The sequence below is a fragment of the Schistocerca piceifrons genome, chromosome 2, assembly GCF_021461385.2.
Source record: "Schistocerca piceifrons isolate TAMUIC-IGC-003096 chromosome 2, iqSchPice1.1, whole genome shotgun sequence".
In the NCBI taxonomy this organism is placed as follows: domain Eukaryota; kingdom Metazoa; phylum Arthropoda; class Insecta; order Orthoptera; family Acrididae; genus Schistocerca; species Schistocerca piceifrons.
This window is the reverse complement of record NC_060139.1, coordinates 757,684,601-757,756,689: the sequence shown is the minus strand read 5'-3', so window position 1 is coordinate 757,756,689 and position 72,089 is coordinate 757,684,601. Positions and strand designations below refer to the sequence as shown.

Genomic DNA, 72,089 nt, shown 5'->3' with positions numbered 1-72,089 from the left:
AGAAATGGCATTCAAAAGCATGTAAAATTCGAAAAGTGTAGCAGAAAATGGTGGGAGGACATAACTAATTACTGAATCTGGCATCCAAGGCGGTACAATAGTTCAAAGAAATGGAGGTGACATGGAGAACCACTTAACAGAACAATAGGTTAAGTACCAACAAAGGCCCAAACATTATGTTAAGACACCCAGAGTACAGTCTCTTCAGGGTTGCTGCCGGATCCTAAAATCAACTTGACTCGATATTTCGGCGATCCAACTGGTCGCCATCTTCAGGAGAATCTGGCGTACAGAAGGCTATCTAACGACCCCACAGAAAGGATCAAGTGCAAGACACTTTCACTGTTGAACAAGAGTTCGTTGTCAGAAGATTTACATAAGAAACTTCATCCTGGTGCGGCCATTCCGCGTAGGTCGTATGGTCTGCCTAAGCTGCGTAAGAAGGGGTTGCTCTATGTTAGTAATTTGGGTGCACCCACTCATAACCTGGCGAAGTATTTGTCATCTGTTCTCAGTCCATATGTTGGCAAGTGTGAACACCATATCTCCAATTCGGTGGATATTATTTGACGATTGAGATCTTTGAAGTTGAGTCCTTCAGATCTGTTAGTGAGTTTTGATGTGGTCTCCCTTTTTACAAGAGTTCCTCTGGAAGAGTCCCTTAGATTGATTAGTGAAAAACTGGATGAAGAGCTGGTGAAGCTTTGTCGTCATGGGCCGACATCCACGTATTTTTTATTTAACGGTAACATTTTTGAACAGAATGATGGAGTGGCTATGGGTAGTCCTTTACCAACCATAGTTGCCAATTTATTTATGACGGACTTTGAGGATATGGCACTGAGGACTTCAGCTTTGCAACCAACATGCTTCTGGACATGTGTGGATGATACCTTTTTCGTCTGGCCGCATGGACATGATGCTCTAAATACTTTTTTGGACCACTTCAACAGTGTTCATCCCTGCATCAGATTTACCATGGTGGTTGAAAGTGATGGGATGCTTCCATTTTTAGACATTATGGTTTATAAAAGACCAGATGGTGCTTTGGTACCCAGTGTTCACCGAAAGCCGACTCACACAGATCGGTATCTGCTTTCTAAGAGTTATCATCCACCACACCAGCGCAGTGGCGTCCTTAGGACTTTGGTACGCAGAGCATATGCCATTTCTGACGCAGCAGCTTAACCCAACAACTTGCGCATTTGATGGCTGTTTTTAAGGAAAATGAATACTCTGAGAAGCTGATTCGTCGTTCCATGGAGTTTGGACCATCTCTGAAGGTGCATGAAGAGGAAAATAGGCCGGTGGCCTTTCTTCCTTATGCTGGAGGCATATTGTTTAAGACTGGACGAATTTTAAGGAATTTTAACATTAAGAGTGTGTTCCGTCCACCTTTTAAGATTAGGGCACTACTCAGTTCTGTGAAATGATTTGGCGCTTAGGAAACCCAGTGTATAGAAAATTCCGTGTCAGTGTTCGAAGGCTTATAGCGGCAGTTCGATTCGCACAGTTCATGACAGGTGTGTGGAACATCGCTGTCATACGAGGCTACAACAGCCGGAAAAATCGGCAGTAGCAGAACACTGCTTCAATGAGGGACATGGTATGAAATTTGATAAAACTGTGGTAGTTGCCAGCTATTCCGGTTTTTGGAACAGTTTCTATAAAGAAGCGATTGAAATTAGGTTGGTGGATAATTTAATCAACAGAGACAATGGGTTTCCTCTTAGCAAGACATGGAATCCTGTATTATCTCGCATCAAAATTGAACATTCTTCGGTGCGGCTCTGAGTGCGATGTATCGCTGCCACCAGAGTTCTACTGAAGGTGGCGCCACCTCACTGTTTTGGAGGGCAGCAACCGTGATGGGCGGCGCATGCGCTGTGAACTGAACGGTGGCCTATATAGGACGTCGATTTGCAGCCTGGCGTCAATTCTCAGCGGGACTCATCAGCAGAAGCAGCATCCTCCTGAAGATGGCGACTAGTTGGAATCGCTGAAATATCGATTTTAGGTCTGGCAGCAAACCCGAAGAGACTTTTAAGACTTATTACGCCGGGAAAGCCTATTCAGTCACACCCAGAGTACAGTGCCGAACAATAGGTTATACAACACGTTTGCTCCATGTAATTGCTTCTTGTAAGACCTAGATGTTTGAGACAGCAGAAAATGATGAGCAAGAGAAATCCAACCCCCATAAACTGAATTTTTTATAAATAAACAATATACCCTTTCCATACATTACAAATATTGTCTAAATTGTTTAAACAATATTCCATACAGAGCAATCGATTTCCCTCCAAATGACCGATCAACTGAGTCTCTTTCCCGCCATTTTCCGGGAGGGAGGAGAGAATGGGATGAGAGGGGGTTTACCAGAGGGTGAGAGGTTAATTGATCAACTTAATTAAGTAGTCAATAAAAGTGATAGTAATGACAAGGCGTATTCCAATAATTCAGACCTGAAAGTGTACCTGTAGCAGTGAGGGGAGGTTTCCTGAGGGGGATGGGAGTAGGATGGGGTGGGGTGGGGGGACAATAGGTTAAGTGTGGTGACATGGAAAACCACTTAACAGGACAGTAGGTTAAGTAAGACTTATGTCCATCATATCCAGCACAGGCTGAGTCCTTTTCCAGCCAGTTCCTAGGAAGAGGTGGCAGTCGGATGACTTAGGTTAGTGGAAGTAGCCCAAGCGCCCTTTTTTCCGGCCATTTTCTTACATTAGTGGAGGTAACTGTGGTATGTTGCATTGTCATGATGGAATTTGAACTTCCTGCCATTTTCTCGGGGAGGGGAAGAGGGGAGGGGAGATACAAGTGGTTGAGAGATTAATTAATTGATCAATTTAATTAATTAGTCAATCAAATTCATAAGAGTGAGATGGGGGCATTTTCCAATAACTCAGACCTGTAAGTGTACCTGTAGCAGCGAGGGGGGAGGGGGTTGAGGGAGGGAGAGGGGGCGGGGGGGAACAATAGGTTAAGAACCTGTCAATCAAAGAACCACAATAGATTAAGTACCTGTCAATCAAAGCAGAACAATAGGTTTGCCCCTGAGTGCATACCTGCCCCTAATGTAGGCAACCTGCACTAACAAATGGGCTCCTACATAGATTTTCCCACTACTTACCATCACAGAAGTCCAACATGTACCCCATCTCTCGACACTCCTGTGATGAAAACTTGTACGGCATCGGAAAGTGTACTGTACACAGGACACAATAACAGTAAACAGTGATCCCAGTATCAAAAACGTGGTTGTTATTCAAATGTACCACTCGCTGCACTTGTCTACCTAAGACTGATCGTGTGTCCTGTGAACACAAGTGTACCACTCCATACACCGTGGCATGTTTCAGAACTCTGTTGTAGCTCCTTGATTGTGGATCTGATCACATTACTGTATTTACATTTTTTGTTCCAAATAACCTAAGAAATTACCTCCAGCAACAGGGGTAAAACCTCGTGACTCATTCTGTATCAGACAAAATGTGTCTGGTGCAGTTGTTAGATCGGTTACTGCTGCTACAATGGCAGGTTATTAAGATTTAAGTGAGTTTGAACGTGGTGTTACAGTCGGCGCACGAGCAATGGGACACAGAATCTCTGAGGTAGCGATGAAGTGGGTATTTTCCCATACGACCATTTCACAAGTGTACCGTCAATATCAGGAATCCGGTGCGGCCCGAAAAAGATCCTGCAAGAACGGGACCAATGACGATTGACGAGAATCGTTGAACGAGACAGAGGTGCAACCCTTCCGCGAATTGCTGCACATTTCGATGCTGGGCCATCAACAAGTATCATGTGCAAACCATTCGAAGAAACATCATCGATAATGGGCTTACAGAGCCAAAGGCCCACTCGTGTACCCTTGATGACTGTACGACACGAAGTTTTACGCCTCGCCTGGGCTCATCAACAGTGACATTTGATTCTTGATGACTGGAAACATGTTGACTGGTCGGACTAGTCTCTTTTTAAACTGTATCGAGCGGATGGACTTGTACATATATGGAGACGACGTCCTGAATCCATGGACCCTACATGTCAGCAGGAGACTGTTCAAGCTGGTGGAAGCTCTGTAACGGTGTGGGGTGTTTGCATTTGGAGTGATATGTGACCCCTGATACTTCTGGATACGACTCCGACTGGAGACACATATATAAGCATCTTGTCTGATCACCTGCATCCATTCATGTCCATTGTGCATTCCGACGGACTTGGGTGATTCCAGCAGGAAAATGCGTCACCCCACACGTCCAGAATTGCTACAGAGTGGCTCGAGGAACACTCTTCCGAGTTTAAACACTTCCGTTGGCCACCAGACACCCCAGGCATGAACATTACTGGGATGCCTTGCAACGTGCAGTTCAGGAGAGACCTTCACCCCCTCGTACTCTTACAGATTTATGGGCAGCCCTGCAGGATTAATGGTGTCATTTGCCTCCAGCAGTACTTCAGTCATTAGTCGAGTCCATGCCACGTCGTATTTGGGGGACTTCTGCCTGCTCGCGGGGCCCTACGCGATATTAGGCAGGTGTACCAGATTCTTTGGCTCTTCAGTGTATGTACTAGGATACATATGAAAGGAGGCAGTTTTGTCGGATATGGAAACTGCAGACAATTGTCAATTATAAGCCACTTGAACTTCCTTTCCTTACTAAATTGTGATCGACCGCTGCTCAACAATGATTACGAAAAAATTCTGAGCCAGAATTTTTCAGTCAGCTCCACGGTAGCCTGAGTTCCTTTTATGAAAGATATTAGAAGTCGACACTTTACTGGAATGATCCAGTCTCCAAGCGCGATGTTCTAAGAATTCTAAAGGCATAACTACCTTTCGAATTACGAGAAAAGTTAATTCAAGTACCAGAAAGCGGATCTCGAGTATTTTCTGTCTGTACTTGATTGGTTGTACTTGGTTCAAGAGGACTTACGTGGCAAGCATAATAACAATAGCCAAGCGGCTCAGTCCACACTGTCGCGGCAGTTTAGCCAACATAATCGACATTGCAAAAACAGTATGGTATGGGCTAATCAGCAGCCGAACGCGAATGCGGATCCTCCAAATTATGGACCGAATTTGCTTAATCGAAAGCGAAAGAACGCTAATCGATACCATCCAAGATACAATAATAACAAGGGACTAGAAATAACAATAAAGTGGGACCTGTAACTACATTAACCGTCTTTATAACAATAGTAACACTAATCAGGGGAATGGTCATTGGCAGTGCTATCCACAGAACAATAACGCTAAATGTCCTAGGAACCAGCCTGTTTAATTAATAATTCAAACAATACGCATAGTAACACATAATTCAGGACGACTGAATGACACAACATCCTCATGTAAACGTAACAGAAGTGGCAAATCAGCCACAGCGGTATAATGACGGTAGGTCAAACTGAAAACGATCTTATCATATCCCCTGAGGATGACTGGGGATCATAGCAGGGGAAACAACGTGTTTCAGCCTAGCAAAGAAATGCAAACTAAAGGAAATGGTAATCTGACAAATCGTGTACACTTAGTAAGGTACAGTAATGATGCAGATTTTCGCGCCTATTTGAGGAAAGAGAATACATAATATTATGGCCCTCAGAATGAAGGAATTAATACCACAGCACAAGCTGTTGTTGGTGATGACCCGACCACAGTTGTTTCGGATATGAAGACAGAAATATGCACTGTGCCATGTAATCTGTATAAAAGAATGAGGGAACTAGGTTTCCTTTCATACTTTCCTGTCCAAAAGTGCAGATTCGTTAGCACAGTTATCGTTAAGTCACTTGGGGTGAGATGGCAGGTTTTAGTAATAGTTAAATTGGGAAATGGAGTTATGACATAGCTGTTCCTAGTGACTGATCAGTTAGTAATGGACTGCCTTATAGGCGTGAATTTTTTAAGGGAGAAAGATGGAGTTATCGATTTCTCTCCAAGAAAATGTTTCTTAACAGACAATGACGAAAAGATTGGAGTAACTTTGGACAAACAAAAGTTAAATCAAGCTAAATACTGTCAAAGCTGTCGAATACAATTATTAGGAAATCAAGTAGCCATAACGTCACTCGAACAGTGACCAATAAAGAGATAACAGATTCAAAGGAATTTGTGGGTGATAAGTAACCGAATTTACTGTGATTACAAAAGGTCAACAAGGTAAGTTATATGATCTGTTGCTACCTGATTTATAGGTATTTACCCTTAAACAATGGTTTATTAAAACTTATATTTACATTATGGAAGTTCTCCCCCATGACGTATTTTGTCACACCTACACAGTCACATGATGAAAGTGAGCAGCAGTAAAAGAGAATGAAATTACACAAATACTTGAATGAAACATAACTGAACCCTCCATATCACAATGTTACAGTCCATTGCCAGCTGTAACCAAGCCGAATGGAAACATTTGCCTCGTGTAAGATGCACAAGCTCTAAGTAAGATAATCAAACTAGTACATACGAGACCTGAAAACCTCGATGAACAGCTCCAGAAGTTCCATAACGTGAAATATCTAACAAGTATCGATTTCCAATGTTCCAACTGGCAAATAAAATTAACACCATAGTCTATAAAATATTCAGCCTTTATTTTTGGTAATAGGAGTTACCAATTTTGCGTCCTTGCTTTTGGACTTAATCTCAGTTTTGGAGTGTCAATTATTGTTTTAGACACAGTACTAGGTCCAGAACTGCTAAAGTGTAATGTTATATCTTGATGACATTCTGATAACAACAAATACGTGTTAAAAAAATCTACATGGCCCACAAACATTAGAGAAGTTTTCACAGGTAGGAGTAATGGCAAATCTACAAAAGTCTAAATTTACAAGAGAGAATATCATGTTTTTAGGACACATGATATTATCACAAGAAATACAACCAGATTCCAATAAAAACAGTACAATCAAGGATTTCCAAGATTTCAAATACAAACAAACAGTTAAAAGCATTTCTTGGTCTCTATTCTTTTTTCTGCCATTTCGTATGTCACCAGTTATACTAAATAGTTCAGCATTACTTAGTCTACCTAAGAAAAACAACTTATGGCTGCAGATACAGGAATGTATTAATGGATTTCACACAAGCAAGGAAGCATTAATAAATACAGGTATCTTATGTCATCCTGATATGAGCAAAAATTTTCATGTCACTACAGACGCCTCATACATAGGTTTGGGCTCATGTCTGTTTCCAATTGATCAAGATCAAGGTAAAATATTTGAAGTAAAAATGATTATCTTTGGGAGTAGAATTTGCACTCAGTGTGAACATTCCTATTCGGCAATGGAATTAGAAACATTGGCAATAGTATGGGCACTCAAAAAATTCAATTACTACATTTATGGTAGAAACATAAGGGTATACACTGATCACCAAACTTTGAATTTACTGAGGTCATTCAGATTAGTACACCCACACCTAGTGTGATGGCCAGTGTTCTTACAGGAATATTCGTTTGAAATAACTCATATAGCAGGAAAATGGAACATTGTATTTGATGCATTTCCTACACTGCCTCGAAGTCTAACCGAAAATGCAGAAACGTAAGAACAAATAACAACTATCGCATTTTAATCCTGAAGGGTAAACACTACCGACAATACTGTGTTGATACATGCAGAAAGATGGAAAAATTACAAGAAGCAGATCAACACTGACACAAAGTGAGAATACAGCTGAAATAGGATAATGCAAGCAGTTTGGGACAATATTACACAATTCACAGTAACTTATGGTTCTGTAGAAGGCCTTTCAACACAAACCCTTGGTCTGAATGCATACTGTATGGTACGAAAGTGAAGATTAACTTAATATACACATTATGCCACGGGCCACTACAATACCACAAAGTGTGTAAGAAAACTTAACCTATTTTGCTACTTTTCCAGTATGTGACGAAAAGTAAATAGCTTGTCACATCCTTGTTTCATCTGCCGAAAAGCAAAACCGATTAACAAAACCTATAAGACTGAATTGCATTCCATCTGGTCATGTAAACCATTGGAAATTACTTCCCTTGACATTACAGGAACATATACTTATATGGATATGGTGTCTGTTCTTTCGGACATGTCCGAAAGAACAGACACCATTGATGACCTGCAGCCATCTAGAACTAAATTAGAATTATATTAATACCTTCAGCAGCGAACGGACGTTGATATATATCAACAGGGACACGTGAAAATGTGTGCCCATTCTGGGACTCGATCCCGGGATCTCCTGCTTACATGGCAGACGCTCTATCCATCTAAGCCACCAAGCGCACAGAGGATAGCGCAACTGCAGGGACCATCTCGCGCACGACTCCCGCGAGACCCACATTCTCACTTTGTATGTCCACACTACATTCCTAGTGTCCCACCCTAACACACTCATTACTCGTGGAAGACATTCTTACCAAGTCCCGTAAGAGTTAGGGGAATATGTGTGCATCTGCACAGAAGAAGAAGGCCATGGCCAGTGTTGCCAGAACTATATACTTATATGGATATGGTGTCTGTTCCTTCGGACATGTCTGAATTACCGCACTAATTGAATGAAATTGCAAATTCATGAACTACATGTAAATAATACCTAAACAGAAGCATCAGATGACTTGGCTCTGCTTTGGAGCGAACACTGCACTCCCAGCCAGCACATGTGTCAGTGACATAGAAGCAACCTTCACTGAAATTCTTTCTATTTACATACATACATATATATTAATTTAACAAAGAAGCGCAATACCATAAATTTACTTTTACTTATGATCTTTTGTAATGTTGAAAATATTTTGACTTGTATAGGTTTAGCATTTATTTTTCCGGGTGCGCCTCAGATCAGAGCATTGCTGAATGTTCATCATGCCCAAGTCAATGTAATACTATGACACTCACTTCATGTAGAGGGAGCTTAATCACAAAATTATATGGAACTGATTAAGTATTATAATTCTGTTGAATGACAACAAGTCACTGAAAGAACAGCTAGTATATAGGAAAAATGGATACAGATACTGAACTGTACTTTCTGAATCAACCGAATTACACCACAGTACACAGAAATACTGAATCCTATCGTTTGTTCTCTAAGTAGAGTCAAATAGTACTATAACGAAAAACTGCAAAGCTGTTAACCTAATATTTTAACCTTTGAAAAAAATATTAAAAAGTAAAAAAAAAATATCTAGATGATGAGGAAAGTAAATACAAGAGACGTGGGCATAATGTATTCAAACATGAAAGCTCACTATGAACAAAAGAAATAGTACAAGGGTACCTAAACTTTTATGCTATAAACCTGAAGCAAATAACAACACTATGTTAGGGCAGTGAGTAATGAGTGTGATAAGGTGAAGAAAATGTGCTTTACAATTAGTCATGATCCCTGGTGGAATGCTAAAAAAAAAAAAAAAAAAAAAAAAAACGAGGAGGAGAAGACAGCCTTACCTTGTGGAGAGCTAGGCTGTTGTCACCTGGGAGTGTAAAACTAAAAGGAAGCTGATAGATTCTGAGCCACAGGACCCCTTAAAACACTTCTCCAGCCTTCAAAGATGAAGCTTAAAAACACAAACAGACTACATCATATCCAACCATGGATGGGTCCACAGTTAAAAAGGGTTGTCACAGAACTGTACTGTACTGTATTGTACCACTACTGAACATTCAAATATCCATTCGACAATGCGACTACCAAACAAAGTGAATACTTTAGTACTCATGTGAACTGACAGACTTTTTGGCTCTTGCAGAAAGATAATGGAGATTCACTAGAAAGCAACGAACTTTCAGGCTTGACTGTTTTTAAGACTACCCTCACACCTTGAGCACAATAAAAGATCTAATTTAGTTTAAGTCAAATGAAAATAAATAGAAAAACTGATACGATATAGGATAAAAATATTAATCCGAATTATCTTTATTGTAAAAAAGAAAAACCTATTTTTATCTCGTATGTATTTAGGTATGTATTTCTACTTTTTTATGTACAATATGGTGCATCTTTTTTCAAGAAACTAATATTTTACTATGATTGTTTCATGACTCCTGAAATGTTGGCACTGGTGAGCGTATGGGAGCAGACACCAAGGTGAGAGGCAACAAAAGACGCTGTGTATATGGACTGTGAAGCATTATGCCAGGTTTGGACATGCAACTGATATGAAGCAACATGGTGAGCCACCATTTGCACAGTATGCCACAAATTCTATACTATAAAGTAGCACATCTTTCAGCATGGCGTCAGCTGAAAACACTTGGGTCAGTATTAATGTTATTTTGCAGCTTATAACATTAGAGCTGTCACAAGAGTTAAATATAAGAAAGATGAAACCCAAATGTTGTACCCAAAGCTGTATTTCGTATAGGGATAAATCAGGGGCCACAGATACATTTACAAAAGAAGTAACTCACAAAAACGAAATGTTGTGTGCTATGGCAAACTATCCAACAGCTGGCATTTAAATATCATCTGCAGGCACGCCGCTCTTCCAAGAATCTTATTGTATTCGTTAATGTAGGTACTTATAATAACTCATTTTTAGTTTAACAGCTGTCACATGACACCTCTGGGTTATTTCCTGCATATAATCTGTAACTTATACAGTGCCTGGTCTCACAAATGACGATATTTATATGACTCGCTTTTTTGGTAACTTATTATGTATATATTTATTTAAAACTCTTTGAAGATTATTGGATAATACTACATCATTGGTTTGCAAATATTGCACACACACAACGCGCGCGCGCGCACACACGCCCACACACACACACACACACACACACACACACACACACACACTGTAAAAGAAAATTAAACATCGGTTGTTGTTCTAGTAGCTGCAAAGTGCATCTGCCGACCACTGTTTAGACTTTTTCAGTAATAAGCTGGAAACACACCGAAATCGAATGCAGTACAGGAGCAATTACTCCACGATAACTGCGACACAATGCTTGTGTTTCAAATACGGCCACCAGGGAGCAGTGGCAGAAGGAAAGTTGAACTTTTTGTGGTGTGGCAGAAGTTGCATCTCTTAAGTTGCGCCACTGAAAACTGGAATTTCACACAGGCAACAGCATTGCAACTGTGGTATGCCACAAGCAGTGGCGACACTTTTGTTGCATATGCAAACCAAAATTAACAGAGCTCATGCCCACGGGCCGACATCATAGAAGCCACCCGCGACGTAGTTGCAGCAGTGGACTAATGTACTGCACCAATTCACGTGCGTGCACATGTTCAAAAATGGCTCTGAGCACTATGGCACGTAACATCTGAGATCATCAGTCCCCTAGATCTTAGAACTACTTAAACCTTACTAAGCTAAGGACATCACACACATCCATGGCCGAGACAGGATTCGAGCCTGCGACCTTAGCGGTCGCGCGGTGACAGACTGAAGCGCCTAGAACCGCTCGGCCACACCGGCCGACCGTGAACACGTCATCGGACTGAATTATCCACCTACCCTCAGAACAATGGTACTGCTCAGACATTAAATTAACACATCATGTACAAATAACTCACATTCCAATGACTGAAAATGACTTCCAAATCGGGCTGAAAGAAATTATTGCAAAGCATTATTGAAAGCAACCACACAGCCTTTTTAAAATCTTTCCAATAATATATGAACCTGACTTAACAAGTTGCTTATTTAAAATATACAAACTGTATTTTGTTTTTTCTTTTATATACCAACCTTGTAACTTTGTTGTTGTATTTTTAAGTAGAATGACTGCTCCTGTGGCAGGCTGTATTGTAGTTATTCAAGGGAGCAAATGTAAGACCCCTTCGAAAATTTTTCTCTCTTTATATTTATGAAATATTAAATGTACGGACCAGAGAGTCCACTAATGTTAATAAGTGCTTGTATTACTCTCTATGATAACAAAAGAAAGCGTGGCCTTCACATTCTTTTCTGCGGCTAGCAAAGAGATATCTTGCTGTCACATATCATCTCTAGTTCTCATAGCTTTCTATATGTAAACATCTATCTTGTTGGCTCTTCAGAATCTTGAATATATTTACGTATATTTACATTAATTCCGTCCAGATTTATTTATTTAACAATCCAAACATGTCCCTTTATATTAATCTCTTGTAATTATCAGCTTTGTTTGCAGCTATTCGTGAAAGAAATGCCAAAGAGCTGATGTGGAACCTGTTTGCCATTGGCGTGATCCAAATAATGATTAGCAAATGATCAGGTCTTTTATCATGAACCAGTGAACCTCCAGTCTCTCTGAAATGGAGTCCAACACTCAATTAACCATACAGCATAATGTGATTGACTGATCACGTTTGCATTCGTCTTTTCGAAATTACATTAGGGCACATCTGTAACTTCGTGTTTCTTCCAGTACTAGTCTGGAGTAATAGGAAATTACAAAAGGAGTCAACAAGCACTACTCGGCTAAGTTCAGTTGACATATTACTGAGGTAACTTCCTTCTGTGGAGTGGTAGGTGATTTCGACTATATTCTGTGTACTGTCTATCTCCCTTCGACCTTCGCAAGCAGGCAAGTTAGTGGTTACAACTCACCTACTGTAACCAGCACTTGGCACAATTTGGAACCTCAATCTCCTCAAAATTACATTTCTTGGTGATCACTGTTATGAAACTAGTAATTCAAAGTTCTCTTTATTGCTCACCTTAAGTTGATAAATGTCTACCTTGTTTTCCATGAAGACTGATAATAGGATGGGCAACTCACAAACCACGTTAGACTGAAACGAAAAAGGTTTTTCAAATATTGCAGTTCACACAAAAGTTGAGTTCGAGCAATTCTATAAGTGTGCAACCTTAAAGACTCTCAGTGTCAATAAAATGTGTAAGTACACAGTCATCCAATGATTCAGATCGTCAGTTGCATATTATGTTGCAATACATTTCATCACAAAGCTCAGTGCTTATGGCGACAAATACTATTGACAAAAGATGTACTACAAGCGCAGATCTGAGGTTACAATGAAATGAACACCCTTAGCTGCTTACAGGCGTTGACATACGTCAACGGGGACAGATGAAAATGTGTGCCCTGACCGGGACTCGGACCTGGGATCTCCTGCTTACATGGCAAACGCTCTATGCATCTAAGCCACCGAGGACTCAGAGGATAGCGCAACTGCAGGGATTTATCTCTGGCACGCCTCCCGCGAAACACACATTCTCAATGTATTGTCCTGCACTACAGGAGATCCCGGGTTCGAGTCCCAATCAGGGCACACATTTTCATCTGTACCCGTTGATGTATGTCAACACCTGTAAGCAGCTAAGGGGGTTCATTTCATTGTAATTTCATTCTAACGAGCTGCATGGTCACCGATGGTATCTGTTCTTTCAGACAGTGATTAGCCAGACTAGACTTCTCTGAAAACATGCTGCCTTACCTCAACATGCTATATGTCAGTGCAAATTAGGAATGTAACACTGCATCAGTACTACAGGAATTTTTAAACGTTTTAAGAACACAATAATAAAGACTTAATTTTTTATTTAACAGTTATGTACGCTTATCCCACCTTAAATGTTCTTCTAGCCTTACTCCTAAAAATTTAGCAAGAGGAGTTTGCTCTATCTTACACTTTCCAAGTTCTACTGTTAAACTGATTCCTAGTTTGTTTGTTGTATGGCTTAAATTTATCCAAACAGCTTGACGTTGCCTCTAAACCATGTGTTTGCCTTTTCTGTAGCTACTGCGTTTCTAATCTATATGGCAGCTTGTACATAGCTTTAATAAACAGACTGGTGTCATTGGTAAACAAAACTGTATCTGCTACTGATATGTACATATAAACATACATTAATTCTTGTTACATAGGTCATGAATACGACATTTAATGATGTGGAACATGTCACTTTAATATAAGTTTTCTTTACAGAAAATAATTAATTTTTTTATTTTATTTTTGTGGCTTGGCATATCATTTACAAATATTAAGAACAGCAATTGCTCTATTATTGAACCCTAGGGCACTCTGTATGTAAGTCTCTGGTGTGCTGATGAGTAAACTCCACCAGTATTTTGTATCTCTATTCACTGAACTCTGTTGGAAAGATATGAATGGAATGAATCATATGCCATTCCACAAATCCTGTAACAGTGTAGCGTCCTGGGCAATAAATCATATGTTGATTACATACAGTATCTTGGATAGATCCATAAACATGCCACAATTTAGTTCATTACTATCTATGGAATTTATGATCAATTTTAAAAAGGTATAGAATGCTGCATCAGTTGACACATTTTTCCTAAAACCAATTTGTTTGTTAACCAATATTTGATTTTTATTAAGAAAATGGGAGTGTCTTTCATACATTGTGCTTTGAATTATTTTTGAAAAACCAGGTAACAGTGATATGAATTGATAATTAATAATATCACAATGGTCACCCTTCTTGTACAATACCTTGATAGTCAAATTCTTTAGTTCCTCTGGAAAGACTCCTGTTCATACATTAATGATATCAGCAAGCTGGGAGTCCATATATCTTGCATTATGTTTTATTACTTTGTCTGGAATCCAGTCACTGCCACGTGAAATTTTCATCTTTTAGTTTATTTACAGCATTTTACACCTCTGATGCAGTTACACGATATAGAAACACAGTCTTACCTTTCAGAGGAAGTAGCACAATTAGGCTGGAACTATATCCGCTCTGAATTGAGTATATTGCTGTATTTGTGTAATGTTTTTTGTGTATGTATCTGCAGTGGGTCTTCAAAAGTTCTACCTTCAATTTCAAACACAAAGTTATTGTTTGTTTTCTTTCTTTTCATCTACCTATATTCCTATTCATTACCTCTCACACTGATTTTATTTTGTTACTACTTGTCCTAATACATGTGGGTCATTATCAAGCTTCTTAACTGCTATTATAATTTTATTATAGTTTTGTGTAAATTTTCTCTAGGGTGTAACATGTCAGTGTTACTGGAAGATTTGTTTAACTTTCTGAGGATATTTTTTGGCCTTTTTGATTACTGGAATTACCACTGTCTTTAATTTAACCTTAAATTTCTCTTGATTTATTGGAAATGAAACATTAAAACAATGTCTATAACTTGCGAGAAATGACTCAAACTTTTTATCTAAATTGTATATTGATTCTATTACTGAGTTACATGTTTCAACATGTGATTAAAAATCTGTATGCCATCTTTGTTAATAATTCTGCTCTCTCTGTATTTATCACTGACCACCGGATCCTCGTTAGAGAGAATATTAAGGTCAATATGACTGTGTTATTATCAGAAAACCCAGAATTTATTATTCAGTGATATGTTCACATTGGTTCTTGTTGATAATTAATACTTGGTTAATCATTGTGTCAGATCCTTCAAATACCATAGCGGTCACTTTATAAATTAAGAACAGATTACTCAGTTTTTGCCATTCATCACCCTTATTTTTAAGATTATGATTAAAATCTCTGAGAACAATTGCATTGTTTAATTGATATTTGAATTCATTTAGCATTGTTTCAAGGCTTTGCAAGAAAACAGCAAAATTGCATGATGGTGATGTATATACACCCACAAAAATCATCTTGAGTTTGATTAATTCACTTACACAATATTCCAAATTTCTTCCATGCATACAATGTTATTAATTTAATTTCCTGTGAATCAAACCCTGTCCCAACATACTCATATATGCATGTACCCTCTCCTTTTTTGTTAACTCTACAATACTTACCTATCATTTCAAACTTTTTAATAACAGTAGTGCATGCTTGCACATGTTTTAATGAATGCACTTTTTTACATAAAATCTATTTTTTAACCACTATTTCAGATTGACTTTTATTGGACCTAACTCCCCCTAATCCCTGTGCATTCCAATAGGAAACTATTAACAGATTTTCGTTTTCTGACTTTAATGCACTGTTTAAACTATTGTTTATACAATATTGCCTGCTGACAAAAAATCCTTGAGAGGCATCAATGGAGCTGTTTTCTTTCTGGATCGAAGTCTAACACTCCCTTCTGAAGTTGCTTCTGCTGATGGTAGTGGTACTGCTGCTACTTCATCTTCAGCAAATGATGAATCTTCCTGTAATGGTTGATTTCCAGTTCTAGTAGATTCTGCTGCTGTTGTGGCAGAAATAGCCCCTTCTGTGGAATTATCTGGCATTAATGAAAGAGCTGGAACAACATCAACTAAATCTTCTTGCCTATTAATTGCTTCCAGCATCCAGCTAATTTTTCTGCACAAGAGATTCTTCCTGCTTGTGTTAAAATGCATTCCATGTCTTTTGTAGCAGTCTCTTTGTGTGGGAGTCTACACTTACAAAATATAAATTTTGGTAAGCCTTGCATATCTTTGAGTATTCTTTGTTGGCTTTTCTGATATTTATTCACACGTGATGAATCCAGAAGATCATGTCTGTGTGGAATTCCAACAACAAAAACAGTTTATTCTCAACAGCATTTACGATTACTTTCATATTACATTTACACTATGTACTTTAGTTATAGGAATGTAACTGGCCATGACAATGATCACAATACAACGATCTTCTTCAGTTTTTATATATTTTGTAAGTTCATTCATAGCTGCTCCTTGTTTGAAAAAGCTAGTAGCTTCCACACAGTGATCATAAAGTAATATATCCGCAATCCCCCGACCATGGTAGTCAGAATATATGCAGCACTAACAACCATAAGGGCCTAACATACAGACACAAAGTTTTGAGAAACATAGATTATTGTAAAATTCAGATTCGTAGATGAGCCATCAGTCTCATATGTTTGATTTGTTTTTTTAACCAATTCTCAGCATCCTAAGTTTCCCACGAAAAAAAAGATGTACCCACTTTAAGTTATGAAATCTTAATTAATATTCAAGATTATTATTCACGTTAATTTACAAAATTTTCATGTTCAGGCTGATGACTAGAGTGTCTTTTTTGACAGTTGTTAAGTCTGTAATAAATGTTAAATTAGAATCAGAGCATAAAGAACAAATAGTAAATGCACCACACACACAACTGTGGTATATTCAGACACTTCAGAGTCCTCGCTGACATCACTTTCATTAAACACATTCTGTGGCATGTGGTTCAGATGAAACTGCCTGTCCACCTCAGACATGAACTCTAGCCTTTTGAGTCTAGTAATTTTGGCAAGTCTTTGTTTTTCAAAGTTGATATTTGTCTTCTGCCTCCGAATTTGGGCACTAGATTTTGCAAGGCATCTACAAATTGCGTGGCAATGACATATTGTGACCTCGCTCGACGTTACTTGAAGAAAATGGTGATTTCCTAAGATTCCAGTGAAGAACATGTTACTTCAAACAGCAGTTCCTGGCCACCTGCTGAAAACTCCATCATTCTAAGAATACTGAAATATTCATTCTTACAATGTACATCAATTTTTGGTTTTGTAGAGAGGTTGGTAACACTCTTAGTGGTTCTGAAATCCTCAGCATTCGTTTTTCACACTATGAAAGATTTAGCTAGCCTTGCCTTCAGCATAATGTGATACCAACGATAAGGTGAGAAAGCAGGAATTTAATGTTTGTGACCTTAGATATCAACTGAGCAGAGCAGAGACACAAAATTATGATTTGTGCTTTGGGCTCACATGGAGGTGAATATGGTAGCAGAAAAATAAATGAGACAGTTTTTTTGAATGTTCATATGTACAATGTGGGCCGACAGCATTGATAAAACAGATTCACCATATGACGAACAGATGCCAAAAGCATTTGCACATACTCTCAACTCAAAATCGATGAAGGTGTGCTTTGCACCCGGGCTCTGATGACCTCGACGTTGAGCGCCCATAAGCCTCAACACACACACACACACACACTTTGCGCCCTCATGGTTCTCAGCACCTTTATAGATTTACTTTACACTTATTCTAATATCTCTCGATATTACTGGAGTGTCTACTAGTGTGCATTTTGTAATTACCGTTAAGGTTCTTATTGTGAGAGTTTTTGATGGAGATCGCTCTTATGTCTGAATGTAACACTTGAAAATACTACCAAATAGTTCAGACAGTCACTGAATTTTAGCCTATTAAAATGGTGTTGCTTGTGTCTACTGAACTAACTGATTCATTATATTCTACTTCCTTCGGTAGTTTGGTGTTGAATCGAGTAAATTGTTCATTACTTTAAAATTATATTCAGGTACATTTCATACTGTACCACTAAGCTTAACATGATAGTTTGGAACATTTCACTTCATATCATTAGCCTTAACATGAGCTTTGGGATGAATCAAAACTTAGTGTGTTGGCACTTCTTGTTTGTTGTTGTTGTTGTGGTCTTCAGTCCTGAGACTGGTTTGATGCAGCTCTCCATGCTACTCTATCCTGTGCAAGCTTGTTCATCTCCCAGTACCTACTGCAACCTACATCCTTCTGAATCTGCTTAGTGTATTCATCTCTTGGTCTCCCTCTACGATTTTTACCCTCCACGCTGCCCTCCAATACTAAATTGGTGATCCCTTGATGCCTCAGAACATGTCCTACCAACCGATCCCTTCTTCTGGTCAAGTTGTGCCACAAACTTCTCTTCTCCCCAGTCCTATTCAATACTTCCTCATTAGTTATGTGATCTACCCATCTCTCCTTCAGCATTCTTCTGTAGCACCACATTTCGAAAGCTTCTATTCTCTTCTTGTCCAAACCATTTATCGTCCATGTTTCACTTCCATACATGGCTACACTCCATGCGAATACTTTCAGAAATGACTCCCTGACACTTAAATCAATACTGGATGTTAACAAATTCCTCTTCTTCAGAAACGCTTTCCTTGCATTGCCAGCCTACATTTTATATCCTCTCTACTTCGACCATCATCAGTTATTTTGCTCCCCAAATAGCAAAACTCCTTTACTACTTTAAGTGCCTCATTTCCTAATCTAATTCCCTCAGCATCACCCGACTTAATTAGACATATCCTTGTTTTGCTTTTGTTGATGTTCATCTTATATCCTCCTTTCAAGACACTGTCCATTCCATTCAACTGCTCTTCCAAGTCCTTCGCTGTCTCTGACAGAATTGCAATGTCATCGGCGAACCTCAAAGTTTTTATTTCTTCTCCATGAATTTTAATACCTACTCCGAATTTTTCTTTTGTTTCCTTTACTGCTTGCTCAATATACAGATTGAACAACATCGGGGAGAGTCTACAACCCTGTATTACTCCCTTCCCAACCACTGCTTCCCTTTCATGTCCCTCGACTCTTATAACTGCCATCTGGTTTCTGTACAAATTGTAAATAGCCTTTCGCTCCCTGTATTTTACCCCTGCCACCTTTAGAATTTGAAAGAGAGTATTTCAGTCAACATTGTCAAAAGCTTTCTCTAAGTCTACAAATGCTAGAAACGTAGGTTTGCCTTTCCTTAATCTTTCTTCTGAGATAAGTCGTAAGGTCAGTATTGCCTCATGTGTTCCAGTGTTTCTACGGAATCCAAACTGATCTTCCCCGATGTTGGCTTCTACTAGTTTTTCCATTCGTCTGTAAAGAATTTGTGTTAGTATTTTGCAGCTGTGACTTATTAAACTGATAGTTCGGTAATTTTCACATCTGTCAACACCTGCTTTCTTTGGGATTGGAATTATTATATTCTTCTTGAAGTCTGAGGGTATTTCGCCTGTTTCGTACATCTTGCTCACCAGATGGTAGAGTTTTGTCAGGACTGGCTCTCCCAAGGCCGTCAGTAGTTCCAATGGAATATTGTCTACTCCGGGGCCTTGTTTCAACTCAGGTCTTTCATTGCTCTGTCAAACTCTTCACGCAGTATCATATCTCCCATTTCATCTTCATCTACATCCTCTTCCATTTCCATAATATTGTCCTCAAGTACATCACCCTTGTATAGACCCTCTATATACTCCTTCCACCATTCTGCTTTCCCTTCTTTGCTTAGAACTGGGTTTCCATCTGAGCTCTTGATATTCATACAAGTCGTTCTCTTATCTCTAAAGGTCTCTTTAATTTTCCTGTAGGCAGTATCTATCTTACCCCTAGTGAGATAGGCTTCTACATCCTTACATTTGTCCTCTAGGCATCCCTGATTAGCCATTTTGCACTTCCTGTTGATGTCATTTTTGAGACGTTTGTATTCCTTTTTGCCTGCTTCATTTACTGCATTTTTATATTTTCTCCTTTCATCAATTAAATTCAATATTTCTTCTGTTACCCAAGGATTTCTACTAGCCCTCGTCTTTTTACCTACTTGATCCTCTGCTGCCTTCACTACTTCATCCCTCAAAGCTACCCATTCTTCTTCTACTGTATTTCTTTCCCCCATTCCTGTCAATTGTTCCCTGATGCTCTCCCTGAATCTCTGTACAACCTCTGGTTCTTTCAGTTTATCCAGGTCCCATCTCCTTAAATTCCCACCTTTTTGCAGTTTCTTCAGTTTTAATCTACAGGTCATAACCAATAGATTGTGGTCAGAGTCCACATCTGCCCCTGGAAATGTCTTACAATTTAAAATCTGGTTCCTAAATCTCTGTCTTACCATTATATAATATATCTGATACCTTTTAGTATCTCCTGGGTTCTTCCATGTATACAACCTTCTTTCATGATTCTTAAACCAAGTGTTAGTTATGATTATGTTGTGCTCTGTGCAAAATTCTACCAGGCGGCTTCCTGTTTCATTTCTTAGCCCCAATCCATATTCACCTACTATGTTTCCTTCTCTCCCTTTTCCTACACTCGAATTCCAGTCACCCATGACTATTAAATTTTCGTCTCCCTTCACAGTCTGAATAATTTCTTTTATTTCATCATACGTTTCTTCAATTTCTTCGCCACCTGCAGAGCTAGTTGGCATATAAACTTGTACTACTGTAGTAGGTGTGGGCTTCGTATCTATCTTGGCCACAATAATGCATTCACTATGCTGTTTGTAGTAGCTTACCCACATTCCTATTTTCCTATTCATTAGTAAACCTACTCCTGCATTACCCCTGTTTGATTTTGTGTTTATAACCCTGTAGTCACCTGACCAGTATAGTTCATTAATCAGTTCACATATTAATGATTTTGCATTCCTAAGTTCATTTTTGTCATTCTGAGATTTTCAGTTACTTTTTTACACTTGCACTGTTTTGAAAGATCGCCCCAAGTTCGTCTGGCTTGTGTAACACAAAGCAATCACTGCATTTCGAGATTTTCGTTCTGGCTGTTGTTTTAGCACATGGGTAACGAAATTTCAATTTGCGTTTTGCGCAACTTATTATTTTTACTGTCCTCTTTTTACTGTAATTCTAATTCACAAAAAGGTGACAATGATCTAGCTAGCAAGCATGGGCTAGCCTCTCTTGTATCAATTTTATCTCAGATTGTCGAAACACTAATGTGTATTCAAATAATTAGTTTCCTAGAATGTAATCAGTTGCTTTCAAATAGCCAGTTTGTGTAAAAAAAAATTACTAACATGTGTTGCCATCATGAGCTACACGAGCAACTGTCTTGAAACAAAGCAAGGAAAACCGCTTGTAAGTAAAAAGTATTATTTTTATTTCTTATGAGCCTTGCTCACTGTGTGCCCCAAAACGCTACTGCTAAACTAAAAATTGTAGGCTTGCTGTGCCTGTTGTTGAAATTAATTAATCATATAATAGAAATTAGATTAACTGTGCTTTCACATATGTGATACTAATACGACCAAACATTCACTTGATAAAATCAAAGCTTGATTTCATCTATAAATGACAAAAATTGTAAACTTTGGCTCCACTTCACATAGTGCAAAATGACACAAATTCGCACCTAAGCCTTCCGTCACATGACTTATGTCCAGGTTTCAAATCTTAAAATGTCAGAGATAGGGGTGAGTATGTGCTATATGTATCTATAGCCGAATGTCACGAAAAGAAAGCAGAAAGTGAAATAAAAGGTAAGAAGGCACAAAAGCACGAAATCCATAACATTAGTGAGCACAGAGAGAAGAGATTAATTCCGATATTAGCGGGTGACATTACTATCCCCTCATCACTGTCAATATCAAACTTGATTTTGACTTCCAGATACTTTTTGTTCTGTTGATTTCCTATCTGAATGCCATTATTTGAAAAGAGCTGTGGGATGTTTTGACCTGCCTTTCCCTCAAGTGTGAACTAACTTTGAGTAATACATATTCTCCTTAACTGTTTTATGCATGCGTCCACAGCCACTTCGAATTTCTTGCGAAAAGTCAATCTTTTACCTAGGCTGTTTTTATTTTTGAAATAATTACTTTATTTCATGATTTATTTATTAGCCAATTTCGCGCCCTTGGGGATTTTCAGCCCACTTCTGTTACTTGCATCACTACTTAGCACAAAAAACCGAACGAATAACTGTTGCTGATGATTTTAATGAAGATTGTCATACAAACTCTTCCATTAAGAGTTTATTACAGTCAGTAAGAGTATAATTCAACTTAAGTCCTACCATAAACTTCCCAACTAGTACAGCCAATTGCTCATAAAGAGCCACTATCAGTACCTTTATCTACAGGGCTAATTACATATGAGAAAGCACCAAACTATCAAAACCATGAGAAGTTGTAGATTACGTAGCAGAATAGCTACCAAAATAAATGTCCAATAGTATCATGTAAGTTAGAAAATAAAAAATAATTCACTGAAGATAGTACACAACGTGCTGAAACATGTCTGAGTGAAACAAAACAGAAAAAAAGATGTCTTGCACAAGGCGGAATTCCTTTTCATATTTCGTAGCAAGCACGGACATAACAAAATGAACTGCAATACCACAACATGATTAAGAAGTTCAAAATGTGAACCAAAATGGAATTCGCAAAACTGTGAAAGAAAAACTGTTTGAAAGATGGTCTCTGACCATGACGTTCCATTTCTTTTGTTAAATGGTAATACTGAACAGGATATAAAATCTACTAAATCTGAATTCAAAAGGATAGTCAGTTGACACTCCTAAAGTCACGAACTGGAGTGGAGTATACAGTGCTAACAGTATGAATGAAAAATACCATGCTTTTAGTAATAAAGCCCTTACCTTGTCTGAATTGTATTTTAGTGTTTTCCCCCAAAAATAACCCAGATAGGCAAAAGTCTACAAAGAATCCATCGATTTTGCAAGGAATAAAGATATTTTATAAAACAAATAGGAAACTCCATCAGTCAGAAGTGGTTCTGATGCTGATGCTACATCTCTTTACAAGATGTACTGCAAAATGTTAGAGGTAGAAATACAGACATCAAAGCAGAACTGTTACGAGAAAAATATGTGAGATATAGTGAAGGACAAGGCTGATAGAACCAGACATAAAGATGGGCAGGTAGCATAAAGAGTAATTTGGTAACAGATATGTGCACTGTCGCAAAACTTTTTAACAGGCATTTCGTAACAGTTACTGAAAACATGGGGTTGTCAGGCTCAGTAGATGGTGCCTTGGAATATCTGAGACCAGTCATTACAAATCACATCAGTAATATGATCCTCACATCACCAACAGAAGTAACGGCCAGAAAAAGGTTTTAAAATCAATTTATTGTAGTGGTTATGATAAAATATCAACAAAGTTAATTAAAGGGTGTCCTTCTTATTCAGCAACATATTAAGTTACCTGTGTACCCAGTCCTTTATCAACACAACATTTCCTGAATGGTTGAAATATACTCAAGCTAAATCTTTTTTGAGAAAGGAGATAAAGGAATACCATCAAATTTCTACCTGGTTTCAATTTTCCCAGAATTCTCGAAAATTTTAGTAAAGGTAATATAAAATCAGTTTCTTAACCATCTGACAGTAATTAATATCTCACCAAAGTCACAATTCAAACTTCTAAAGGGTCATTTTATAGAGAATGCTATCTAGATATACAATGAGAATGTATTTAATTCATTAAACAATAAACAACATACTACTGGTATATTCAGTAATCAGAGAAAGGCATTTAACTGTGTAAATCACTACACCCTTTTAAGTATATTACAAATTTTTGTGTAACATGAAATGCTGTTAAATGGTTCAAATTGTATCTACAGTGACAGGAAACAAAAAAGTGCCAATATGAAAGTGCCCTGTTTTAATTTATGAGACATCATCCAACTAGGAACTAATTACATGTCGTGACCCACAACATTCCATCTCATTGTCCTTACTTTTTATCGTGTATATCAATGAGTGTTCATCCATAGCATAACCAGATACCTAGTTTGTTTTGTCTGCAGTTGATAACAAACATGGCAATAAATATCGAATAGTAGGTAATTTTAAAAAGACTGGTTTATGAAACGTTCATGGGCATTAATAAATGGTTCCTAATCGATTCCATGTTAATAAACTTAGAGAAAACGCACTACATACAGTACAGTCTTGTAAGACATCCCCAGCCCCTCCCATTATATGCCTAAAATATGATGACAAACAAATAGAAGAGGCTGGGATGCCACTAAGTGGAACACATCTCCCAGGAACACAATGGCGGCATAACCAATGCCAACACCTGGAAGAACTGAAGTACAAACCGACAGAGAGCAGACTGTCTCACAGTGTGTGAGAGAGCGAGTCAGGGCCCCTGATTCAGCACTTTCAAGAGAATGGTTCAACCTGAAATGTTTAAACCGACCATGAACTTTTTATCACAAGAAAAACACACTGAAAGAAACACATTGCCAAAATTTTAGCTTTCAAGATGCACTGCAAGTATTTTTTTAAAAAATATGTTGAAATTATTTGTTTTTGCTGTACAAAGATCTGCTTATAGCAACAGTTTGTACAGCCCTTCCTGACTAGTGCGTGAATCGGTGAATAAACAGACGCCCATAACAAGAGAACGTAACGGTGTGTAGCGTGAAGTCCAGACTGCACACACACGAATATTAACCACTTAAACCATGACAAAAAATCTCAAATATTAAATTTTTAATAACTTGCGGTTCATATCGACAGCTAAGCTGTTGCGGATGTAATTGTCCCATTGGTGACTAACAGAGTAAATAAAATCAAGGTAGCATGTGGTGTTACATTACAGTCGACTTTCCTCAATTGAGACTTTAATTTGTTGCATGGTAACATAGATCTTATGATAATTTTTGAATAATGTATATTTTAATAATAATAAAACAGTTCCTTGCTTGTTCCCTGCAGTCATCACAAAAACGCAAAGGGTCTACTGGATGATGAAAACAAATATTTTCCTAAGAAAAGAAAAATTCAGCTGCAGTCGCTCTCTGCTATAGTGCAGTTGTAGTTTGTTGCTCGTACAGTGCAGTGCATAGCCATGTATTGTAAGGTAAATTTTATTATTTTTATTGGCATGCCTGTGGTTAAGTCACTTGTCTGAGATGTTAACATGAATTTGTTTCAATCTTTTTGTGATTTGTCAGCACCAGTTGACCCAGATTTGTAATGTTCAATTTTTCATATAATGATCTTTATCAATAATATAAAAGATTTTCAGAATATAATTTTTACCAGTCAACAAAAAAAAGGAACGAATAATTTTGCCCTAAGTCGTTGCCAGTCCCAATCCAGTCATTTATTTAAATCTAAATATTTCAGAAATTTTCTCAGATCATAGTCATGGGTTCTTTATAATCAGACGACGAGCTGTGCAGCTGTGTCAATAAGCAAAGTCAGTTTTTCTAATAATTCAGATCTCAGACAAATGTTGTCCAGTATTAGTAGATAGGCCAGCATTGCACTAAGCTGTGCTATTTACGAGCAGTTATATAGACAGCGTTATCTGGCGACACCATCTTGAGGTAAGAATTTTTCAGTTTATTCAGATTGAGTTCACAGGGCCATGGCATATCGCTGCTTACGTCAAAATTTATGTTTTCATGAGTTAAGATATTAACAAAAAAAATTTATTTTTATACGGGAAGGTTACATGTATACCAAGCATACATGATCAAATTTGTAAAATGTGGTGATGCAAATAGACACTTCACAAATTACTGATGTTTAGAAATGCAATCACAGATCTGCGGCACACCTGAAATCACCCTTACTTTGGAAGACTTCTCTCCATTGCAGTGTTCTGTTATCTAGGAACTCTTCAATCCAATCACACAATTGGTCTTATAGTCCATATGCTCTTACTTTGCTCATTAAACTACTGTGAGGAACTGTATCGAACGACTTGCAGAAGTCAAGAAACGCGGCATCTACCTGTGAACCTGTGTCTATGGCCCTCTGAATCTCGTGGACGAATAGCGCGAGCTGGGTTTCACGCGATCGTCTTCTTCGAAACCCATGCTGATTCCTATAGAGTAGATTTCTAGTCTCCAGAAAAGTCATTATACTCGAACATAATACGTGTTCCAAAATTCTACGACTGATCGACGTTAGAGATATAGGTCTATAGTTCTGCACATCTGTTCGACGTCCCTTCTTGAAAACGGGGATGACCTGTGTCCTTTTCCAATCCTTTGGAACGCTACGCTCTTCTAAAGACCTACAGTACACTGCTGCAATAACGGGGGGGGGGGGGGGGGGGCAATTTCCTTCGCGTACTCTGTGTAAAATCGAATTGGTATCCCATCAGGTCCAGCGTCCTTTCCTCTTTTGAGCGATTTTAATTGTTTCTCTATCCCTCTGTCGTCTATTTCGATATCTACCATTTTGTCATCTGTGCGGCAATCTAGAGAAGGAACTACAGTGCAGTCTTCCTCTGTGAAACAGCTCTGGAAAAAGACATTTAGTATTCCGGCCTTTAGTCTGTCATCCTCTGTTTCAGTACCATTTTGGTCACAGTGTGTCTGGATATTTTGTTTTCGTCCACCTACCACTTTGACATAACACCAAAATTTCTTAAGATTTTCTACCAAGTCGGTACATAGAACTTTACTTTCGAATTCATTAAACGCCTCTGGCATAGCCCTCTTCACACTACATTTCGCCTCGCGTAAATTTTGTTTGTCTGCAAGGCTTGGGCTCTGTTTATGTTTGCTGTGAAGTTCCCTTTGCTTCCGCTTTTTTTTCAGACGGAATTCACATCTGAGATAGTTGTGCCCTTAACAGTCACATTCAGAACAAACTGTCATTAAGGATGCCATGACTATAAGACTGTATATGATGACAGTTTCTTTTTTTTCTTTTTTGCTGTGATGTAAGTAACAGAGGTAGCTTGAAAATGCCCAAGAGGGTGAAATTAGCCAATAGCTTAATCATGAAATATGATCTCAATTTTTTTTTTTTTTTGCTGTGATGTAATTAACAGAGGTAGCTTGAAAATGCAGAAGGGGGCGAAATTAGCCAGTAGTTTAATCCTGAAATAAAATGATTATCTCAAAAATAAAAACAACCTATACAGGAAAATCGACTTTCCTCAAAAAAGTTTCTTCTTAAATTGGTTTTTCCGACTTTTTCGTGTACCTTTTATTTCTTGCGGTTAACGTATTTCTGTTTTCGATTTAGACTACTTTCTCACTTTTTATACATACCATTTGCATGTTTTCGGCTAACTCTGCCAAATACAGAAGCCCGTAAAAATTTCACCAAAGTTTTCTCAACATCACAGGACGAAAAGCGTGGTGTCAATTTCCTACCCTCATTATTGTTAAAAAAGTTGCACACAAATCAAGTTTTACTTCTATGGAACGCATGAAGTCACTCTGTCCGTGGTAAAGTTATGTGACCCACCAAGAATCGCTGGTTTGTTTATGTCTTTCGTACTTCACTGGTTCGATGTCGTTTGGTAGGCGTCACCTATTTTGAGTGGTGATGCGCAGTGGGCGTTGTGTGTGCTGTCTTCGTGGGAGGGAAACAATCGATCTGCAAGCTGAAACCTTCCGTTACTAGTAGGACAGTCCTCTGTGTTTATCCGCTGTGTTCAAATAGTAAGTTATGCCGTAATTTACGTACACTTTCACACAGAGTGACCTAGATAATGTTTGCTACACGTAACTTTCAGACGCCCTAGTTTTATCCTCATCAACCATGTAGCTGTTGTTTAACTCACCATACAATTGAATATTTTGATAGATCGGGCTCAATGTTAGTAAGTTAACTTAGATTACTTAATTATACGTTTTCTAGAAGCCTTTCTGTTAAGTAGGTGTATGCATGCTTTGGACTTGAGTGTTAGATCTAGGTTAAATCTTGATTGTGGTGACAGACTGATCGTTAATGTAGCCCATGGTCTAGGCTAGGGCGAAAGATAATTTGGTTGTGAGTTGGCGAAGCCAATGATCGTGAATGCCAAGTAAAGGTTATCGCAACAGGTTGACTAATAGCGTAGCACTTTGCTTAAGATCATGGGGAATATTTAAACGGACTTTGCCATATTTAACACACTTTTCGCACAAACTAAAATTGCAAAATAAATTCAGAAAACTTGAATTAGCCTTTCGTGTATTTGGTTCTGATAGATTAAGAGAAACACTACCCTGTCCAAATGAAAACATCATGGCACATAAGAAATTGGAGATGTAACAAATGAACAGCTTTTAAATCTCGAAGAAGCCATTGAAATAGAACTAGCCATTACGTAAGTCAGTCGGAAATGCGTGAAAAGTAAACTATAACCCGAAACAGCAACACCGCATTACCGTATATAATTGTTTTAACGATGTCAGAAATTTGTACAGTGCTGTGTAAGGGAATCAATTCTGAACTGATGCTTATTGGGTTGTTGTATATTACTAGGTATTTCATAAATTTTATTTGGTTACCTTTTGACAGGTTTGGTTTCATGTTTGATTCATGATCAATATTTATGTACAGTGTCACAGTACCAAACTCTGCAAAATAATAGCTACCATCAACTCTTCACTTGCTTAGCTTTTAGACTGTGAAAGTAGACATATGCATAACTTCTTTCAATTTTTACCCTTAAGGTGGGTGCGGAATTGTAAATGATTCAATCTATCATGGCTGTGTTAGTTTATGCTCCTTCTCTTGGCTGAAAGATATTAACGACCCAATATCAGATAACTGCATTTGCCAGTCAAAACTTTAATTAAATGAAGAATGTAGAATTACAGTATTACACTTATCTCCTGGTTGTATGTAAGGCTCGTAGGCCATTACATGTGTCCCATGAAGTTGACTGGCAAGTTGCTCATTGCAGTAATGTACAGAGAAAATGGTATAACCAAGTTGCGGAAGACAGTCAGTGGCTTTTGAGCTAAAGAGAGGGGGGGTTCCTAAAAGTAGGAAATTGAGCAGCTGAGTTCCTCAACTCACCAGTATTTAAGAGAGATGCTGACTATGTTGGAATGTGAAGGCCAGCAAACATGATACAGTGGAACAGTTTGCTGTCCAGATACTGCACAGTGAAGAATGCAGACTCCACTTTGCTGTTTGGTATAAAGTTCTTTTAAAAAAAATCATTAAATGACAGCAAATTGCAGAGTTTCCTAGTGTGTGTTTAAGTGGATTGTTGTTGAAGTCTTGTTTCCTATTTCTATGGAAAGTGTCTTAGTTCAAATATGATAAACATACACATTCAGCCTTTACTAAAGGAATGTGAGACAATGAAGGAATAGCATTCATGTGTGTGGACTCTCCAGGTAGGAATATCAAAAATGTAGGAAAACACAGATTTCTACTTACCATTAAGAAGACACGTCAAGTTGCAGACGCACACAATTAACGTGTCCAACAGCTGTCTGTAGACAACATGGAACAAAATTCCAGATGCTTATGTGATCAGTCTCTTTCCCTGATAGTAATAAAGTTCTTAAATAGTGTCTTCTGTGTCTGCTGCTTGACAGGTGTTTTTTGTGGTTAATATTAATCTTTTCCTACATGTTGGTATTCATGTGTATGGAATATTTGTGGCACTGGATAGAGTAACTTCTTGATGAGGATAGATCTTTTGATGAATTTTAAATTCATCCTTATAGTGATCTATATATGAGTCTTCAATGGGTAGATAATGTGTGTTGCTGTTTGGCTACAGGTGCCTAAATATGCCTGGGAAATCATGGCATAGACTTCAAAGTACATCCCTGGCTTCAAAATTCCCAATATCTAAATTAATTGAATATCTGTGGGCTCTCTTCATTTGTAATGTTCACATCCAACAGCCTTGGATAAAGCTGTAGACAACAAGTAACATGATTTCAGGTACTTAAGGTGATCAGTCTCTCTCTCCCTGGTAGTAATAGTGTATGTGCTTATAAGGTATGGGAAAGAGGAGTGTGGTCACTTGTTAATAAGATATCTGAGTATTTCAAATACTATTGTTTTGATTGTTCTCATAAACAGGAAATGCCAAGATCAAATTTGTAAGCAAACATTTTAGTTTTTCAGACAATGTGGCACATTATATCTTTCTTAGGTGCTGAATTCCACTTGTTACTCCTCTTTAGTACTCCCAAAGTTACACATCTGGTGGCTTGCTTGATATAATTTTGAATATCTTGGGGTGGTAAAATTGAAGTTTGCAGTACCAGCTGTTGGTTGTGACCCATGTCAAGACAGTGGACACCTCTATTTCAAGCTTATACAGCTTGGCGACCACGACAACACTAATTACAGACACAAATAATACAGAAAATAATGCATCACAGGAAAAAGTTGAAACCAAGGATTTTGGGTGGGAACAGACTAAATATTTGACAATCCTATTAACGAAGACATTCCAAAACATACTAATGTAAAAATGAAGCAGACAGAATCCTCGGTAATCAAAAATCAACAATTAAAACAAAGAATATCATAAATTTCACTTGACTTACATAGTTAATACAAAGTCTACAGTATCACAAACCCAAAATTTGTCCATGTAGTTTTGTCAAGAATCTCACCTCATCAATGTGGGTAAGCCAAACTCCAAGATGCCTAGCAGCCATAATCAAACATATATAAGCAACAACCACCCCAAGATATCATAAATTGGATCCACACAAATTTTGATACACAAGAAATACGCAATTGTGCACATAAATACTTATACCATACATACTAAAATTAAAAAAAAGAGCATAAAAAGGTACTTACCAACCAAAGTCAGACGACACAAATCTAGTGAGACCAAAATAATGTCAACACAATATTTCAAATGCCCACTCTAGACTTTGCAGACAAGGAACCCCTCTGGACAGAATTTCATATATTGGTCAACAGACATTCCCACATACACTCGTCCATGGTCTGGGATGCAGCTACTTTGGTCAGTCTCATACATTATCAAAAACACAATACTTCCCACACTTGGCGTTTAAACTGAATAACTATAAGAATTTAATCATGGCCATTGTGTTGTCTCTCATTGTAGCATTCAGGGACCTACCTGTGAACTTCATTGTCATATGCATAACGGACATACATACCAACCATTAATCTCCTACCATAAGCAGCCTACTGTACTGATGATAAAAAAAACTATTGCCTATAATTCCAAACATTAAAATAACTAACAAACTGGCACAAACTCTCCCATTATTATTCTCACAAACAGCACACAATAAGCCCAATGAATCACTCACAAACAATTTAGAAAACAAACATCTCGTGCTAAAGTGCCACCACATTGGTCTACTTCAACATGCCCTCTGCAAACACTATCCATTTCAAATACGCTGTTCTACTGTGATGTACCAAACAACGCAGTTAAGTTGCGGGTCAAAGTGTATGCTTTGTTGCTGTGAACTTTAGTTCATTCCCTAGAGTCCATACAAGACTGAATGCAAATGTGATGTCATTTTGGAATGTTATGAATGAATGTACTCAGTTACTTTGTTGAGAGTGAGTGTGACATTGTCACCAACTGCTCAGTAAGCTTTGAAGGCAAGTGATTGAGGGTACGTCTGATATTTCCCTGGGGTGGGATTAGAAAGTCAGAAGACTGAAGAGTAATTAGTGATGCTTATAAATATTATATGGTGGTAACAGAAGCAGATGACGACAAATACATTTATTTATTTATTTAAAGAAATAATCACCGATTCAGAATGAGAAAGATTACTGGCAGAATTAAATGCAGTATACCATTAATAACATGAATAGAATGAAAAAAATTGCAAGAATTGGAGTAGTTCATGTTAAAATACTATTTTTCTGTAAGATACATTTACTAGTATCAAAATGTTAAGATACAGTTACGGACATGTTTTGACAATGGATTTCTTGAGCTTAGCATTACAGAGGAGAGAGAGAAAAAAAAAATAGTGAGAAACTCTCAAGAGAGGATATTGTTGAATTTGGACTTTGAATCTGTAGAAAGAAGGCTGATCTCAGTAGCATGTGAAGGCAAATTTAAATAGTCTCTAGCAAAATCTTTTGAAAAGTGCTGTCTGCATTGGAGCTAATTCACTTTTACTTCCAGCAATAATTAATTTTATAATTTTAGGAATGTTGTTATGGATTTGTTGTAGGTTTGCCAAGGGACAAAATCTGTGGATAATGAACAAAAAACTGTGAAATAGGTGAGAATGCAGATCTACAGAGAGAAATGGTTGATACAATCAGTAGAAATTCTGGAGCTGTGAAAGCTGACATATTGGTTATTCTTTAGCAATCATTTTGGAGCCTGATTATGTCAATTGTGTCTATATGTTTTCCCTTGAGGCACAAAAGCAATTACATGTTTTGATACATATGTACAATATGTGGGTTTAGTTATGTATACATGTGGGTGATTTCATGTTGATGGAAAAGTAATATTTTTAACCTGATTGTCTCAGATTTCTGTCAAGTTTGTTGCATTTCATGATCCAGTTAAGAGGTGAAAGACTACAAATTTGCAAAGCTGTATGACAATTGTGAGGACAGTTACAGGCGACCGAAGTTTGGAAAGTCTGTTAAATTTACACACTTGTTTCTCACCGTAAAAGTTTATAATTCAAATATATTGTATTGCTCCAGAATATTATCATGAATATGAAGACAGAACACTGAAGGAATCATGTCCAAAAAATTTTCATTTTTTGAAAAATTGAAGGAGTATTTTTTGTGATGTGAGAGGTGAAGGTCAGTAATTTGCATTTAACAATTCTTAGAAACCAATTATGTTGCACATAAGTATAAAGCTGTACTCGTTAGATTTTCAGTGATATAGGTTTCTTTGCTGTATTGGAATGAGTATGTGAATTACTCATTTGTGTTGAGGCAAGTACATGTAAATCTTTCACGATTTCCAAACATAGGTAACCTATACCTTACCTCTCAACTGTTGTATACCTCTACAGATTGACAGTTTTCCATCTCTTATCTGGGCCATTGAATGCTCCAAATTTGAGTAGGGCTCATTGAGCAGTGCATTGAGTTGACATGGAATTACCCATTTGTTAGTTCTGTAAACATGTGACATGTTCACATTACATTTATTTCTGAGTACTGTTTTTGGTTTATTGAATTTCTGTAAATATTCTTATTCTTTTTCATGTATGCTGTAAATAATTTTGGCACTTGGAAATATATTTTGTTGCAGTTGTGTATTTTGGAATTACTTCTGAAGAATTTTAAAAAAATATGGCTGATCCAGGATTTCCAAGTCAGCACGTGACAACAACAGGCACAACAACAGTTACAAATACAACTGTTTCACCAGTTATTCGTTTTGATAAAACTTATATCAAGACAACTCCGGGCATCTTGAAAGTGGCTCAGATAGTAAGTGCTTTCATAATTTAAAAGCTCTTACGCAATTTATATTGTTTGTCAAACCCAATATTGTAAATTGTCATGTGTAATCTTGTACCGGATTCAAAACGGATGCTTCCTTTAATATTGCAAAATTGCACAGCAGATAATTGTGGATAGTTCAGTGTTCCAAATTTGAACTCCCATTACATTTAGAAGAGATCTAAAAGAAATGCTGAATTAAAAACATGTAGTTCCTGCATGTTTCATTATATTTTAGCCTCCTAGTGCTGATTCGACATAAAGTAAGGTTAGTAAGTAATCCTAAAATGATCGTTACTTTGCATTACTATAGTGCTATAGCATCCATATCGCCGTTGTGTGTCATATTACATTTTAAGTGACTGTGCATTTCCTGATGCAATGGCTAAGAATCTTATATCCTTGTGTTAATGTGTATTGAAGGCAGTTACGTCCCTTTCACATGGTCAGACTACACAATTATTAGGAAATTATTGCTGTGACAAACAATAGTTTGTGTGAAGACAATGTTGGAAAATTGCACGTTTAGTTCAGTTGCTGGCACATCTACATCTGTACTCTGCAAACCACTCTGAGGTACATAGCAGACAGTATGTTCCATTGTACCAGTGGTTTCGGTTCCTTCCTGTTCTATTCACACATGGCATATGGGAAGAAAGATTGTTTGAATGCCACCAAGTGTTCATTAACCATTTTAATCATATCCTCACAATCAGTATATGAGCAATACATAGGGGTTTGTATTGGGTCCCTAGTGTAATAATTTTAAACCGGTTTTTGAAACTTTGTTAGTAGACTCTCAGGATAGTTTGTCTATCTACAAGAGTCTGTCCGTTCGGTTCCTACAGTCTCTCTCTGACACTCCCACAGGTTAAAGAAACCTGTGACAATTCGTGCTGTCCTTCTCTGTTCAGTATTCCACATTTGTCCTATCTGGTACGGATTCCACACACTTGAGCAGTGGTCTAGATCCGGCCGCATGAGTGATTTCTAAGGAATCTCCTTTGTAAACTGAATGCACATCCCGGGATTGTACCAATAAACATAAATCTACCACCTGCTTTACCCATGAGTGCACCTATGTGATCATTCCATTTCATATCCCTACAGTGTGTTACACTCAGATGTTTGTATGAGTTGGCTGATTCCAGCAGTGACCCCACTGTTTTACATTTCTGAACATTTAAACAAGTTGCCAATTTTTACACAACTTTGAAATCTTATCAAGATCTGACTGAATGTAGTACTTCATTATAGATAAGTGTATAATCTGCAAAGAGCCTTATTTTTATTATTAATATTGTCTGAAAGGTCATTAATATACAACATGAACAGCAATGGCCCCAATACCGTATTTACTCGAATCAAAGCCGCACCTGAAAAATGACTCGAATTTCAAGGTGAGAGAAAAGTTTTAGGCCGCACCTCCTAATCGAAACAAGTTGGTCCATCATAATACGAGACATAATTTAGGTCGAATGAATGATGATACAGCTACAGTAGTTTGGTTAGAGTCGTAAGCTTAGCAGTTAAGCTTTACCAGGTAGCCATTGCTATGCATCTGGCGCTCCGTCTGTATTTATACAGGTACCCTTCCTTTTTAAAGTGCTTCGTCTGGTTTGAATTGATTGCTTATTTTTCTTTGATCTGATAAGTGCCGTTCTTTGTTATAGGTGTTTACGTCACTCTAAGCTGAAAATACATTACTGTATTGTGCCATGCATTGTTTGTCGCTTTCTGATAAAGAGTGTTTCCGCCGGCCTGTCGCCGCTCGCCGCAGGGCTTGCTTTCGTGCACGGTACCGCCGCTGACAATAAAAAAATAAATAAATAAATAAAATAAAAAAGAGGAGTCGTCTCAATAGCGAAACAATGGCAAGAGACTGCTATTTGTTGTTACTTACACTGCTGCTTTCTTTGATAATGATCAACAAGAACGAAATAATACTGCGTATGATAGATGTTCTGAACAAGAGTTTAGTGAAAATTTTTCTCCGTTTGAAAATCTTTGCAGATGCCTATTTTAGTAAGTTACATTCTGCACCGAAATTAGTCATCTTAGATTTAAAAATCTAGTCATTTCCGTGCTTCATTTCTGACTGTATCACTATTAGGCATAAGAATAATACAAGTGTAAACATGACATGATGTGTATTCTTCCCTGTTTGCTGTTGTCTCACTCTAGTTTCGTAGTTTATTAGGCAGACAGGATTTAAATGAGATAGCTGCAAACACAAAAGAATACATGACAAAATGTTTTTATTCGTATTATACTTATGGTGAAGAGAATACTGCATGTGATTCACAATTCATAAAAGTTCCTATTAGCAACCATCTCTTCTCACAGGTAGGAAAAAATTCAGAACGTAGAGTTTACCATATTGACAAACATCCCAAACAGTCTTGCCAGTCGGATTTTCGTAGTACATTGAAATGCTGCTACATTCGAAGATGAACAGTACGGAATTTGTATTCTGGAATCATTCTGTATTTCCTTCATTGGATAATGCATGCAAATGCATTGGTCGAAACTCGGGACAGAGAAAAAAGCTCTTCTTCCACCTTTTTTTTTCAGAGGTTTTGGCGCCAGTACTTATCTTTGTGCGTGCAAAGCATGCCTGTGTAGCGCTACATATATTCGATGGCAGAAGTTAGTTCTGGCGGCACCTACCAACATTTTTCAGAACTTCCGCATACTTTGCACTTGATTCTCAGCCGCAGGCGGTTTTTTGGATTACAAAAACCGGAAAAAAAGTGCGGCTTAGATTCAAGTAAATACGGTACATTTCCTGGGGCATACCCGACGTTACTTCTGCGTCTGATGACTCTCCATCCAATATAATATACTGAGTCCTCCCTACCAAAAAGTCCTCTATTGAGTTAAAAGTTTCACATTTTACCCCATATGATCATACTTTTGACAATAAGCGTAGGTGCAGTATTGAGTCAAATGCTTTTCGGAAATCAAGAAATACTGCATCTACCTGACTGCTCCGATCCAAAGCTTTCGGTATGTTGTGAGAAAAGTGAGAGATTAATCTCACATGATCGATGTTTTTGAAATCCACGTTGGTTGACACTGAGTTGGTCATTCTGTTCAAGATGCCTCATTGTGTTTGAGTGCAGAATATGTTCTAATGTCAAGGATATTGGAAAGTAGTTTTGTGGATCACTTCTGCTACCCTTCATTTAGGTGGGTGTGACATGTTCCTTTTTCCAAGAGCTGGGCACTCTTTCCTTGCTAGAGGGATATATGATAGATTATTGTTAGAAGAGAGGCTAACTCAGCTGCAGGTTAGGTTTAGAATCTGACAGGGATTCCATGGGGCCCTATAGCTTTGTTCAATTTTAATGATTTCAGCTATTCCTTAACACCACTAATACGAATACATATTTCATTCATCTTTTCAGTGGTACGACGATTAAACTGGAGCAATTCTCCTGGGTTTTTCTTTGTAAAGTAACATTTAAAAACAAAGTTAAACATTTCAGCTTCTGTTTTTCTACCCTCAATTTCAGTTCCTGTCTCATGCGCTAGGAACGGGACACTATCTTTCATGCCACTAACAGCCTTTACATGTGACCAGAATTTCTTTGGGTTTGCATTGCTCCCTTGACAGCCAAACACGTTTCATTCAGCATCTCTGTATTGATAATCCTATGCTTTGCTTTACACTTATTATGCACTTATCTCTATTTCTTTAAGAGTTTCTTCACACTGACTGTTAAATGGAGGTTCCCTCCCATTATAAACTGCTCTACTGGGTACATACCTATCCAGTGTTAGGTCAACTATTCTTTTAAGCTTGAGCCAGAGTTCCTGTACATGCTCCTGCCCTGTGCTGAAAGTTTCTGTCCTTTGTACTTTTTGTAATATTGTTGCCACATCTGCATCATGGTCAGTGATATCAGTTCAGAGGAGTCAGGTCTATTTGTTGCCATTAAATCCAATATATTTCCATCATGATTGAGGTTGCTAACTATCTGTTGTAGGTAGTTTTCTGAGAAGGCATTTATTACTGTTTCACAGGGTGTCTTATCATGCCCACCACTAACAAAGCTGTAATTTTCCCAATTAATTGTTGGGTGTTTAAAGTTTCCACCAGGGATTACAGTATGATTGGAGACCTTATGTGCAAGGGAACAGAGATTTTCTCTATAAAGTTTTCAGTTGTGTCAGGAGAAGTGTCTGGTGGATGATACAAGGATCCAATAATCATTTTATGCTCATCCCTGATGCTGAGTCTTGTTCAAATGGTCTCACAGGCAGCTTTAATTCTACCTTAGTGGAGTTGAGTTTCTTCTCTACTGAGACAAATACACCACCTCCATTTTTCCATTTGCCTGTCCTTTTGATATACGCTTAAATTTTCCCCAAAAATCTCACTATCAGTTTCAGGTTTCGACCAGCATTCTGTTCCTAGTATTACGTGAGCTTCGCTGCTTTTCGTGAGCGCTTTAAACTCTGGCACTTTGTTGCAAATGCTTCAGCAGTATTCCATTAAGATTTTAATACTTTCTCATGTGGAAGGCATTTCGTTCAATCTTAGACTGATATCCTGGATTTCCTACAGCTGTTGTTGTCTGGACTGGATGGAGTCACCTAATCTAAAGAGAAAAAAGCCTGTGTGCACCGTCACACACAGTCAGCTACCTGAGGAGCACCCTCTGATGTGTAGTGAACACCAAAGTACAAATTGTTGGATGTATCTGTTGCCATGCTTTTCTGCTGATATGAATGGCCGTTTAAAGTGAAAAGCACCACCAAGCCATGGAATTCAGTGCAGTTATGATGCAGGCTTCAGATGTAAGTGTGCATTATGCCCAGGGTTCTTGTAAATTAACCTGATAAAAAAAGGAAGAGTTTTTAATTTTTTTAACCACCCACCATAAAACCCAACTATACTTAATTATGTAAATTTGTCATACAAAATACCACTGAGCAAAGTGGTGCAGTGGCTAGCACACTGGACTCTCGTTCGGGAGGACGATGGTTCTATCCCGTGTCCGGCCGTCGTGATTTAGGTTTTCCGTGATTTCCCTAAATGCCGGGATGGTTCCTTTGAAAAAGGCACGGCCTACTTCCTTCCCCGTCCTTCCCTAATCCGACGGGACCGATGATCTCGCTGTCTGGTCTCCTCCCCCAAACAACCCAACCCAAAATATCACATGGTTGGTCTTACACAAATGAAAAAGAGCCTTCATTTATTGAAGGAAACTATTTACTATCTCAAGAATTTATTTTATTGTGTTTTAACATACTTTGCAATATAAGAAACGTAGCTAAATAAAATTTACACTTCAAGAACAACACTTATTTGATGTAGAATCGCAATGACTGTAAAGTACAGTTTACTACTGTCTGGAAGTGTGTAGGAATATATCTTCACTAATGTCTCAGGTCTTTTTCTTCTAAATTGTTTCTTGTTTTTGACCAAAAAAGCCGGAAGGTGGAAAAGATTCTCTCCATGTATGCAGTTCTGGCAGGGCAAAAAAGAGGCACTAATAAAGTAGCAGTAAAATGGGTTAGTGTTTCAAATGTATTAATATTAAGAATTTAAATTGAGCTATTTAATCGTCAGTATGAAAAAGAATTAAAAAATCCAATTTTATCCATTTGGTTGGATTTTTAAAAACCACCATGTATTTCTCAACCCTGGTTACTCCACAACAGGTAGAGCGGCCTGAAGAAAGTATAGAAGGGGCGAATCTAATGTATGACAAGCGAAGGAAAAACTTTCCTTTGTGCAAGATAAGAGAAGAGATGGTAGGCATATCTCACAATAAATAATCCAATTGAAGCCCTTTCGATACCACAAGGGTCTAAATATGCCACAAGGAGAATTCCATGTGAAAACTGGGTTCTGTTTGTCTGTCTGTCTGTACAGAGAAATGGCCTTGCTTTCCAGTTAAGTATTATGCTACAGAGAATGCCAACAGATTTAGACGAGAAACTAGTTAGCTTCCAGTGGTACGTCATCCATTTGCGAAAGTCACTCGTTGTCTGTTCTTCATATTGGCGTCCTGATGAAATGCCAGTATTTTTTGACGTGCCAAGCAATATGATAGTAAACATGAAGGGGGCAAAAGGTATCCCATTAAGAGGAACCAGGAATGAAAAAAATAGGATAACTATGATGTTAGCTGTCACAGCCAATGTTACTGCTTTGTGTCATTCTGAAGAGAAAGACTATGCCACCAAGAAAATTAGTGATTTGTTGTCAGGAAAAGGGCTGGATGAGACGCGACTGGTTCTTGACTGTTTGTCTAGTGTTTGGAATCGCAGACCTCAGGCATTGCTTGCTAAGAGAGCTATACTAATTTTGGATGCTTTCAAGAGACATCTAACTGATGAAGTAGAAGATAAACTTGCTGCACTAAAGGCAGACCTTCTGTAGGTAGAATCTTGCTTCGTGGTCCTCTGTATTATAAGAATCTATCAAGGGGTTCAGCAAAAGCTGCATACCAAATACTCTGTATGGCAGTGAGGATGCTGTACTGTCGGATGAGAGTGAAGAAAACGGTGGGAGTGAGTGATGAGTTGAGCACTGGTACCGATAGCGATGAGAACAAATAAGACAAAATATGGTACTGCCAAGTAAGGGGCCAGTATGCTGCATCATATGTTAGAGCAATGTGTACAGACGTGCAAGTACAAGTAAATGTTATACTTTTTCTCCTCTCAAATACATGCATGGCATTGGGCCAACATGGTAAAATTTTCCGCATATAGGAAATGCTTATATAATGCTTGTAAGCTTCCCTTAATGTGTAGGTAAAACTAAAGGTAGGCCGGCCGGTGTGGCCGAGCGGTTCTAGGCGCTTCAGTCTGGAACTGCGTGACCACTACGGTCACAGGTTCGAATCCTGCCTCGGACACAGATGTTTGTGATGTCCTTAGGTTAGTTAGGTTTAAGTAGTTCGAAGTTCTAGGGGACTGATGACCTCAGATATTGAGTCCCATAGTGCTCAGAGCCATTTGAACTAAAGAGAATTTGTTGAGAAATAATTCCTCTGCCAGCCGCCACAAGGAATCCAGTGTGTGTGTGTGTGACCTTGTTTGAATCAAGCTGGTTCATAGTGTGCATGAAGGGGCAGACAGTGCAAGCTTACACTAAGCCTTGGTGTTTCTGTTCAGTACCAGACAACTGCACGGAGACAGTTTGCGAAAATTAATAATTGCTTTTAATAAGTGATGAGGATTCATTGACTGAAAAGTTCTTTGAATCTGAAAACTATGCTGTTTATTTAGTAAGAGAAAGAAATGAAATTAAGTGTCCTTTACAAATTTGTAAGCATTTAATATAATTGTTCTAATAGTTCATAGAATTGAATTGGTGTGCAATAAAATTCAGCATTTCGGAACACATGCAAAATTTCTCTCCACAATTCATGTAACACAAAATACTGATCTGTCATAACAAAAATTAAAATAACGAAATGCTGCTAAACAAGTGCTATAGCCATACAATCAACTGAAATATAAGTTGAAGTTCCAAAGTATCAAGACTAAAAAGTCCAGGCAACTACAAAACTGGCTTATAGTACTCCAAAGTGAGTCGGAAACTCGCACAGAGTTTTCTAAAACTGAAATCAGTAGTGAATTTATGAAGTTCGGAACACACAAAATATTTCTACCATGTGAAACTATGCAAACTCATGTTCTTCATAACGTAAGTTATTCAGACTGATTGACCAATTGGAACTGAGTGATCCAACATGTTCTTGGGAAAACAGTGTTTTGGGTGGTTCAAAAAATTCAAAAGTGGTGATTTTGATGTGGAAAAACGATGAGTGCAGAAACTACAAAAGTTCGAAGACAACAAATTGCAGGTCTTATTAGATGAAGATAATACTCAAACTCAACAGGAACTCTCAGAACAATTGAATGTGATGCAGAAATCTATTTCTCTTCGGTTGAAAGGTTTAGAAAGTGGGAAAATGGGTTCTGTATGAAAAAAAGATAGCAAGCAAATCGAAACAAAAGTTGTGAAATGCTACTTGCCAGATACAAAAGAGACTAGTTTCTCCAACAAAAAGTGACAGGTGATGAAAAATGGATATATTTTAGAATCCTAAGTGTCATAAATAGTGGGTGAATCCAGGCAAACGATCGGCATCTACTGCAAGACCAAATTGCTGTGGAAAGAAGACAATGCTGTGTGTTTCATGGAATCAGAAAGGTGTCATCCATTATGAGCTCCAAAAACCTGGTGAAACCGTTAACACTGATTGCTGCTAACAGCAAATGATCGAGCATTAAGTGAAAAACAACTGGATTATGGAAAAAGGCAACAGTCATATTGCTCCATGATAAAAGCCCTGTCACCCACAGCAAAATGGGTCAGGGAAATGATAGAGGTGGTCAGTTGGGAAATACTAGGGCATGCAGCTTATTCTCCAGGCTTGGCTCCATCCGATTATCCCTGTTTGAATCACTGGGACACGTTCTCGCTGAACAACACTTCAGTTTGTATGAAATGTACGAAAATGGCTTGCTGACTGGTTTGCTTCAAAGGAAGAACTGATTTTTTGGTGTGGCATTCATAGCCTGTTGGAGAGTTGGGAGAAATGTATAAGTAGCAATAGAGATTATTTTGAATAAAATATTGTTTATCTGTTTTAAGCAACAGACATGTAGTTATTACAACCAAATTCCAGTTTCATACTTCTACACCTGGTACACATCATAGCCAGCAGATTGTCTCAGGTGTTTCATAGACAAATAATTTTGGGGCACCATTTAAATTTCACACAGAAAACACTTCAGTAACGGACCTCAGTATGAGCCTTTTAATGTTGGTCACACTCAGACCTTTCAAATGAACATAAAATATAAGATATGTAAATAAGATAAAATTCTGACAGGTATGGCCACCTCAACTTGTGCTTTCAGCTGCAACCACTCTTGCAATCCAGGTGGCACAAAATTTAGATAACAGGCAATTTATGATTGGTCAGTTAGTTTTGTTAGTAATGACTTAGAGCTACTGTTTGAGTATGTGATGACGAAGGTTAGGTATAGGTTGTTACAGATCTGCTTTCATAATGTCTTCTGCATTGATTAATATTCTGTGTCAATTAAAGTGGATTTTGGTCATATGGGTGAATTCAAAGGTGCAATGAATTCATCTAATTGATACAGAGCATTTTTGGTTTGTAGTTTTAACATAGGTTGTCAGGAACATATTGATTGGTTTTATAGCAAATATGCAGCAGTTTGCATATGGCAGTTAGAAGGGCTTGCACAGCTACCAGACAGTACCTTCATCCGTCTATCAACATATGAGAATTCATCTTCATTTATGTTCCACCTCTTGGAAGTTCCCACTACTGTTAGCATATACCTGTCCTTGGTTGAAACTTAATGGGCGCTTTTGTTTTAAAACACTTGTCAACCAGTGACTGACAAGTGAAAAGTGCCCTGAATAGGTAGCCAATGAAACACAGTTGTTACTCATTCATATTTAGATACAGTCTTTCACCTTGTCACTTTATTTTCTGTAAACTTAAAAGTGCGTGTAAATAGTCTTTGGGCAAGATACAACATAGTGAACTGATTCTTATATTTACTTGGATGTTCCGTGGTTCCCACTGGACCAGTCAGATTGTGTGAAACTTTGCACTCATTCCCTCTGTATTTATTTTAATTTTGCCAGATTGCTTGATGAAGGGTAACTTTCCTTAAGCTGAAGAAATTTTGAAGATAACCAATTACAAAATGTAAATATACTCAGTCCAGTCATGCTAATACAACCACTGTTAGAAGCCTGAATATAACCACCTTTCGCAGCACAGACATGCAGGAAGATGGTTAAAGTAGTTCTGGAAGGTAATGACAGGCGTGTGGAGCCAGGCCAACTCCAGTGCTATGGCCAGCTGTGCTATTCTTGGTTGAAGATCCAAGGCACAATCTTCCCAATTGAGGTGATCCGCCAGATTCTTGATTGGGTGTAAATGTGGGGAGTCTGGTGCCCAGGGAAGTGTGTTAAACTCATTCTGTTGCTCTTTGAACTACACTGCAACTTATGACACAATGCATTACCCTGCTGGCAGATGCCATTGTGCCTAGGAAAAAACGAACTGCATGTAGGGGGTGGACATGGTCCCCAAGGATACCTACATACTTGGGTTGATCCATTGTGCCTTCCAGAATGAAGAGATCACCCAGGGAATGCCATAAAAACATTCCCCATACCTTAAGGTTCCCTCTTCTGGCCTAGACCCCTCTGAAGATTGTCGCAATCATACACGCCAATGGCCATCTGTCCATCTGACATTTAGCTTGTTCTAGTTGTTAGGCAAGAAAGTGTGCTTCTATAAGTACAGTTCACTTCATATACTTAAGTAGTGTTAAGAGCCTGTTACAGTTTTAAAATTTGCTCTAACAAGTTATCTTCTTTTGCAGATTTTCAATCTGATTGGTTTCATATGCATCTCGGTATCTTACCAGTGGTGGCAGTCACGTGGTGGCTGGTTTAATACAGTCTCAATGACAGGATTCTGGTTCACGGGGATTATGCTGCTGTTTTACTTGTTTCACGTCATTGAGAAGTTCTACAAGGTTCCATGGCTAAAAATTGTAAGAACATGTATTAATCTCTTTGTCGTTGTTCAGTGTGTGTATTACTAAATTTGAAAAATGGTTTTAGCAAAATGTTCCAGATCACAAACTGCACTTCTCTTTACATTAATGTGTGAAGTTCTTATAATACAAGCATTCATACCCACATTGTACCGTGACAATTATTGTAACTAAAATAACTGATAGGTGTTAGTTCAAGGCCGTCTTGGATAATTGTGTAACATAGGATGCTCTCTAAGAAATTAAGTCTCCATTGCCAATTGATTATTTGTGATCAGGTGTTGAAATGTTTCCCAGGTTAGGACAGCCTTTTATCATACTGCAATTGAAATGATACTGATGAAATTTTTCAAGGAATCAATATTACGAAGCATTTTGTAACTGAAGCTGGGGTTGTATAAGAACTGACCATGTAATCATATGTTATGTCATTGACTACAAGCGGAAGTAGGAGCTCAAACCATTCATTAGAGGGGCTGGACAACAGTGTAAGTCTCTAATTTCATTGTAAAGTGCTGTACATGACAAAGATTTCTCAATTACACGTTCATTTTTGCCATGTTTTGCAACACCTCTAGCATTCTAAAGTGATTCACTGCTCACGAGAAGCATCTCGGTAACAGTTTCAACACAAGCTAGAGGTCGAATCTCTAGATCTTTCGTTGTAGTAGAAGTCTTGGAGGGCCGTTTACCTGAAGCTCTGAGTGTGCTTTCATGTGATGGCTTGAAATGATTCTCACTTACTTGTTTTCTCTAAGACGCTTGTCCCAGATATTGTCCTCTGTAAGGGCTATTGCCCTTGAAAACAGACTAGAGAGTGTTGTTTAATGCACTACATGCAATTTACCATAGTGTCTTGTTCCATAAAATTTTGGGGGAATTGCTGGATGTCTGCATCTTCTTGGCATGATATTTCAGTGTAGTCTTTTCTGGCCACCTTCAGGTTAATACTGATGAAAATGCACTGATCTCGTGCATTTAAGAGCCTGCTCGTGCACGTGTGGTGTATGCAGCTGTTGTTGTGCATGTGCTGCTAGAGCAAATGCTTTTCTGGTACAACTCTTTGTGCTCACCATGGTGAAAGCTCATCTCATCAGTATCAAATATATTGTCTTCCCACTGTAAAACATAGAACGATGCCAGCTATGCAGAGCATGAAGTTTTTCAGTGACCTGATTTTATGCAGAAGTTGATGAGCAACTCTGACAATTGTCTATTTGAACTGATTCACTGATGATGATGCAGCTTGAAAAGTTTGACTTATGGGTCAAAATTTTTGTTTTTGTGTTTCATCAAATGCCCAGTAGCTATAAAATGTTCGGCCATAGCAGGCTTAATGGCTTGCAGAAGGTGAATACATCACTGATGTCCTACAGTGCGCTTCTGCAATGTCATTTGCCCTATATAAGATTGCCACTTTTGCATGGAATCCTGTAAGTACCTACCGTGTGCAACTGTGTCATCTTTGACATATCTCAAAAGTGCTGAGATTTTGGAAGGATGATGAAAGATTACTTATTCTTCTTAATATTCTGCCTATTTTTGCTGAAACATTTCCTACATGTGGTAGATAAGCAGTTGCTTTGATGAGCTCATCCTCATCCTTGTTCTGTTCTTTGTATGCCTGTAATGCTCTGTACGTGCTGAGATGTATATTCATTCTTCAGAAATACACTTTACGGATGTTAGAGTTCGATTTGCAGATTATTAGTATCTGAGATTGAAAGGCATTCTTAAAACCTTAATTCACTGAGCCCATACTTTTGCCAGATGGTGGAGATTAGTAGCTTGTAAGTAAAGGTCTGTATGAATTGGTTTTCGAAATACAGAATGCCCAAAGTGTACTCTTACCATTATGTCGCAATTAAGATGTTTAAAAGCAGTAACCAACCATCTTTCTCAATCTCCATAGTAAATATTATGTTTTCATGTATGGAGTTGAGATTTTGAAGGAACTCTAGGAGACTGTCCAAACCATGAGGACAAACTATAAAAGTGTCAGTATATTGCCAAAATACTGTTGGTTTTAAAATACATAGCTGAGGTAAGTGCTTGCTCCTCCAAATCTTCCATAAAAAGATTGGCCACAAGAGGAGTCAAAGGGCTCCCCATGCTGACACCATCAGAGTGTCTAAAAAAACTTGTTCATTAAATAAAGTGTGTTGAGGAGAGAGTGTGCTTGACCATTACTGCAATGAGTCACAAACCTGTTAACAGTGAGATGTAGTGAATCCACATTTGTAAAAAGAAAAGACATTGAAACTGATAAAAATGTTGCTTTCCAGCTTAAGCAACTGAAATGTGCTGATAAAATGTATTTGGTCACTTACGTACAATGGGTTTAAGTAAAGGTGCCACATACTCGGCCAAATCATAGCTGGCTGCTCCTGTATCGTTCAGTGTAGCACGTAAAGACACACCTTTGTGGATCTTGGGCAGTCCATGCAGTCTAGGTGGAACTGAATTATTTGGTTTCAGCCTCTTACTGACCTCCTTTGGCAGGAAACTGTTAGATGAAAGTTCTGCTTTTCGCATCACATGGTAGGATCATTATAGATCTTGTGATAAGCTGATGCACACAATAAAACATCGATTTTGATATGCCTCCTGTGACGTCAGCACAATACAATTACCTTGCTCTAGCTCGCCTACTGCCGTATCAACATCTGCTCTTGAGTTTTGGAGGGTTGTCTTCCCCATAGGTGAAATGTTGCTTTTCAGTGGTGTGGCTCTAGTCAGAATACAGCGAGACTCCAGACAAATTTCCTCTGTTGTGTCTGTTGCAAGATGGTGCACAGTCTCTTCGATGGTACTGATTAATTCCTTTAGTGAGGTGACATAAGTTAAGGAGCAATATTAAAACTGCATGCAAACATAGACATGGTAGCTTCATCTAAAGACTTCCCCATCAAGTTGATAATTGTTGAATAGAAACATCTTGTTGCACCCATGTTGAAAATGTCAGTCTGTCTTTGTAGTCTGCCTCGTTGTGGCCTTTGTGTGAATCCAGACCACTTTGGCCCATGACGAAAAAATCTTTAGATGACTTTAATACTTAAAATTGTTCTAAATGACTAATGATTCTTTCTCTTTTTCTGCATCCAAATTACTTTCATCAGAAAGCTGATGCTACTATGTGGAGTGACAAATCACTACTGTATACAAATTAGCAAGTCAGTCATATACTAATGTTACCATGTTTATTTGGTTAAATTGAATTTCAGCTAATTACATCTACTTTTTAATGAAAACTAATATTAAGATACTAACTGTGGCTGATGCTCTTTCAGAACTATTGATTTATTACTTTACAAGAGAGTTGATGTGGTAAGATGCTGAAATTATCGAAGGTTTACGGTTAAATCCCAGACCAGCCTTCCTGATTAATATCCATCGTTTCCCTAATCACATCAGATGAAAGCTGGGAAGTGTTCATGGGCAAAGTAATGGGGATTCCTTCCTTGATCCTTATTGGCTCCAAGTAAGTACTCCATTTCTAATAACCTTGGTACTTTCAAAACTTTGTACTGATCCTCTCCTTTGTAGCCCATTCACCAGTTTAATAGATAATGTCTTCAGTAATAAAGCATGTGTATGGGAAGGGAAGCACTTGACATGTGTGAGACTCTTTGGTTATCAAATGCAGATAAGTGGAAGCTAGAACTAAAATAAGTAATTTTACTGTTGAAGAAATTGTGACGTAATGGCTATCTTGTTGAAATAGTAAATAATTTTGTAGAAGATTACTTGCAAACAGTTTAGCTTTTTGTTATCATAAGCATTTAAATATGAAATGAAAACTTCCATCTCTCATTTCACCTAGTGAAATTTTCCTGCAAACTGTATGCTTTTGCGGCGTGGTATTTGGGGCAGATATTGACCAATTAATATAAAAATGCAAGTTGATTATTTATTTTTTTATTTTTTTTTTGCGGGGGGGGGGGGGGGGGGGGGGTTGTTGAACCTCAGACTAGCCTTCTTTCACATAAAGAATTATTAGAAATTCCATGCAAGATAGGAAACCTCATCCCCATTTGTTGAGTGTTGACTGAAAGGAAATGCAAAAATGAATTTCTCAGCTGTATTGGTCATTTTAAAATAAAAGATTCAAACTGGTTTAATCTCACTTTATAACTATGTGAGATATATGTTCAAAACATTAGTGAGTGAAAGCTAGAGAATTCTTCTGGAACAACTGTATGAAGAAATACATGTAGTACTTAAAAAATGAGCACAAAATAGTTTTCAGTGCTGTATGGAGACCATTTTCAGAAACAGTGAACATGTTTTTGAAATGCTTCCGAAACTAGACCAGTACATTGCATAGTCAAAAACATGAAACAGTTCTAATATTTGGGTTGTACATTGAAAAGTTTTCGAATGTCAAAGCAGAAACAGCCTTGTCTTTTTTCTTACTATCTTAGATGACAAAATTAAAATTCTGGTTAGCCACTTTCTTCTGCGCTTTGCATGAGGACTAGACTAGACAAATGTTTCTTCTTTTATTAGTTAAATCAAAAAAGTTCAAATTTCATAGATTGGCTAACAAAAGAGTTAACAGCACTCCTTGTGGCAACCAGTGTTAATCCTACTGCTGTTTCCACGATGGTCAGGACATTAAGGAGCCTAACATGTTTAAAATTGGGCTCGTCAGTTCCCAATATGGTTAAGTCTGGAGACACCAACTGATCCTGATAATTTCTGTTTTTATGCAGTAGAATCATGATCATCTTACAGTAGAATTTCATTCTTTTGGTGCTTAGCACACATGTTTATAACCATCACAGCTATGGTCTTCAAAGTCCAAAAAAACTGAATGCACAATATGACAGTACAAGCAGAGAATGTGTTAATGAAGGAACATATGAAGCAGTTTGGTGTGCGATGTAGACTAATAATATAGTGCAGTTAGATGGTCATTCAGTTTCTGATATGTTATAGTGAAAACATAATACAAATGTTGGTGCTTTTGGAACTTCAAGGTAGTGGTAAAGTGTCACAATATTGTTGATGAGATTTCGGGATTGCAGCCGGATCATGTTGACTCCTTGCCACGATATTTCGGCTGGCAATCGTCCAGCCATCTTCAGGTGAGTGTCCGTCACTGGAGACTGCAGGTTCCCAGAGTCAACTTAGAGCAAAAAATTGGCACGAAAATGTGTGCACATTGGCCTCCATGACAGGAGTGCCCTCTATGGAAATCCGCGCCCTCTGGAGCTACTGTTCTATCTGCGGTGCACAGGCGCATGAGCTTGGTGAAAACTACATGTCCGCCCTCTGTCGGAATGCACGCACGATACGCTAAAAGCTGACGTCGGATGTCGCCAAACGTGTCATTATGAATAAATTGTCTTCTCTCAGAGGAAATTAGAGATATCACCGGGTCCCAAGCCTTGTCCAGTTGAAAACCACCATCACGATTTATAAGATTTTGCGCTAGGCGTATCTCCACAGATTCTACAGTTACTGAATCCCATAAAGTTTTCGCTGGGGCCAAGATTTTCGTGGCAGAAAAATCCATAACATGTCCTGTAGTAATACAATGCTCAGCTACTGCCAACTCATTGGGCTGTGAAAGGCGAGTGTGCTGTTAGTGTTCAACATACCTTTCATGTACTGTGCATGTCGTCTGACTGATGTAAGCTTTGCCACACTGGCAAGGAATTTTATAGATCCCGGCCTTCCACAGAACCAGATCCTTCTTTACTGAACCAAGAAGGGCACTAATCTTTGCTGGTGGCCGGAAGATTATTTTAACTTTGTTTCCTTAGAATCCTGCCTATTTTAGATGAAAGGTTGCCGACGTATGGAAGGAACGCCCTGGACTTGAATAGCTCCTTATCTTCGTGATTTTGTAGGTGGTCATGTTTCTTCCTTCGTAGCACTGTTCTAATCTGATGTGGAGAGTAACCATTTCCTCTGAACACTCGACTCTAAATGTTCCAGCTCCTTTGTAAGGCTGTCTCCATCAGAAACAACATGAGCCCGGAGCACCAAAGTTCTTAGGATGCCGGTAGTTTGTGCAGGATGATAACTCGACACTAGCAAGTAAAGGTCCGTATGTGTTGGCTTACGGTAGACAGAATGCCCTAATGACCCATCCACTCTTAGTAACCAAGACATCCAAAAATGGCAAGCAACCATCCTTCTCTATTTCCATCGTAAACTGGATGTTCTTGTGGATTGCATTCAAATGTTGCAAGAACCATGACAGTTCTTTTTCACAATGGGACCACACTAGAAAGTGTCATCTACATATCGCCAGAAAACTTTTGGTTTCAGTTCTGCTGAGTCTAGTTCCCCTTCTTCAAAGTCTTCCATAAAAAAGTTTGCTACCAAAGGCGAGACAGGAGTGCCCATAGCAACACCGTCAGTCTGCTCAAAATATTCATTGTTAAATAAAAAGTAGGTTGAGTCCTTTCCTCAACCTATTTTTTTATTTAACAACGAATATTTTGATCTCTTTAATTTCCTCTGAGAGAAGACAATTTATTCATAATGACACATCTGGCGATATCTGAAGTCTGTTTAGTGTCTGTAGTTTTCACCAAGCGTGTGCGCCAAAGATAGAACAGTAGCTCCAGAGGGCACGGATTTCGATAGAGGACACTCCTGTGACGGAGGCCAATGCGCATGCATTTTCGCACCAATTTTTTGCTATAAGTTGACTCCGGTAACTTGCAGTCTCCAGTGACGGACGCTCCCCTGAAGATGGCTGGACGAGTGCCAGCTGAAATATCATGGCAAGAAGTCAACACGATCCTGCTGCAATCCCGAAATCTCATCGAACATTCAATACGCTGGGAAAACTTAAAGAATCATATCATTATATTCTCAGCAAATAAGGAAACTGGCACTGATCCTACAATTTTATTCTGTTAAGACATATGGCTTTTTATGAAAGTTTGTGAAATTCACCCAAGAACAGTTAACTGCAATTACTGAGGAGGTCCTCATGTGTAAGCTGTGCCCATCTTTTTACAGCAACTGAATTTGGGAAAGAAGCACATTACGTGAAACAAAAATCTGCATCTCAAGCATTATTTTATCTGCAGAATAAATCATTTATGTAAATGTAAATCTTCTGAGCACTCAGGTGAAGTTGCGAAACAAACAGAGCTTTTTTTTCTAAAGGTCACTGAAAAAATTACAAGAACAGAATGTCAATGAAAACACTGCAAAAATGAGATGCCAGTGAATACATTGTAGAAATAAAATTCACTAAAACATTGCACCATTTGTTTAGGAATTTATTACATAATATTGTAGTGAACCCTGCCAAAATTGCATTAAAACACACAGTTTGTGAGCAACAAAAAGTTGTCATGATTAGATGAATGTGTTTTGGGTTGTCTTGCAGTTTTATCAGCATCAAAAAGTGTGTCCATATTTCAATTACAACTTTACTTGTTGCTGCCATTGTGCACAGAAATCACTGATGTTTACTGTTCCTTTTGAAACCTATAGAAAAATAATTATCAACAGTTTACCTATCATTATAATTATAGTTGGGCATTTAATGAGAGTTAAACTGAAAAGAGGAGAACTGTGATTTATATCTATCGTAGAAACAGTTTTTTTAACTAAATCAACATGTTGCTTTCTTACGTTATGCCAGTGGATTATCCAGTATAGGATTAAACTAAGATTGTGATAAGAATTAAGTGTTCCCATGTGAAAGCTTTTACATGTGGTGTTTTCTGCACAGGAATTTGTGTTCTGTGCTGTGTGGACTTTCTTTTACTTAATTGCTGCTTCTCTGGCTGCTGACTATGGGAGGCATGATGAAGCATATGGTGCAGCTGCAGTAAGTATAATATTCAGTCTTGAATTATTTAGATGTAAATGAATATAGTTAAATTTGAACTCGTGTCAAACTTTTTTCTCCAACTGTTTCACCAATCGTTTCCCAAAAAGTAACTTTCATGTGTTAAGACTGAGAGATTGACATCATAACAGACTGCTAAGTTGCTTGTCAGGATTATACAAAACTCCAAATAAATAGAACTGTTGGCTGCAAACAGTTATGTCAAGTTTAGTCACAACCTTCAACCAGATTGACAGCCACATTAGCAAAAAGGTATGTTATGTTTATCCAGCAATCCTTTCCTCCTCCCTCCTTGGTGAATTATAGACTATATATGGAACTCTGGCAGTAGCCAATCCATTGTGCAGGAAATGCACTTGTGATGTGTTTGTTGAGAGCTCTCTGTGTAAATCATAGAGTATGTATCTCTCTTTTTGGGGTGCTGGGACTCTGTCTAAAGCCCATTCTACAAGGTGGCCCATGTTGTGGCTGGGTGGTGTCCACGAAGAGCCTCTGGTAGCAGTGCATGACATGTGGGTAGATAATATGCAAGGAAACTGGTTAAAGTGTTCCAAGCATGTGGTTCTGAGATGTCAAGAGTTTCATCAGATAGGCACAGTAATCGTGATGTTAACTTAAGTATCTCTGCCATTAGGCATTGTAACAGATGCAGGTGGGCTGGCGTGGTATTGCTGAAGAGAGTGTACAACTGCCATGGAGGGTGCATGCAGTGCGTGGTATGGGCAGACCCATTGACAGAAATGTTTACCTACCCATGGCAGTGAGCCAGGTGGGTCAGTTCTAATGCTGAGTTCAACCACAGTGAACATCACCTCTTACAGTGTGCTGTTTGTGTGCTCAGTCGTCAGCTGACTGTGCCTGCTATGTGTTATTGACCCCTGTGCACTTACCTGCACATTGTTTTGGAATTTCTGCTTCCCTGTAGATTAGACTCGAACAGAGAGTTTTCATTTCCTCTTGCAGGGTTCGGTTTCCCGGCTTGTTGTTGAGCCCCTGTTGACCTGTTCTGTACCTTGTGCTGACAGTGTTGTTTAGCCATGTTGTTACGCCTGTGCAGGTACTAAATTCACTATTACAATTATTGGCTACACTACGGGTGGAGAGACAACGGATCAGGGGTAGGGCAGTATTGCCCACAATATAAACTTTGTTGGCTCCGTGGTCTAGGGAAGCATCGTAGACTATATTATGAATGGGAAAGTAGGGCAGAGAGTGGCTTATTGTGAACAATTGCACTATAGGATCGTTCTCGTCAGAATCGTCCACAAACAATGACAACAGTACACACGTCTGCGTCACGAGCACAAGATGAAGAGATTGTGAATGTGAGGTTACTGAACGTGTAATTCAGTATTTAAAGGGAGCTGAAAATATAATAATCATGTCTAATTTGAGCATTATACTAGGGAAAGGAATAGAAGACAGTAGTGGGAGATCCCCCTGCGGGTCCAGGGTAAGAATAGGCCTGAGGTATTCCTGCCTGTCGTAAGAGGCGACTAAAAGGAGTTTCAACCGTTTCAGCCTTCCATGTGATGGTCCCCCTTGGGGTTTGACCTCCATTTTTCAAAATTCTACAGAAGTACGAGCCTTTTGGGGAAGGACACCTTACGTGGTGTACCACTGGTCCTAAGTGCACTAAGACCTTGGCACTCAGCATTGTACCGGTGTTGTAACCATACCCACTATTCCTCAAATTGGGCCTAAACACCTGATGGGTTGTACAAGTTACGCCCATAGTGCGTCCCCATCTGCACCAGCGATCATAATGGACTTTCCATGGCACCAGAAATCCAGCACGGTAGCCAGCCCGTTGTGGTGGGGTCGTCATGTACCCTCTAGGTTGTAGCCCCCTGACAACACAGGGATCGTACTGCCGATACCTGAGCTGCACCCTCCCCACATCGGCCAAGGAGTAGATGCCCGTCTCCTTGGGGCATCAGGACTCCCGGCAACGGTCATCCTGCCAGGTGGCCCTTGCTGAGGCTGGGTGGCGCCCGTGGGGAGAGCCCCTGGTCGGAGTGGGTGGTATCGGGGCGGACGTTTCGCAGATGAAACGTCAACACGTATCAGGTCGCTCTGCGGCCGAGTCTTTCAAAAGAAAAGGTACCGTTTCTAGTTCTGGTTCTCCTGCCCTTTCCCCCTTGGCCACTCCCTGGGAGGAGGGACAGGCCCGCCGGCTTGGGGCGAAGTACTTCCCCCGCTATTTGGTCTGTTCTCGAACCGATGGGGGGACGTTCGCCACCTCCAAGCCCATGTTCTTTGTGCAGCACATTGAGGACATCTTCGGGGAAATCGAGGCTCTCGGCAAGATGCGTTCAGGGTCCGTTCTTATCAAGACCACCTCCGCCACACAGTCAGCGGCGCTCCAGGCGTGCGACCGCCTAGGGGACATCCCAGTGTCCATTGTCCCGCATCTGGCACTAAATAGGACGCAAGGGGTTATTTTTCATCGTGACCTCCTGCTACAATCTGATGAGGAGCTCAGGGCCAACCTGGAGCGCCGAGGCGTGCATTTCGTCCGGCGAGTCCAGCGCGGCCCCAAAGACCGTCGCATTGACACCGGGGCCTTTATCCTCGCCTTCGAGGGGGACGTTCTCCCGGAGAAGGTAAAGGTGATGTGCTGCTGGTGCGACGTGCGACCTTACGTCCCGCCTCCTATGCGCTGTTTTCGGTGTTTGCGCTTTGGGCACATGTCGTCTTGGTGTGAGGCTGAGCCCCTTTGTGGCGATTGTGGACGTCCTCTTCGTGAGGAACATACATGCACCCCACCACCTCGGTGCATTAATTGTCCTGGCATCCACTCGCCTAGATCCTCAGACTGCCCCGCATATCAGGAGGAGAAGAAGATACAAGAACTCAAGACTTTGGATCGGCTCTCTTATTCTGAGGCCAGGAAGAAGTATGACCACCTCCATCCCGTGCCGTTGACCACTTCGTTTTCCTCAGTTGTGTCCACTCCTTCCGCGGTATCCTCACCCCTCTCCTGTCACCCCTCCGCCTCCTCCGCCCATCAGGAGGCTCTGCCTCTGCCTCCGCCTCCCAAATCCCTCCCTTCCAAATCCTCCTCCCCCGTGGCCCCCGCCCCCTCTGCCCCAGGGGCCACCCTTCCTCCTCCTCCTCTCCCCCGTCACCTGAGAAGCGATCCTCTTCTCAGGCGTCCATCGGGGAAACGTTCCAGACCCCAGCTTCCGAGGTCCGGTGTTCCAAAACGGACCCCGCGCGTGAGGACCTTCTTCGGGTCCAGCCCACCATCCCTGTGCCGCCTCGGCCTTCCAAGAAGGCCTCCAAGAAGAAGTCTCTATCCCCCTCTCCACCCCGGCGCGTTTCGTCTGACGCTCCATCCGTGAGTCGCTGCTCCCGGCCGTCCTCAGTTTCGCCGGGACGCTCTGCTGCCAGGTGCTCAGCTGGCCTCTCGTCGGCAAATGATGCTGCCCCTCCTACACAACCAGGGACAGCGGCCGCAGCTGGCGATGACTTGATGGAACCGGATCCGCCTCCCGCCGGTTGTAGCGTTGTTCCCTCGCAACCTGGCCCTCCGTGGCCGTTGAGGTGACCAGCTCTTCCCCCGTCTCGTTCCCCCAACTTTTTGACTAGCGATGGCCTTGTTACATTGGAACATATGAGGTATTCGATCTAATCGGGAGGAATTACAACTGCTCCTCCGCCTGCACTGTCCGCTTGTCCTTGGTCTCCAGGAAACCAAGTTGCACCCGACTGACCGTATTGCCTTTACCCACTCTACCTCGGAGCAGTATGACCTCACCCCTGTGGATGGTATCCCAGCTCATGGTGGGGTCATGTTGCTCGTTCGGGACGATGTCTATTACCATCCCATCCCATTGACCACCCCACTCCACTCCTCGGTACCGGGTGTGACCTCAGGTAATCAGGTCCTTGTTGATCCTGTGGCTGTCTCCAACGCCTTTGGCCGCTTTTTCGCGGAGGTTTCAAGCTCCGCCCATTACCACCCTGCCTTCCTTCCCAGGAAAGAGGCAGAAGAGGCTCTGCGACCTTCCTTCCACTCGCTGAATCTGGAAACTTATAATGCCCCCTTTACTATGCGGGAACTCGAATGTGCGCTTGCACTGTCCCGGTCCTCTGCTCCGGGGCCAGATGCCATTCACGTTCAGATGCTGGCACACCTTTCTCCGGCGGACATAAGCTTCCTTCTTCGTACCTACAATCGCGTCTGGACCGAAGGTCAGGTCTCCATGCGTTGGCGTGATGCCGTCGTTCCTATACCCAAACCCGGGAAGGATAGACACCTTCCTTCTAGTTACCGCCCCATTTCTCTTACAAGCTGTGTCTGTAAGGTGATGGACCGCATGGTTAATGCTCGGTTAGTCTGGATTCTTGAATCTCGACGGCTACTTACTAATGTCCAATGCGGCTTTCGTCACCTCCGCTCCGCTGTTGACCACCTTGTGACCTTGTCGACATTCATCATGAACAACTTTTTGCGAAGGTGCCAAACGGTAGCCATGTTCTTCGACTTGGAGAAGGCTTATGATACCTGTTGGAGAGGAGGTATCCTCCGCACTATGCACAGGTGGGGCCTACGCGGTCGCCTGCCCCTTTTTATTGATTCCTTTTTAACGGATCGAAAGTTTAGGGTACGTGTGGGTTCCGTATTGTCCGACGTCTTCCTCCAGGAGAACGGAGTGCCTCAGGGCTCCGTCTTGAGCGTAGCCCTTTTTGCCATTGCGATCAATCCAATTATGGATTGCATTCCACCTAATGTCTCAGGCTCTCTTTGTCGATGACTTCGCGATCTACTGCAGTGCCCAGAGAACATGCCTCCTGGAGCGCTGCCTTCAGCGTTGTCTAGACAGCCTCTACTCATGGAGCGTGGCAAATGGCTTCCGGTTCTCTGAAGAGAAGACAGTTTGTATCAACTTTTGGCGATATAAAGCGTTCCTTCCGCCATCCTTACAGCTCGGTCCCGTTGTTCTCCCATTCGTGGAAACAACTAAGTTTCTAGGGCTCACGTTGGACAGGAAACTGTGTTGGTCTCCACATGCCTCTTATTTGGCAGCCCGTTGTACACGTTCCCTTAATGTCCTCAGAGTTCTTAGTGGTTCATCTTGGGGAGCGGATCGCACTGTCCTGCTTCGCTTGTATCGGTCCATAGTCCGATCGAAGCTGGATTATGGGAGCTTCGTCTACTCGTCCGCTCGGCCATCCATCATCGGGGGATACGTCTTGCGGCCGGAGCCTTCTACACTAGTCCTCTCGAGAGTCTTTATGCTGAAGCTGCCGAATTACCATTGACCTACCGGTGCGACGTACTGCTGTGTCGGTATGCCTGCCGGCTGTTGTCTATGCCCGACCACCCCTCTTACCAGTCCTTCTTCGCCGATTCTCTCGACCGTCAGTACGGGTTGTATGTGTCTGCCCTGCTGCCCCCCGGAGTCCGCTTCCGTCGCCTGCTTCGACAATTGGATTTTGCCCTCCCTACCACCTTCAGAGAGGGTGAGAGCCCGACACCACCTTGGCTCCAGGCTCCGGTTCATATTTATCTCGACCTCAGCTCACTCCCGAAGGAGGGTACTCCGGCTGCAGTGTATTGCTCACGGTTTGTCGAACTTCGTGCTCGACTTGCTGGTCACACCTTTATTTACACCGATGGCTCCAAAACTGACGATGATGTCGGCTGTGCCTTTGTCGTCGGGGCCGCCACCTTTAAATACCGGCTCCTCGACCAATGTTCGAGCTTTACGGCCTAGCTTTTTGCTCTCCATCAGGCCGTTCAGTATGCCCGCCGCCACCGCCATTCATCATATGTACTCTGCTCTGACTCACTCAGTGCTCTTCAGAGCCTTGGAGCTCCCTATCCGGTCCATCCCTTGATTCAACGGATACCGCAGTCCCTCCATTCTTTCGCTGATAATGGTTCTCCTGTCAGCTTTCTGTGGGTTCCCGGACATGTAGGAGTGCCTGGGAATGAGGCTGCGGATGCTGCAGCCAAGGCTGCAGTCCTCCTGCCTCGGCCAGCCTCTCATTGTGTCCCGTCATCTGACGTTTGTGGGGATGTATGTAAGAGGCTTGTGTCGTGGTGGGATGCTTGGTCATCCCTCCAAGGAAACAAGCTCCGGGCAGTAAAACCGCTCCCAACTGCTTGGACAACCTCCTCCCGACCATCTCGGCGAGAGGAGGTCCTTCTGTCCAGGTTGCGGATTGGGCATTGCCGGTTTAGCCACCGCTACCTGCTCTCCGGTGACCCAGCCCCGCAGTGCCCTCGTAGTCAGGCATTAACAGTGCGCCATGTTTTATTGTCGTGTCCCCGTTTTAGTCAATTTTGTGTTGTCCTGTCCCTGCCATCTACTTTACCAGATGTTTTAGCTGATGACGCTCGAGCAGCTGCTCGTATTCTGCGTTTTATAACTTTGACTGGCTTGTCCAAAGACATCTAACCTTTTTACTTATTTTATCTGCATCTTTGTCAGGTCCTTCTGGTGTCCCCCCATCCCCTTGAGTTTTACTAGATTCTATGTGCTCTAACAACAGTGACTGGGCGCTAATGACCTCAGTAGTTGAGCGCCCTTAAACCCCACCAAAAAAAAATAGTGGGAGATTATGGGCTCTATAGCAGGACTGAGTGAGAAGGAAGTATAATAGAATTTTGCAATAAATTTCAACTACCAGTAGTGAATGCAGCATTAAAAAATTGCATGAGGAAGACATGTACCTGGAAAAGGTTCAGAGACAAAGGAGGATTCAGCTGTATTAAATTGACGTCAGAAGATCTTAAAATCAGATATTGGATTGTGACGTGTGCCAAGGTGCAGATACAGACACAGATGACAATTTAGAAATGCTGAAGAGTGGACTAAAGTTAAAGAGAATTGCCCAAAGAATCTGTGAAAGAACTGGGATACTGAATTACTGAGGAATCGTAAGATGAGATTGAAGTTTCCTAAGGCTATTAATACAGTGATAATGAATACCATAGTAGGCAATTCAGTTGAAGGGAATGGACAACTCAAGAAAAATGCCAAAACTGAAGTTGGAGTGCCAACCATTGGTACAAGGAGTATAACTGTGAAGAAATCTTGGGTAATAGGAGAAATACTTCAGTTGATAGAGGAAAGAAGTAAAAAAACTGTAGAGAATCAGATAGGCATAATGCAGTTAGGAATGAAATGGATTGGTAGTGCAGGGAAGCCAGAGTAAAGTCATAGCAGAGAAAATGTAAAGAAATAAAAAACGCAATGGTTGTCGGAAGGACTTATTCGGCATACAGAAAACTCAAAACAGTCTTTGGTGAAATGAAAAGCAAAAGCATCAACTTTGAGTGTAAAGAGTATTCCACTTTCCAACACAGAGGATAGTCAGTAGGCAGAAAGAGTACACTGAAGACCATGAAGAAGAAGACTGTTTACACGTTCAAGTTGCTGTTGAATATAATATACAGACAAATTAAAAAGAAAACTGAGCATCTATTAGTTGTTGACCAGTTTGGCTTTGGGAAAAGTAAAGTCACCAGAGAGGCAGTTCTGACGTTGCACTCCATAATGGAAACTAGACTTAAGAAAAATCAAGGCACATTCATAGGATTTATCAACATAGAAAAGGATTCAACAATGTAAAGAACAAAAGTTTAGAAACTCTCTGTGTAAGCTGTAGGGAAAGATGGGTGATATTGAAAAGAGGGAACAGTAAGAATGGAAGACCAAGAATGAAGTGCTAGGATTAGAAAATGTGAGAGACAGTAGTATTTTACCCTCTTATGTTCACTCTCTGCATTGAAGTAGCAGTGGCAGAAATAAAATAACTGTACAGGAGTGCATTTAAAATTCAGGGTGAAAGAATAGCAATGATAAGATTTGCTGATGCCAGTGTTATCCTCAGTGAAAGCGAGGTAAAAGTGCAGGACCTGTTGAAAGGAAACGACAGTCTAATGAGCTTGCTCTATTGATTGAGAATAAGTCACAGAAAGAAAAGTTATGTGGAACAGCAGAAATGAGTTGTGGTTGCTGGGTTTTCAGGCCGAAGACTGGTTTTGTGCCACTCTACATGTTACTGTGTATTATGAAGCCTCTTCCCCTTCAAATAACTACTGCAACCTTGTGAATCTATTTACTGTGTTTCTCTTAGTCCCCCCTCTAAGATTTAAACCCCCCCCCCCACCCACCCACCCACACACACACACACACACACACACACACACACACTTACACCTCCACTATTAAGTTGATGATCCCTTGATGCCTCAGAATGCATCCTGTCAACTGATACCTTATTCTAGTCCAGTTGTGCCACAAATTTCTTTTCTCCCCAATGTATTTAGTACTTTCTTATTAGTTATGTGATCTATTCAACTATTCTACAGCATTCTTCTGTAGTACCACATTTCAAAAGCTTCTATTCTCTTCTTGTGTAAACTGGTTTCACTTCCTTGCATGGCTACACTTCAGACAATTACCTTCAGAAAAGACTTCCTAACACGTGCATCTATATTTGATGGTAACAAATTTCTCTTTTTCAAAAACGCTGTTCTTGCCATTGCCAGTCTACATTTTGTATCCTATCAACTGCAGCCATCATCAGTTATTCTGCTGTGCAAATAGCAAAACCTATCTACTACTTTGTCTCTTTTCCTAATCTAATTTCCTCATTATCACCCGATTTAATTAGCTATATTCCATTACCCTGTTTTGCTTCTGTTGATGTTCATCTTATACCCTTTCAACACACTGTCCATTCCATTCAACTGTTCATCCAAGTCCTTTTCTGTCTGACAGTATTAAAATGTTGTTAACAAACCTCCAAGTTTTTATTTCTTCTTCCTGGACTTTAATTCCTACTCTAATTTTTTTCCTTTGGTTTCCTGTACTGCTTGCTAAAGTTTAAAGATTGAATAACATTGGGGGTAGGCTACAATCCTGTCTAACTCCCTTCTCAACCACTTCTTTCCTTTCACGCCATTTGACTCTTGTAACTGCCCTCTTCTTTCTGCAGAAATTGTAAATAGTGTTTCACTCCCTGTATTTTACCCCTGCTACCTTCAGTATTTGAGTATTTCAGCCAACATTGTCAAAAGCTTTCTGTAAGTCTACGAATTCTATAAATGACTTCCCTTATCCTCTCTAGTAAGAGAATTTCTGGGATCTGTATTGCCTCATGTGTTCCCACATTTCTCCGGAATCCAAACTGATCTTCCTCAAAGTCGGCTTTTACCAAATTTTCTGTTCTTCTTCTGTAAAGAGTTCGTGTAAGTATTTTTTCAATCTTGGCTTTTTAAAATGATAGATCAGATAATATTCACACCAGACAGCACCTGCTTTGTTTGGAGTTGGAATTATCATGAGGTTAGCCATAAAATTACAAAATGGGATTATGAAGGAGACAGTGAAGGAATTTACCTTGGTTAGGTTAATGGATGTTGCCTTGCCACAGATCAGCTCCAAAGGGCCTCCATCTGCATCTGACATAAGCACTGGCTCTGGTGCCACTTCATATAATTTGTGTAATAGATTTTAAACACCCCCCCCCCCCCCCCCCCCCCAATGAACCTTGGACCTTGCCGTTGGTGAGGAGGCTTGCGTGCCTCAACGATACAGATAGCCGTACCGTAGGTGCAACCACAACTGAGGGATATCTATTGAGAGGCCAGACAAACGTGTGGTTCCTGAAGAGGGGCAGCAGCCTTTTCAGTAGTTGCAGGGGCAACAGTCTGGATGATTGACTGATCTGGCCTTGTAACACTAACCAAAACGGCCTTGCTGTGCTGGTACTGCGAACGGATGAAAGCAAGGGGAAACTACAGCCGTAATTTTTCCCGAGGGCATGCAGCTTTACTGTATGGTCAAATGATGATGGTGTCCTCTTGGGTAAAATATTCTGGAGGTAAAATAGTCCCCCATTCGGATCTCTGGGTGGGGGCTGCTCAGGAGGACATTATCAGGAGAAAGAAAACTGGCGTTCTATGGATTGGAGCGTGGAGTGTCAGATCCCTTAATCGGGCATGTAGGTTAGAAAATTTAAAAAGGGAAATGGATAGGTTAAAGTTATAGTGGGAAGTAGTGAAGTTCAGTGGCAAGAGGAACAAGACTTTTGGTCAGGTGAATACAGGGTTATAAATACAAAATCAAATAGGGGTAGTGCAGGAGTAGGTTTAATAATGAATAAAATAAATAATAAGCTACTACAAACAGCACAGTGAACGCATTATTGTGGCCAAGATACACGAAGCTCATGCCTACTACAGTAGTACAAGTTTATATGCCAACTAGCTCTGCATATGATGAAGAAATTGATGAAATGTATGATGAGATAAAAGAAATTATTCAGGTAGTGAAGGGAGACGAAAATTTAATAGTCATGGGTGACTGGAATTCGAGAGTAGGAAAAGGGAGAGAAGGAAACATAGTAGATGAATATGGATTGGGGCTAAGAAATGAAAGAGGAAGCCGCCTGGTAGAATTTTGCGCAGAGCATAACTTAATCATAGCTAACACTTGGTTTAAGAATCATGAAAGAAGGTTGACGGAAGAACCATGGAGATACTAAAAGGTATCAAATACATTATATAATGGTAAGACAGAGATTTAGGATCCAGGTTTTAAATTGTAAGACATTTCCAGGGGCAGATGTGGACTCTGACCACAATCTATTGGTTATGAACTGTAGATTAAAACTGAAGAAACTGCAAAAAGGTGGGAATTTGAGGAGATGAGACCTGGATAAACTGAAAGAACCAGAGGTTGTAGAGTGTTTCAGGGAGAGAATTAGGGAACAATTGAAAAGAAGGGGGGAAAGAATCATCTGAGGATAAGAAGAAACTGCACACAATCATCGGCAAAGGAGATTATGCTGACAATAAACTTTACAACTGTGATGAAATCGTGTTGAATTACAAAATGTTGCCAACAAAAACCCTTGCCTCTAAACAAGAAAAATCAGCATCCAGATATAAAAAGAACAAAGATAGTGTTACTGTCTTTGCATGCAGTAATGCCACTGGCAATCATAAACTGTGCCTTACTTGGCAAATCGAAAAAACCAAGAACATTTGGACGGCAGACATGTGATAAACCTTTGCCATTGTGGTACATGAATCAGTCCAAGACATGGATGAACGGTGCGGTGCCATCTTCAATGAGTGGTTCCAGGCAGTGTTTGTTCCAGCTGTAGAAAAATACATGGAGGAAAATGGACTTTGTCGAAAAGTGCTACTTCTTGTGGACAATGCTCCTCCTCCACCCAGATGATGTAAAAGATGAGGATACCAAAGTTGTTTTTCTCCCACCAAACATCACTTCTGTCAACCGATAGACCAAGATGTTCTTGAGGCAATGAAAAAACATTATAGACGCAAGTTACTTGACTACTTAATCGGTGCGATTGATGCTGAAGATGATTTTGTGTAAGCTCTTAAAAAACTGACGTTTTAAGTGTCATTCATTGGCTTGCTGAAGCTTGGAATCTAATTCCTCCAATTTCTCTCTTTAGATCTTGGAAAAAAACTCTTTGATCATAAGGCAACTCATCAGTGGTGGGAAGGAGGAGGCAACACTGAAACTCAAGCTGATGTGCCAGAAAGAGATGAAAATGATGTAATTTTAGTGAATTTACTGGAGAAGCCACCGTGTTGTGAAGATGCGAACTTCGAAGACATTGAAGAGTGGTTGGAAAATGGCTCTTTTGATTTGACTGAGGAAGAAATCGTCCAAATTGCAACTGACCAGAAAGTGTCAGAAGAATATGTCTCTGATGGCAAAACAAAGAAAAAGATTCAGCACACAGTCAGTTACGAAGCGATCCAAACCACCCAGGAGTACATCAGTGAACAGGAGGAGGCAGCTTATCCCAAAATCATTTGTTTCCAACGTTGGAAATATGTTGCGGCAAAAAAAGTTTCTCAAGTCAAAAACAAAAAACATTAGACTTTTCTACCAAAAAGTAAATTCTAATGGAATGCTGGAGGTATGATGATTAAATTGCTCTGTTAAAGAGTGATATGGATAGTGACGAGTAAGAAAACAGCTTCCATGATCGAAATGCAGGCAGCAAGGCGGGCTGTGCCATTTTTTTGGTGAAAATGTGCCAGTGGTATGGAAAGGCCAAACAAGTCTTCAGAGTGGATCCAATTTGGTGATCATAAATGGGGGGAACCAAATATTTAGGCATGGAACTAATGTTTTCTATATTGAATACTGGCTGAGAAGCATACTGCTGCCTGGGTATTCAGTTTGCCAATTTTCCATTAGAAACTGAAAAAGAAAGGAAAAAAGAAAGTGTAGGTAATATCTCGCACAGTTTCTGTCACTGGGTGTAGCTGCTTCGCAAGTCTACAACACAATTTTGTAAACGTCTCTATGGCAAAGCCTCTTCATAGCTCTGTTGATGGTTATTTCTGCAGACAGCCATTCGAGTTTCGCAGTTGAAAGCTGTTAACAGCAGTGCCAGGTGTCTGGGATTTCCTTAAGTTGACTAGACTGTAGGAGTGTCTTAATAGTAAAGAATAAATATTAAAGCATCATGCATCCCAGTGTTCATGATGTCATATCTCATGAACTGTGTGTTGTACAATGCTATATGTGTGCAGGTACATTCAGCAGCATACATTGATACTGCCTGCAAAATGTCTTGCAAACACATACAATGCAGCAGTTTTTCATGCATATGAGATGTTTGACATCACATCTCCTGAAGTTCTCACCCTGACAGAGATTGTTGCCAGACAATAAAGGATGTGTGTACAGAGTTGGTTGATATTGGTCTCATGGTTTAGGAGATGTGCGCCCCCCCTCTTCCATGCGCGCACACACACAGACAATACAAACACACACACACACACACACACACACACACACACACACACACACATTTCAAGCTTTCGCAGCCCAAGGTTGCTTCATCAGGAAAGAGGGAAGGAGAGGGAAAGACGATAGGTTGTGGGTTTTAAGGGAGAGGGTAAGGAGTCATTCCAATCCCGGGAGCGGAAAGACTTACCTTAAGGGGGAAAAAGGACAGGTATACACTTGCGATCTGGTAGCACACACACACACACACACACACACACACACACACACACACACACACACACACACACACACACACACATCCATCCGCACATTTACAGACACAGGCTAGGGCCAGCATTAGTGTTGTCAATGCTTTGTTACCATAATTCCACTACACAGCTGTCTAGTTTCATCAAGAAACAAGTGACAGTATGTTTCTGGCAATCTACAGATCGTTCCATTGACATATGGCATGTGCTAGAGATTTCTATTGCACACTGAGTCCTTCAGTCAGCTTTAGGATGTATCCAGATCTTTGTGTCAGACATGATATTCATTTTTCGCAATCTTTGTGATTAATCGTATTAAACTGAGTAATTGTGAACTATGTTTTGGTGTTTGTTAAAAAATTAACTCTAATGGCATCCCAGAATATTATTTAAGGTAGATTTGCTAACAGCACATCAGGTTGTAGCAAAGGTTAACTGTAATTTTGCAGTCTTGAGTGGGCAGGAATGACCAGTTTTACTATACATTGCCTGTACCACTTTCTGCAGACTTCAGGCTAGACTGAGAAATGCTTATGGGGACTTAGTCCATGAGGGGATCTTGCAGCCATGCTAACCCCATTTTGAGATACAGGTGCAGAACCAGACAGGATAAACAGTCAGATGCTAAAACATATAAAGAAAGAGAGGAAAACAGCATTAAAATTTTCAGTTGTATATGGTAGAAAGAACATCTCCCAGATGTTGGGAAAATGTCATTGTTTGAACACTGGAATTGAGTGAAAGTGAAAAAGGCATCACTGAATAATTATGGATCAATCTGTCAGAGAAACTAAATTACATTTCCTGGGAACAAAGCAGTAAAGGGAACTGTTTGTCAGTGAAACTGCTCCTGTGTTGTTTTAACTTATTACAAGATCTATGTTTAAAAAAAGTAAGTAATCCAAACCTGCAAACCTGGAAAAAAATATATTATAAGGGAAAGAGACCCATTTCAAGCAATAGAACAGACAATTGAAATATAGTGGAGGAACCATAGATTAGGAGCTGGTAACTGTAAGAGTAAATGATACATAGGTAACTGATGTGTGCAATATTGCAGAATTTAACTGGACTTTCACATCTTTTTTTTTATGGCCAGTAAGTGCTGCAAAGGGTTACCCAAAAGCAGCCATTCCATTATTGTTCAGTAACATACAAATGACCCTCACTACACCATAAGTACTAATGTTCACTATATAATCTGTTTACTCTCTTTAATCTGTTTAGTGGAAAAAGTGCCCTTCACTGCAAAAAATGTCCCACAGGAGCCACTAGCACAGTGTTCCCACACATTAACCTCACCACCGAAAACTGACGTATCAACATTGTAAGTAAAAGATAGATTGCTACTTATTGTAAGGATGACATGTTAAGTTGCAGACAGCACACTTAAGACACTTTTACATAAGCTTTCAGCCACAGCTTTCATCAGAAAAGACACTCATTGATTCACACAAGCAAGCACACCTCATGCTCACATGACCGGCTGGTCCGGGTTGCTGGAGATGACCTTCATTTGTGCGCGAGGTGTGCTAGCTTGTGAGAATGAATGTGTGCATTTCTCTCTCTCTCTCTCTCTCTCTCTCTCTCTCTCTCTCTCTCTCTCTCTCCGTGTCCGTGTCCGAAAGCTAATGTTTATCTTTCAGTTGTGCCTATCTGCAACTTGATGTGTCATCTTTGTTGTAAGTAGCACTCTATCTTTTCCTTAAATTGTTGATATTCCAACTTGGATGTTCCATTGTTTGAAACCTAACATATCATTTTCACCAGAATAGCACCTTAAATATTTGCATTCTGTGTCTACCAGCTATTTTATTTGACCTATGGCATTAATTTATCTCGGTATAAAGATCTTAAGCTTAGTGGAAAATCATATTTTTCCTTTACTACACCATTATTGCCAATAAAGGACCCTGTGATCAGAAGGGCAGTTTGAGCGAGTAATTTGAAAAATAGAGATAAATAATATGGCTGTAAAAATAAAATAAATACATTAATAAATATGTTTTGCACCAGCCTTTAAATTTGCAGCATATTTTAATTCTTAAAGAGAGTAATAAAATGTCTCAATATAATTTTCAGTAATATATCCTCTTGAAATTTACAGTTTTTTGGGTTTGCTGCGATGGTTGCATATGGAGTTGATGCATATCTGAAGTTTGTGGCAGTACGATCTGGTAGCATAGCTCAAGGTCAACGAACTGTTCAGAAGACCACAAGCACAGTAACGTCCCCTGCATATTAAAATTACTGAAAGTTTAAAAGACTTTACAACCTCTGTATGAAGTGTACTGTTATATCAAATGCCTTATTTAACCAGTTTCTATTAATGTTTAACGCATTTCACTCATGTGTTTTGTACTGAATTATACATATAATTGTTGCAATGTATTTAGATACCAGATTTTTTGTGTACCTGGTGTCATAGTGATTGCTAAGATAGTACTGGTTACACTAGAATAATTGTATATTTTTGTATGCTAGTTCAGCTGTTGTATTTGTTGGATATAATGTGACTAATTGTTGAACTTTGTAAACTGATATTTTATTGCTAGTTGTTTCTGGACCAATCAGCCCACCAAAAATGTTCATAAAGTTTTCTCTGGCAACTTTTTGAAGATTATCCATGTTAGTAGACAAGCAATGATAAAAACTGTAGCAGTAGGCTTGATACATTGTTTGCTGACTGCCCTTAACATCAAAAATGGTTTTAAACAACACGTCCACTAGTCAGTGTAAAGATAATATTCACAAGCCTTTTTGTTATCACAAGCGTTTTATACTTAACTGGAAAATACCATGTCTTATTAGAACTGAACTTCTTGAAAATATTTCCACGTAACTGTAAAATATTCAGTAATACTTTGCTAGTGTTCGGCATAAATTGAATGTTTATTAGCAGTAGTTGTTGTGGGAAACTGTTGTAGTGAATGCTGGACATTCCACACAAAAAGGAACAAATACTTTACATTAATGGTAAAACCTTGTTTAATTTAAATATTCATAAACTAATCAGGTTTTATAGCCTATTTTAGAAATATTTGTGTACTATTCAGGAGCAGTTTTTGCTCCTTCAGATATTTGTAACATGTAACATTTGTTGTTCTATTCTCCTAATGAGAACTTTTACCTTTTTTCTGTTAATAATTGCTCATGCAGAAGTTCATATGTCATTTAATAATTGAATCTCAAATCACTTCTTTAATCACTGTATTGTGTAAAAGTGTACAGTTGTCAGAAATATATTTTCAGTTAACATTTTCGGCAGGCAGATAAATTTGATTATGCTGTCCTTGAATGGCACTTGTAGTTACTCATTCATTGTAAAAAATAATGGAAATTTCCTATAGTGTATTGATTCATGGAGCACAGTAACACACAATGGAAAATGTCATTTACACTAGCTTTCAAGTACTAGCTCTTTTTGCAGCAATACTGCACACACACACATACACAACAAAATCCACACAAACCCAAATGCACACTTTCATGGCTGAGCCTTGCTGTGGCCATAAGAGTGCATTTTGGGTGCCTGTGTGTTTGTGTTTGGGAATGTGTATACTATAGCTGGAAAAAGAGCTAGTGCCTGAAAGCTAGTGTGAATGTTGTTTTGTGTTACTGTGCTTCATGCATCTATCCACTATAGGTGAGTGGTTGCCTTACACTTATTTTATGTATTCTTCAGTGTTCTAGTTTTTTTATGAAATTTTGCTGGTTTTAGATGAAAGTTGACTACGCAAGTAATATTAGTCAGAAGAGTAGGTATCAATAGTTGGCAATTTATGTACTCCTTATTTTCTTGTGTATGTGTTCGTATTGTACCATAATATACCCTTTATCAGCTTTCTGCAGTATGTTCAGAACATGAAACTGTTCCCACCAAAGCAACGAGATTAAAGCACCAGAACGTAGCTGTGTAGTAAAAATTAAAATCTACTTGTCTGAATGTGATTTGACGTAATGAACAGAGCAGTTTCCTGTTCAAATAACTGTTCTTTGCCACTTAAGATGCAGAAGGAAGTTTGAGCTGTGGTCAAGAAAGATGAACTGATATTTTATGCTTGCTTCAGAGTAAAAAGCTACCACTTTTGTTAAAATTTTAGCACTTAATTTGAATATACAGCAACAGTTCCTTCTTTTGAGTTCTCTGAGGGAAGAAAACGATAAAGAGTTGTTAACCATATTCTTCATTGCTCTGTTGTCTTGAAAGCAAAAGCTTTTTCTTAAGATATATTTGCTGTACCATGTTTGTTCAAATCCATGAAAAGTGGACCCAAATTGAACAGTAATTCTGATCAATATGTATGGAAAATGTTTTGTAAAAATTTACGTCATAATTTCAAGATGTACCTTAGTAAACATAGTTGATGATAAATTGTTTTTCAGAACACAAATTACTACTACTACTACTACTACTACTACTACTACTTGGGGGGGGGGGGGAGGGGGGGGGGAGATTATCTGGGAGGCATAAGAAAGAACTGGAAAAGGAAAGGATTGTTGAGAATATACATCTATAAAACTAACTCTCTCTCTCTCTCTCTCTCTCTCTCTCTCTCTCTCTCTCTCTCTCTCTCTCTCTCGTGTTGTCATTGATTCTGACAAGCAGCTGCACAATTTCCAAGCTCTGAATTTGTTTCATTCAGCCACTGCTTGTCACTTTTACATTAACTGATGCTCTCTCTGCAATTAGTGATTAAATAGCTTTTATCCACAAGCATATAAGATTATTCGTGGTGTATCATAACCCCCAGGTATAATATGTTTACAGTTTGTATTATTGTCTTTGTGGACTGGCTGTATGTTAGATACTAAGTTCAAAAGAACATATCTGGACAACAGCATATCATATAACTAATCATAATAAGTGTTAACTACACGTGTAAAGAGTAGTGTTGGCACATTAGAAATGCCTTTAGTCTCCTTAAGGAGGATTGAGTCTGACACATTGTATGTCATGTAGTAGTTTGTGTGTATGTATGTCTGTGTCAAAGTACAACTACAATAGATTGTGTACGTTAACTAATATGCTAGCTGTTGTAAAATGTGTTATATGTATGTCCGCATGAAGACAATACAGGCAGCTACATTTACATATTAGAAATTTGGGACCATTGTTGATCAAAGTTTATAAGGTTGTTCGTAGAGCAGTAAAAGTTGTATTCTCTTTACATAAAGACCATCTTCTGTTGTGTTAATAACTTATTGCTTGCCATTTTAAAGTTTATATAGAAGTTGTGATTTTTGAGGATTTGTTGTTGAACTTTATTAATAGTTTTGTGACTAGTAACATTGATAAATACAGTAAATTATAACAATGGGATATTTTCATTTTTACATTATGTATAATATCCTAGAATAGGAATCAGCTTGCAAACCTTCTTTGCCTAATGATATCCATTAGTGCAAACCATTACAACAGTGTATTGGTACCAGGTTGGGGGAGGGGGTGGGGGCGAGAGCACAGTAGAACAAGTTGACTGCCATGAGGTTGCTGGTAGCGACAGCAGAGCCATTACACGTGATGCCGTGGTGTTGTGATTAAACATCTACCAATTTGGATTCAACATGTTAAAGGGTGTTACTTTTGACATAACATCTGAACTACTGCTTCATTTGTTTGCCTGGCAAAAATTGATTACTAGTCAAAAGTCTGAACTTCTGCATGTAAAATGAAGAAAGTGGAGTGTTTAAGTTATTTAACTAACTTTCTCTGTAAAAAAAAACTACCAGGAATAGCAAATACCCCTAGAGCATGTGACCTGTGGACATGACAGCACCTTTGAACAACATAAAATGAATCTGATTGACAGTTTCTTTTAAGCAGATTAGTTTCAGTTGCCAGTTACACAAAAATCGGGTAATTTTAACTTCTTATGAGCCTGCAATATAAGAGTCTAATGTGGAAATCCCTTCTCAGTATTTTATGGTTTACACGAAACATCTAGTCCATGGAGATATTTGTTTTTCTGGGATTAATTGTACTGAATGTGACCTTGCTGATGGACCATGAACAAAATTATGCTGTAGGAGAGAAATGCTGTGTCCAACATGAGGACAAGTGGTATAGTGTAAAAGGCTTTAAATATTGCACATTAGTTTTGAAAAATATTGAATACTGAAGTTAGAAGGCATGCTTGAGAAATTTCTGTTGTATCAGAAGTACCTACAGAATTTGTGCACTATTAAGTAACTTGTCTTGGTAATTTAGTTTGTTTGGTCGAGGTAGCACTGCTATGAGTGCAGTAAATGCAGAAATAGTTTAAGTTAATAGTAAAGACAAAATATAAGATATGATACCACCTCACATGAGAATTGCGGAACTGCAATTAAAAGTGCTGATGAAAGACAGAAGTGCTAAAGATATGAGCTTCTAGACCACTGGTCAGAATAGTTACTTGGAATTTCATTGTCATTTGGAGACCTGACAAATATTTTGACTACATTTGCAAAGATTATGAAACTGGACAAAACATTTACTATAAAATCAGAGGGACTGCTGAAAATAGGCAGTCAAATAAATGACATACCATAACATGAGAATGTAGTTTGTTCCGGTGTCATTCTTGGACAAGTGTTACCACATGTATGTCTGTTTACTCACACTTTTGGTAACTTCCTCAAGTGCCACAATAGTGAGTTAGTCTATTAATAGGCCAAGTTGTACTTTGATATGATGTTGGTCGAATTATGCGGAGAAGACGATCATGGAGTTATGCTAATAGAGATTGTTCCTGGGATGGAACAACGAGATTATTAGTGATATTGAGAAGCATCCTTGGTGTATCCGTTGGCCTGTGAACAAGCTGTGGCATATTTCAAATCATTAAGAAATCTCCAATTGCCTCATTAAGAAATTCATCTGGTGGCAGAAGCAAACAAATGTGGTATTCAAGTGAATTTAATTCATCAGTGCTACCCATTCATGACATCAGTCACAGAATCTCAGCGACACTGAGCGGTTCATTATTCCTCTGCAACAACTTAATAATATGCAATATACATGCATTGTCTGTAAGGAAGACAGCTACCATTCACATATTTTCAGATCAATAAGAGCTGCAGGTATGTTCAGAAATTGTGCAAATAATTCCAGAAATTTCTGCAGCTGTTACATTCCATATATTC

The 72,089-nt window shown here is 39.4% G+C and overlaps 1 protein-coding gene across 1 annotated transcript; it reads left to right on the top strand.

Moving 5' to 3' along the window:
* The first annotated feature begins 27,644 nt into the window (after window positions 1–27,644).
* Window positions 27,645–68,805, top strand: LOC124774974 (CKLF-like MARVEL transmembrane domain-containing protein 8). Its single transcript, XM_047249711.1, has 5 exons — window positions 27,645–27,797; window positions 33,338–33,519; window positions 43,939–44,112; window positions 51,824–51,922; window positions 67,069–68,805. The coding sequence occupies exons 2-5, from the start codon at window positions 33,379–33,381 to the stop codon at window positions 67,204–67,206; spliced, it is 552 nt and encodes a 183-aa protein (XP_047105667.1). The 5' UTR covers window positions 27,645–27,797; window positions 33,338–33,378; the 3' UTR covers window positions 67,207–68,805.
* Window positions 68,806–72,089: the final 3,284 nt, after the last annotated feature.

Excerpts from the sequence above, each read along its gene's own strand:
- LOC124774974 (XM_047249711.1), top strand. The coding sequence starts at position 33,379 with ATGGCTGATCCAGGATTTCCAAGTCAGCACGTGACAACAACAGGCACA. Across the intron at positions 33,520-43,938 it reads TCTTGAAAGTGGCTCAGATA|ATTTTCAATCTGATTGGTTT; the intron begins GTAAGTGCTTTC and ends CTTCTTTTGCAG. Across the intron at positions 44,113-51,823 it reads AGGTTCCATGGCTAAAAATT|GAATTTGTGTTCTGTGCTGT; the intron begins GTAAGAACATGT and ends TTTTCTGCACAG.